Consider the following 52162-nt stretch of genomic DNA (forward strand, 5'->3'; position numbering starts at 1 on the left):
GTGTCGTACCGTAAGAGCATTCAGCAGCAAAATCAAAATGAATGGGAGGATAGGGGTTACAATGCAACGCATCCAGTCATAAGCAGCCCAGAAAGGGGATGTGTAAAATATTAGCTTTACGTTGCAGAGCCAGGATACATTGTTAATGATGTACATGGGCTCATAAATAAAGTACACAAAGACATTTTTTACACAGGTCAGTGTGGACACGATTCCAATGACCAAAGTCGCCACATTTTCATTACAATATTTCACTTTGAGTTTCTGGCAACAAATAGCCACAAATCTATCAAATGTGAAAGCGACGGTTAACCAGACAGAACTGTCCATGGCGGCAGAATTGAGGGCTGTCCGGAAACTGCAAACTGGTGTGACAGACAAGAAACTGGATGGAAAAAATATTCCAGCAATCCGGTTCAATACTACAGCCGATATTATGAGCAGGAGATCCGCCACCGCCATGGACACCAGGTAATACGTGATACATCTGGAGAGACCACAACTTCTTCTCGCGAGGATCATAATCACTGCTGTGTTAGCTGCAATAGAGGGAAAGAGATTGTGAGAATTTGTGCATGAAAGCGTGAGAAATGGAAAGTTCATCGCAAATAAAAAACAATTAATGACATTGTGTTCTGCGTGATATGTGCACCTCAGAGACAATTGTTTCTGCTTAATAATAATATTTTTTATTAATAATAAGGAATGTTAACAAAATTGACTGTATCTTTAGTGAGACCGGACAAAGGCATAATGCGAAATGGAAAACACATCAAAACCAGCACTGAAGCATTAAATGCACAATACAATGACATGAAAATAAGTAATTTAAAAAAATGGAGCAGGTAAATTGGACAATAGCTATCATCAAGTGTGGAAGTTAGTAAGGTCAAGGATTATACAGCAATGGGTATTAAATATGACACATGAATGACAGCAAAACGATTTACTTTTGGAAAATTCTGCAGTGAATTTTCACGAATACACCTTCAAACGAAGGCAAATAAATTGACAATTATTAGCAGTTGTCTGCACTTGTGGAGGAGATTTGGGAAGCAGCGCTAAGACTGAATTGTATCCCTGATAATCATCTGAAATATCCGGTGATATATAAAACAATACTCTAAATACGAGAGATTTGACCAGTTATGTTGCTTGACTCATTGCAGAAAACAGAACAATTCGAAACGATGCTGGGTCCTGGCACAGCACAACTGTAAATGTGAAATAGAACTCCCGGACTGAGCCAATGAGTGCTTGGCACTAGAAGCAGGCATAGGTTGTTGTGAGTTGGGGATAAGTAACAAAAATTGAGGGAATTGATGCAACCAATCAATATGTTTTTGGCAGCTATTAAATAACTCAGATATTTTACCTGAAACTCCGATAGCTGCTATGACTGGATAATAAATGGCAAACACCAGGCCTTTTGGTATTCCATGCATTTCTTCCAGAAGCGCTGATTGCAGTCTGCACTACATTGATGAATTGCCATATTTATACCAGATGTCAGACTCTGGGGATATAATTAGATTTCTTGATCTTTCACAGGAATTAAATTGAAGAGAACAAACAGATTACTGCAACAAAAGCAACGTGACACAATGGTTAGCACTTTTGCTTCATAGCAAGTAGTCTCACAACACCAGGTTAAAGTCCAACAGTTTTATTCGGTACCAAAAGCCACTAGCTTTCGAGCGTTGCCCCCTCGTCAGGTAAGCGGGAGTTCTGTGCACAAATAAGGCATATAAAGACACAAACTCAATTTTCAAAATAATGGTTTGAATGGAGGTCTTACAAGTAATCCAATCTCAAAGGTACAGAAAATGTGAGTGGAGAGAGGGTTAAGCACAGGTTAACGAGATGTGTATTGCCTCCAGACGGGACAGTTAGTGAGATTTTGCAAGCCCAGGCAAGTAATGGGGGTTATAGAAAGCGTGACATGAACCCAAACTCCCAGTTCAGGCTGTTCTCATGTATGCGGAACCAGGGACTTGGGTCCAATTCCGGCCTAAGGTCACTGTCTGCATGAAATTTGCACATTGTAACCATAACTCTAACCCTAACCTTAACACTAAAACTAACCACAACCCTAACTAACTATCTAACTCTAACCTTAACATTAACCCTAACCCTCGGTGACAATAAAGCCAATACAAAACAAAAGCAAGAATATGGACCTCAAGAAAGGGGAGAGAAAAAGGTTCAGGACAAAACAAAGAAAATAGCCCACCAGTTAAGAAGCCAACAGCCTCGTAGACAGAGACTAATCTCTCCCTAACCTACAGACAATTAAGATTCATTGGATCCCCCAGAACCCAACACCAGCCAAATGATACGAAAAACTCTCCCAAGCCAAGGCGTTTGTCGAGGGGTGGAGGTGGGGGGGAGGGAGGCGTTGGGGGCGTGGAGGGAGTTGGGAGTGCGGAGGGCATGGGAAATTATGATGGATGCTGAGATGATGATGTCCATGAAATACTAGCCCCAAACTCCCATTGAGTTACATTCAGAGTCTGATTGCAGCTCGGATAGAAAATTGGATTGTCTGCGATTAAACTTAATAAAATCCCGTGTCGGCATTCGACAGTGAGACTGGTATAATGAGCTAATAACTCAAATCAGTGCACAGTTAGTCATTTTGAGGCGCTCATGCAATTTGCTGTGTTTGTTATAGATCTGAGTGAGTTAGGGCTCGAATTGTGCTGAAGTCAAAAATAATAACAAACAACTACATTTTAAATATACACAGAACATAACATAGAGGCAGGGTTCGGCTGGATTTCTAAACGGACTAAGGAAAAAAAATGAGCACCGAGGAATGGAAAATCCGGCGAAAAAGAGACATGTGTCCAATTATAATGAAAGATTATTTGATAATGTCTGGATGAGAAAATAGACAAATCTTTAAATCACTAAAAGGTAAGGTTATACAATAATTAGCTGATAATCGACATGTTCACTCGCCGGAAGGTAAATATGATTGCAAGTATTAAATTCACTATCCTTCGGCCAGATTTCCCTGTGAATCTTACTGACAGAGATATTAATGTAATTGCTTTACTGATTGTCCCCTTTCCATGGAAACAGTGAAATCAATTTTCTTCAAATATCTCCTCAAACCTGCTGCACTAACCTTGCGATTAAAGTGGCGGACCACAGAGACTGCAGGCGCTTGTGTTTGTGAGTCTGCGAACCGGTTACTGAAATATAAATATTGAATGATATTGTCCGAGATTGGAGCTTGTAGAAGGATCTCGGCTGGCGTATTCGCCCTTTTTATAACCAGACACCGCAGATAAACCGTGTTCTTCATTTCCCATTGGGAGATAATGTCCGGAGATTGAAGTTGCGATTACTTGAGACATCAAATTGTACATTCGATGCAGTTATCAGACGGTAATCACATTCAGAATCTTAGTGGGTAAACATTTCTGCTCTCTTTAATTCGCTTGTCAGACATTTTCATGGTTTAGTCTTAAAAAAGGCACAAAGAATCAGAGATTTACAGGGACACACACACACATATATTGGAGGCTACAGAGAGGCATACACATATAGATACAGATACACCAAGAACCCGCCTATCTGTGAGAAGAAACTGGAGTATCCCCACACAGACACGAGGAGAATGTGCAAACTCCACACAGACAGTGACCAGAGCTGGGCATCGAACTCCAGGACTCTGGAAGCTGTGAAGCAGCAGTACTAAACATCGTGCTGCCGTGCCGCTCGTTTCTATGTCTAAGCATTCAATGTCCCCATTCATAAAGTTGCAAAATGTGGTCTCTCTCCAGAAACTTTGAAATATTAATTTTACTAACTACTAAGGTTCCCAGGCCATAGCCCCTCCTCATCTCAATTTTAAATCTACCGACCCTCAAACTATCCATATGACCTCCTGTTTTAAATTGCCCCATAAAAAAATAAACTTTGGGTCTATCTTTATTTATCAATCCATTTAGAATTGTATATACCTCGATCAGATTCCCCCCCTCACTTCTAAACTTCATCAGCTTATGAGACCATTTCACCTCACTATCAATTCCATGGCCCAGCTCAATCCGTGTGTCATTGGCTGAACGAGGCAATAATGTTCCATTCAAATGGACATTTTGAAAGTGGAAAGTGTCAGAAGTGAGAAAAAAAATGATCTAAGATGAAAATAAGAAGCAAAGGGATTTGTGTTAAGTCAGTTTGGAAACTACTGTTCACTGGTTTCCCTGGTAGTCCAGTGGTTTGTGTTCAGCACTTCCCCACTGATGCCTGGTTTCAATTCCCGCTGAGGAAAATAAGATTATTTGATCTCAGCAAACCATTAATAATAATCTGATTTACTCTCCGATTGAAAGCAGGTCTACTAGAGTCACCTGAGTGAGGTTTGCAAGATTCCATCAGAGCTGGAAATTTTACATGTGCAACAGTTCAAGAACAGATACAGAAAGAGAAGGAGAGTGATAGACTGCAAAGTACTAACGATTGAGATGTTGTTGCAAGGTAAAATGTGTAAGATTTCACCGTTTATATTCACACTGAATAATTAAACTTTTCCCTCATTCTGCATTGAAAAGCATTTGGAAATAGTTCTGTTCAGTTTCGAACTGTCAGAAGCGAAAGAGGTTATTGCCCTGCAGTGTTCATGTAGTGTTTTCATTGGATGAACACTTCATGGTTGAATCAGAAGCTGCCATTTTGCGGGAGAAATCTGTTTGTGATAAAAGTGGTCTGGTGTAAAAATTAAAGTAACAAAAGAAGCGTAGATAAACTAAATTCTAAAACACGCTGTAAGCTGCTGGCCTGGTGGTTAGAGTTTGACTCTTTCCCTGCTGTTCAGGTCATTGATCTGAAATTGAAAATTTATTGATCCCATCGAACCTCTGAAAACACATGTGGGTTGTTACCTGGATGAACATATAAAGCATAATTTCGCCTCATGTCCTGAAGTGCAGACTCTGAGCAAATTCAACAGAAGGTTCTCTTGTCGTTCCTGGCAGGAAATTGGGAAGAGACATGTTTAAGGACAGTTTAAACTATGCCGGCCGTTCACTGCATGTTACTGTGTGCAGCTCATTGTGTTTCTGAGGTGAGATGATTTCTGTTTGTTACTCAGTTCAGACTTACCTGAATCAGTGAAGGAGCAGGCTCAATCCTCCTGATGGCCTTTCCAAGCTCCATTGCGTTTAATGAATTTCAGTAACGTTATCATCAAATAACATTATTGTGACAGCGTTTCACGTGGTAGCGTGGCCGAGCGGCCTAAGGCGTTGGATTAAGGCTCCAGTCTCTTCGGAGGCGTGGGTTCGAATCCCACCGCTGCCACAGTGAATTTGAGTTTTGGTCTCACAGATTGGATGCAGAAATGTGTACTGTGTCGTTTTCGTCAAGAACAACGAACAGAAACATTACCAACTGAACAATTTGCTGGAGTAAAGCAGTGTGTGCAAGTGGCCCCTTTCGAGAGCACACACACAGTAAATTTCTGACTGCCGAGTTAAACACCCTGATGAAGGAGCAGCGCTCCAAAAGCTCGTAATTCAAATTATTCTGTTTCACTTTAACCTGGTGTTGTGAGAATGCTTTCTGTACCCATTTCAATCCAACACTGGCGTCTCCACATCATGATATAAATAACAGGATTACAAACAGTGAGACTGTATTAACTGGTCAAGAATTAAGATGATGGACTTGCATTTTTTAACTAAAGCTGTACACTTCCCATCATTCCTCGTTCTAACCAGATACTTACAGAATTAACCCGGACCTTGTGATAACCACCACACTCCAGAAACACGGTGATGACCTCAGGGCAAGCAGACCCGGTTTACTGGAGAAACAACTAGACTGGCTCCAGAAGCCCATCTTTTGCCCACAGCAATTGATATTACATTGTCTCTGCTGGTTCCTCCTGTCAAAATGAATAATGATGTTTCCCACTGCATTAAAGTTTTGTAATAATATGTTCGAGAAAAAAAAAATTCATGACGTTTAAAGCAAATCAGATCAACACCTGAAAATGATGCACAAACGAATAGGCAGAAATCATTGCTCTCTTAGATATTTGGGAGACGGAAGATTCAACCCCACCAGCCAGCCGAAATAGCTCAGTTGGGCGAGCGTTAGACTGAAGATCTAAAGGTCCCTGGTTCAATCCCGGGTTTCAGCAGGATCCCATTGCTGGTTTTCTCTGCTAATTGCACTGCATTTTGTCTCGCACTGTCTTCAAACATCAGTTCACACAAGCTGCAACAGACCAAATACCCATCGCAATTTCCACCCTGCCAGATGTTGTTACATTTCCACCTTGTTGGATTTCGCTTTTTAAAAAACTTCCTCTATTTCTAAACATTCCCAATGTTAATGAAAGGTGATGGAGGTGAAAGTTTATCTTTGTTTCCTGATGCACACATGCCATGTAACGTCCTGAGTTATTCCAACCTCATCACATTTCAGTGCAGATGTCAGGTCCGCTTTTACATGGCAGTGAAAATACATTTAGTTGACCTGCTGTTTCATCCAAAACAATGTATATTTGCATTACCTCTTTTGATTCCTCCAGAAGGAGGCCATTCGGCCCATCGAGTCCGCACCCACAACAATCCCACCCACGCCCTATTCCCCGTAAACCCACATATTTACCCTTCTAATCCCTCTGACACTAGGACCAATTTGTCATGGCCAATCAAACTAAAATACGCATCTTTGAAACCGGAACACCCGGAGGAAACCCACGGAGGCACGGGGAGAACGTGCAAACTCCGCACAGACGGTGACCTGAGGACCTGAGTCCCTGGCGCTGTGAGACATCAGTGCTAATCACTGTGCTACCGTGCTGCCCTTTCTACTGCATTCAATGTTACTGCAGTTCACTCCATTCAAAGTTTTAGCATCAATCTGTGATAAACCATCCTGTGGTGATTCTGCTGAATAACATTAAATTATCACCGTTAATGGACCATCCAACATTGGGCGCCATTGATTTGAAGCTTTGCTGCGTTTCTGGGTGATCTCCAGCTCTCCATTCCTCCCGCAATGTCACCGCTCAAACTGAGTCTTTCTCCTTTCCACATTGGTAAACTCACAGTTACTGGTTTCTGAGTGAAAACTGCCTTCACTTCAGTGGTGGTGGTGGGAGACTTTACTATTTCATTCAATTAAAAGTTTTCTTGTCATTGAAGCAGAGATTTGGACCCAGATCTGCGAGATATTTGTGTCGGTCGAAACCATAAATTTTCCCCCACTAACAGCCAGATTTTAACCCGTATCAGCATTTTGTATCATCAGCACTTTCTAGCCTATCGCTCTCTTATTTTCTTTTTGGTTCTTTACATGTGACTTTTCCAATTCAGACGCAAACAAGGAAATCTGCCGAATATTGATTCTGACAGTTGCAGACCAGTAAGTCACACAGGATTGTTGTACATCTCCCTGATACTGATTCCGACAGAACTGGAAGTAACGCAGGATTGTTGTACAGCAATAAATCTATATTCCCTGACTGGGAATCGAACCCACACCATGGTAGTGAAAGCGCCGAATCCTAACCACTAGACCACCAGAGAAGTTAATGCAAATGCTTTAAAATGTTCATTTATCCATGAATCACCTGCTTTTTATTGTATTTCGGACTTTTTATTCGCCAAATACAAGTTTATCTTTCACATTGCCATGTTTATATCACACACAAGTGACTGTTTCAGCCAATGAAAGCAGTGATTCCTGTTAGCTGGAACAGGAAATGGACAGTGAGGTGAAATAGTCCCGCAAACTGCTCATATGACACTTTCAATTTCCAAAACCCACCAACCTCATCACTGTGGCTCCTGTGAAACTTGGAAGGTAACACACGGCAGGAATTCATCACGGAGGGCACAAGTCATTTACCTTCTCTTCCCGTTTCTGTCGCTGCCTCTCTTCCAGCTCCCTCTGGCTGTTTAGCTCCCAGGGTCAATTACCTGCTTGATCCACACACAGACAGCTGGTGAACCCGAATTTTATTTGGACAGCAGGGAAAGCGAATGTATGACACACAACATGGAGTAGAGATGGAGTTTAGAGATGACAGTACAAAGAGACAAACGTATCTCATCTTCCTGATCCAGGTACTGATTACAGGAATGTACACAGTGTGTTGCTCTGTCCCACTGCACAGAGCAACACACACAGACACAAAGGCGGACAGAGGCTTGAGGAGATGCAAAAATCCAGAAATCAAGGATGTCACCAACTGGGGTCAGTTTGGTCCAATTTCTGGCTGGAGGTTAGTAAATTATCGCTGATGAACATAAATGAAGGAATCTGGAAATGAAACAGGGAAAAAAAAATCTGGAATATTTGAAAGGATTTGATTGCATTGAACGAAGAATTAATCCTGCAGTCACCTAAAGGAATGAATGCTGAGCAGAGCAGTGGGTGAGGTTCAAATCTGCGTGAGGAAACATCAGTTTCAAATCCACTTTCACTGCTGTTTTGATTGCAAGTCAGGAAATGAAGCTTTATTGCTCTCCTCCAATCCGTGACAATAAGTATCAGTTATTTCCCGGCAGCAGGCACGAATCTCAGTCTCGCCTTCTGTCCTGTCCTTTCTCGCAGCAAATTCAACAGGAAGCCATATTCTCCCATCTGAGGAGCAGACGAGGTTAAGGACAGTTTAAATGGAGCCGGCCCTTCACTGCAGCTCATTGTGTTTCTGACTGGAGATGAGTTTTGTTTGCTGCACATTTCAGGGCCATCTGATTCGGTGACGATTTCTTCATCGCCCATCCCAACTCCACTGATTTTAACATGTTTCAGTATCAATGCAGTGAAATGACAGGATTATCACATTTCCCCATGTGGTAGTGTGGCCGAGCGGTCTAAGGCGCTGGATTTAGGCTCCAGTCTCTCTCGAGGCGTGGGTTCGAATCCCACCACTGCCAGAGAGCAGTTTCACGCAGGCGTGTGTGTGGTCCCGTTTTTATTTTGACAAACACCCTTGTAAGAACGGGATATTGTGCTTGACTGATGGATCAACACTTCCGACGCGCCATTGCAAAAAGAAAAACTCACCGACCTCCTCAGAATGCATACAGGGGACAACGTTAGAGTCCCTTCCTTCTCCAGTACCTCCCCAGAGTGGAGAAGCTACGGTATCTTCTTCGGAACCTTCAACATGTAATCGATGAAGACAAATATTTCGTGAAAGCCATCCCCACACCCCCCTACTTGCCTTCAAAACACAGGGCAGCCTCAAACAATCCATTATTCACAGAAAACTACCCAGCCTGCAGGAGAACAGCGACAATGACACCACACACCACCGCCAGGGCAACTTCTGCAAGATGTGTTGGATCATCGAAATGGATGCCATCATCAAACGTGAGGACAGAATCCACCAGGTAGGCGATATATACACATGTAACTGAGCCACCGGGGTCTACCTCATCCACTGCATGAAAGGGTATTCCGTATCATGGTATATCGCCCAGACCATGCAGACGCTACGACAACAGATGAATGGACACCACTTCACAGCCGACAAGGCTATTCCATTCCTGTCGGGGAACACTTAAGCAGTCAAGGGCATTCAACCACCGATCTTCGGGTAAGCTTTCTCCAAGGCCGCCTTCAAGACACACCACGACACAGAATCGCTGAACAGATCTGATAGACAAATTCCAAATACAGAGAACGGCTTCAACCGGCATTTTGCGTTCATGAAACACGACTTGTAACCCCCCACCTTTTGGCATGGGCTTGCAAAATACTGGTAACTGTCCTGGCTTGAGACAATTCACACTGCTTTAACCTGTCCTTATCCCCCTCTCCACTTAATCTCACAGTTACTGCTTCTGAGTGAAAACTGCCTCTTCTTCACTGGAGGTAGGAGAGTTCCTGCTTAATTCAATGGAAGTCTTTTCTTGTCACTGAGCACAAGATTTGGACCCAGATCTGTGAGATATTTGTGTCAGTAGAAGGAAAAAAAATTCTCCCATTAACTGCCAAATTTTAACATCAGCATTTTATATCATCAGTGCTTTGTAGTCTATCGCTCTCTTTTCTTTTCATGTGACATTTGACAGACCGGGAAGTAACGCAGGATTGTTGTACAGCAAGAAATCTACATTCCCTGACCGGGAATCGAACCCGGGCCGCGGCGGTGAGAGCGCCGAATCCTAACCACTAGACCACCAGGGAAGCTGATGCAACTGTTTTAAAAGATGAACTTGTGCATGAACAAATTGCTATTTATTTTACTTCAGACTTTTGAATTCACCAAATACAAGTTTATCCTTCACATTGCCATGTTTAGATCACACACAAGTGACTGTTTCAGCCAATGAAAGCAGTGATTCCTGTTAGCTGGAACAGGAAATGGACAGTGAGGTGAAATAGTCCCGCAAACTGCTCATGTGACACTTTCAATTTCCAAAACCCACCAACCTCATCACTGTGGCTCCTGTGAAACTTGGAAGGTAACACACGGCAGGAATTCATCACGGGGGGTAACGGGGACAAGTCATTTACCAAACTGGAAAGCAGGGAAAGCGAAGGGATGATACACGGCATTGAGGGGAGATGGAGTTTACAGATAACAGTACGAAGAAACACAGATTTCTCATCTTCCTGATCCAGTTACTGATCACAGGAATGTACACAGTGAGAATTATCCACTGTCACACTCTCCTTCCAGCCTTGAGCACGGAGTTAAGTTCTGAAGTGTTTGAAATCTTGCTGCAGTAATTCAGGGTTTTGTTGGGACCACATTTGGAACAGTGTGTGCAGTTTGGATCCCCGCATTTTAAACAGAATCAAAGCAAAATCTGAGGATGCTGGAATCTGAATCAAAAACAGAAAATGCAGGAAAATCTCAACAGCTTTAATGAGAAACAATAGATAGTATTAAAAAACTGAAACATTATTCTTCCTGATCCAGGAATCTGAAACACGGGGGCACAATCTCAGGATAAGGTGCTGATGGTTTAGGACTGAGATGAGGAGAAATTGCTTCACTCAAAGGCTGGTGAATCTTCGGAATTCTCTACTCCAGAGGGTTCTGATGCTCCATCATTGAACACATTTCAGTTTGGGTTCGACAGATTTATGATCTATCCAGGAATGAATGGAAGCAGGAATATGGAATTGGAGCAAATGCTCAGCCACAAGTCCATGTTTCGACTGTATTTTTTTTTAAAGTTTAGTGGTGTAATGGAACGTATAATGTTATATGTGATGTGTTAGAAATCAATCGTTATTAAATAATGTTGATGACACCAGATAACAGTACAGCCGGGAACAATTGACAGCTATTTTTTTATTGGCACCCACGGACCCATTGCCAACAGGCAACTGTTTACTGTGAATGCTGATGGCGAGAAATTAGTAAAATTCCATCCCTGGGTGGTCTTTAATCACCAACCTTTCAGTTAATAGGCGAACGCGCTGACCAATTGCGCCACAGAGACTGTGACAATATGTAACAAGTATCTTCTAAAGTAGTGTGTCACTGACCACAATTCTATTTCTGAAAACCTGTTCCAGAACTGCAGCATGACCGCACTGTTTACAATTTTATACAAGTCTCTTTAGTTCCGTTGATCCCGCAGCACTGCTGTAGTGTGTTGGTTATTCCCTTTCTCTTATGAACGGGCAGGTAAAATAAATCCACGTCTCTTACCACAGGGAGGAATTCAACGGGAGGCAAAGGAACTGACCACCATTTTTATTATGGGAATGAAGCATTCAGGCACATAAATCCGGCCCGTTACAGGAAAGTCCAGTAGATCCGCACTGAGTCTCGATTCCCTCATCTGTCTGAACGGTTTTTCCTGTTTCTTAGTGATGAAAAACGTTAAATGAAAAAAAATTCTTCTGTGAAATGTGTGCCATTTCCTCTAGTTCACTTACAATATCACTTGTATCTGTCTTTTTGAGCGCACACTACTATCAGACATTTCAGATGGTGATTAACCGTATTAGTCTGCTCCAATAAACCCAGTAAATCTGTTGTAGACTGAACAAGATGCGGATAAATGCTCGGTGTCAAAATCGAACTTCCCTGTCTTTTCGTCAAAATAGCGTGTTTATATTTATGTATTTGAGGGAGATATCAGATCAACGCTAACGTGTTTAACAGCGAACTTCGGTTCATATTAAGCAACGAACGAAGATCAAACAATTTTCCCTTGCACCACACGAGAAAGTTTAATGACTGTTTCTACCCGGTTTCGAACCGGGGCCCTTTCGCGTGTTAGGCGAATGTGATAACCACTACACTACAGAAACAGCTGAAAGCACACTATAGCGAATCTGCCTGTCTGCAATGTTCAGCTGCGCTGTGTTGCTGCAGGTTCCGATAGTAAGACTGAGATCCCATGTCACTGAATTCAGGAAGATAACCGTTACTTTCAAGCTGATTGTACAACTTATCCCTAACACCAAAACTTAAAAGAGTTCATCTGGCAAATATCTAAGGGAGCAATGATTTCTGCCCATTCATTAATGCATCATTTTCAACTTTCTTCGAATAATCTCAATCAATTGTACTCAGTGATAAAAACAAATTACTGCGGATGGGAAAAGAGGAAATGCTCCAAAATCTCCCAATGTCTGACAGCACCTGTAAGGAGTGAAAAGGGCGGACGTTCCGAGTCCAGATGACACTTTATCAAACGGAGTTACTCCGATCGAGAAGACAGACAGGAACACAGGCTGAATGGCTGTTTGTTGATATAAGCTACAGAATTGCCAACATTGAGACTGCAATCCCTGCCCAGAGGATGGGTTGGAACTTTATAACTGAGGTTCAAATCCAGTCATTTTCACCTCCCGTCATTTCTCATCGTGACTTATTTTTGTTGGAAATTATTGGAAATAAAGCAATGGGTACAGAGATGGTCAATTCATTACAAATCTCTCACATCAGCATCACTGAGGGTCCAGTGATCAGGATCGGCGCCGTGACGCGGTTTCGATTCCCAGTCACGGAGTGAATCATTTTTTGTTCAATTCTTCATTTAATGAAAACACGCCCCACAGCGTCTGTGAAGGGAACAACATCTAAATCTTCCAGCTGGATGAACTGGCATCGGAGCTGGAGAAGTCAGAGATGTATCACTTACGAAAAACTCTGAAGAACATACATGTCAGATACACAACATACATGTCAGATACGCTCACAGCACACATGTCAAATCATGTGACTTTCAAGTTGCGGCTTTTAACTTTCTGGTCTCCACCTCAGACATTTCCCCATTCATCAAAAATCCCCCACCTCAAACTCCATCCTGCTCCTCAATCTACTGATAATACTACTGGTACCGCAATGTGCCGACAGCATTTGGCTCCATAGCTCAGTGGTTAGAGTACTGGTCTTGTAAACCAGGGGTCGTGAGTTCAATTCTCACTGGAGCCTCCACCCAAAGTTTAGCTACGAGAAGCTGTAGGGAAAAGGCAGATAGAGTGGGAGGTGAAACAGAGTGGAGTTCTTGTGAGTGGAGGGGCGGATCAGGTGCAACTTGGGAAAGCAAGACTATGTTCTTCTTCGTGAAAAAAATAGAATAACCAGAACATATTTGAAGAGCTGAAAAATAGAAATGTTGATATTAAGAATATAATAGATGCGTTTGTGCAAGGAATGCTTAAAGTTAGCATGTAGGTGCAGCAGATAATTGGAAGGGAAATTACATGTTGGTCTTCTTTGCCGGCAGACTGGAGTTTAAAAATAACGAGGTGTCTGCAAATGATCACTCAAAGCATTTGACCTACTTGTTGTTGCTGCCACATTGAATGAAAAAAAATCACGTGTTTTTAGTGACCATTTGAATCTGGCGGTTCTGTTCCTGTTTGTATGGTGTGATGGCGAGGTCTCCGGACTCCAAGTACAGTACTCGGAGTTCAGAACTTGGTGAAAGATTGTTGTTTTTTGCAAAACGTATTATGAGTTTGCTGATATGTTCTTACGTTTTTAAGGCAAGGACAGATAAATTTTTGAATAGTAAAGGAATTAAGGGTTATGATGAGCGGGCGGGTAAGTGGAACTGAGTCCACAAAAAGATCAGCCATGATCTTATTGAATGGCGGGACCGGCTCGAGGGGCCAGATGGCCTACTCCTGCTCTTAGTTTTTATGTTCTGATGAAGGGAATTTAAGTTTAAATTCTCAGAAAGTGGAAATCCAAACACTGAGGATATTTCAGCAAATTCCACCACAATCACATTGCAGACGATGCAGTGAATGACTCTCCTGGCGTCATTGCATCAACCCCAGGGGACAATTGCCCAAGTGCGAACCGTCACCCATGGAATCAACAGAACTCTGAAGGACAACAATCATCCCCCCGCCCCCCCCCCCCCCACACGCACACACCGACTCTCCATCTCTCTCTCTCTCACACACCTACTGTCCATCTCTCTCTCTGTCACACACACACACACACACACACACACACACATACACACACACACACACACACACACACACACACACACTTGCTCAGTAATTACTGGACTCCAGTAGAATGGTTATTGTCGGACACCAACTGATTCTTTCTTTCAACAAAGAAGGGAAAGAACGGAGGAAAAATGAAAAACACAGACGTTTCAGGCATCTGGTGCCAGAGGCTCAGCAAATCGAATTCTAACAACAGCTGAACAATTCTCTGGATTAGCACTTGGTGAGAAATTTAAACGAAACACTTTTCAGACAACCTGCGTTTGCAAATTGAAGCAAGGTTCCACCGAGATTTGAACTCAGATCGCTGGATTCAAAGTCCAGAGTGCTCACCATTACACCACGGAACCCAACCCATGGCAGAAAGTTGAAAATCGCCGATAAATATTTGTACCATGTCAACAGCAGGGAGGAATTTCAGTCCCGTTGCACAATTCATATTTATAAATCCGTTGCTGGTTCTTCCTGTAAAAATAAGTAGGCTACCTTCCACTGCATTAAATTTCTCTGTAAGTGACCACATTCAAATAGTAATGTTTGTATCGAACTGACATAAACCTTACTGCAGTAAATCTACTGAAAAACATCAGCTTGTCAGAGCTCTGCTTTCATCACAGTCCTTGTGAGACTTGCCAGAATTTTCCATTCTCTTTTCCGATTCCAGCATCTGCAGTAATTTGCTTTTATTACTGAGTATAATTGATTGAGATTATTCGAAGGAATATGAGAATGATGAAACAATAAATGGGTGGAAATCATTGCTGCCTTAGATATTTGCGAGACGAGTACTTTTAAATGTTGAGGTTGGGGATAAGTTGTACAATCAGATTGAAAGTAACGGTTATCTTCCTGAATTCAGTGACATGGGTTCTCAGTCGAACCATCGGAACCTGCAGCAACACAGCGCAGTTGAACATTGCATACAGGCAGATTTGCTCTAAGCCGCTTCAAGCTGTTTCTGTAGTGTAGTGGTTACCACGTTCGCCTCACACACAGAAAATCCCCGGTTCAAAACCGGGCAGAAACATTCATTAAGCTTTCTCATGTCGGGTAAGGGAAAATTGCTTGATTTCAGTTTGTTGCTCAACATTATCCGAAACTCGATGTAAAAGACATGTTATCATTGCTCTGACTTTACCCTCAAATGTTTTCTGTGAAATAATATGCACTTATTTTTGACGCACTGACAGGAAAGTTCGATTTTGACACCGAGCATTTATTCCCATCCCGGTCAGTCTCCAACAGAATTTAATGGTTTACAGGTGCAGACTAATATGGTTAATCACCATCTGAAATATCTGATAGTAGTGTGTGCTCAAACAGACAGATACAAGCCATACTGTAAGTGAACAAGAGGAAACGGCGCACATTAAGAACATAAGAACATAAGAACATAAGAAATAGGAGCAGGAGTAGGCCATCTGGCCCTTCGAGCCTGCCCCGCCATTCAATAAGATCATGGCTGATCTGTCGTGGCTCAGTTCCACTTTCCCGCCCTCTCCCCATAACCCTTAATCCCCTCTCTTATCAAAAACCCATCAACCCGCTTCTTAAAAATATTTAGCGAGGCAGCCTCCACCACTTCAACGGGCAGAGAATTCCAGAGATTCAACACCCTTTGAGTGAAGAAGTTCCTCCTCAACTCCGTTCTGAACCGCCCCCCCTTTATCTTGAGGCTGTGCCCCCTAGTCCTACTGTCTTTTTTGAGCGGGAAGAGTCTTTCCACCTCTATCCTATCCATCCCATTCATCATCTTATACGTCTCAATGAGATCTCCCCTCATTCTTCTAAACTCTAACGAGTACAACATTTCACAGAAGAATATTTTTAAATCGCTTCTCATCACTAAAAACAGGAAAAGGCATTGGGGCAGACGAGGGAATCGAGTCTCAGTGCGGATCTACTGCACTTTCCTGTAAAAGTTCGGAATTTATGCGCCTGAATGTTTCACATCCATAATAAAAAAGGGTCAAGTGTCACTAGCAGATAATTCTTGATGTTGCTCCATTTCACTGTATTTGACTTTGTTTAAAAACTGACGATAGTGAATCCCAAAATGGTGATCTGTGTTCCCCGGTGATTCGATTGGTTCTGTTGGTCAGTTATATTTTCAATTCAGTGATGTTCAAGTTCAGACATATTCAATTCATAAGGAAGACATATGTGTTAAATAATACATTGATACTAAATATTGAAAGGATTAGTGAGTAACATTGTACAATGAACTTTGATAAATTGTCATCTGGACTCGAAACGTCCGCCCTTTTCACTCATTACAGGGGCTGTCAGACATTGTGAGATTTTGCAGCATTTCCTCTTTTCTCATCCGCAGTAATTTGCTTTTATCACTGAGGACATTTGGTCGAGATTATTTGAAGAAAGATGAAAATGATGCATTAACGAGTGGGCAGAAAACATTGTTCTCTTAGATATTTGGGAGACGGAAGCTTTTAACCCGCCGGACAGCTGAAATAGCTCAGTTGGGAGAGCGTTAGACTGAAGATCTAAAGGTCCCTGGTTCAATCCCGGGTTTCGGCAGGATTCCCTTGCTGGTTTTCTGTGCTATCGACTAATTGGCACTGCATTTTGTCTCGCACTGTCTTCAAACCTCATTTCATACAAGCTGTAACAGACCAAATACCCATCGCAATTTCCATCCTACCAGATGTTTTTATATATCCTCCTTGTTGGATTTCACTTCTTTAAAAAAAACTTCCTCTATTTCTAAACATTCCCAATGTTAATGAAAGGTGATGGAGGTGAAGGTTTTTCTTTGTTTCCTTATGCACACATGCCATGTAACATCCTGAGTTTTTCCAACCTCATCACATTTCGGTGCAGATGTCAGGTCCGCTTTTACATGGCAGTGAAAATACATTCAGCAAAATCCCAGTTGTTACTATACTACACCGGTATAATCTCAAATGAGATTATACCGTTCATTCTGCCAGTTATTACAGCACAGAATTAATTCTCGGCTAATGCCACAATATTTCATATCTCTGTTGTGACTCCACTAGACCCTCTCTCTCCTGATACTGCACCAGAACACGCATTACACACGGCTCCATCTCTGTTATTACATTGCAACCTGCCACGTATGAGGAAAGATTGACAATATCTCACTCGCTGCTGCACCAGTCCACCTCCCTCTTTAGACCGAATAATATCCTGACTCTAATTATTGACCTATTTCATGTTTCAATTATTGCTGTACTTGTCCCTGTCGAAGCTTATATCAATCTAAGGCCTTAAACAGAAATTACTGCAGCAGGCTATAGAACCAATGAAAGAATAAGAAACAGCAACTAAAACGAGCGCTTCACAACATCTGCAATAGCAAAGGAGATCCACGAGATGGCAGTGAAGCAGTGATTTTTGGCACGAACACGAAACAGAGAACGTCTCAGTCATTGCTGCAATAGACTTAGCCTTTGTCTACCCTGAACTGGACACAGATTATATGATACAAAATCATATTTCTGATTATATGACAGTGATTCTCAGTTGATTCTGTACTCAGCAAAATCCCGCTTGTTATTATCTTGCACCAAGTCTCATTTGAAGTTACACCGTGTATTCTGGCAGTTATGACAGCACGGAATTAATTCTTGGCTGATGTCATTATACTCCATATCTCTGTTGTTACTTCACTAAAACCTTTCTCTCCTGATACTACAACAGGACATGTTACTGATTGCATTATACGAGGCTCTATGCCAGTTATTACATTGCTGGAACCTGCCACGTATAAAGGAACCTCGCCAATATCTCACTCACTGCAGCACCAGTTCACCTCTCTGTTTATACCGAATAATACTCTGTCTCTAATTATTGTTCCATTCCATCATTCATTTACTGCTGAACTTGCCCCTGTCAAATCTTACATCAATCTAAGAGCTTGGCCTGATTTTTTTCTTAATTTGTATTATACAATGTTCAGCACCAGACAAAGTTATACTAGGCGCGGTGTCAGTTTTATTGTGTTAGACGTTCTCTCCTTTATTACTGCGCTAAAGCATACCATAGTTCATTTTACACATTATCCTCTCTCAGTTATTACTTTATTCTGCGTTGCCTCACGTTTTAGTCCAGCGGGCCACATCCCTGTTTATATCAGACTAGATCATGTCCCTGGTGTTGAAAAAGAAGGTGCCATTTTGCAGGTGTCAGATTGTGGTTCAAGTGGTCTGACGTGGAAATTAAAATAACAAACGGATCGTGGACAAAGCAAATTGTAAAACCCGCTGTAATCTGTTGGTCTGGTGGTTCGAGTTTGAAGCTTTCCTGCTGTTTTGATTGCAGGTCAGGGAATGAAGATTTATTGCTCTCCTCCAATCCGTGACAATAAATATCAGTTATTTCTCGGCAGAACGCTCAAATCTCAGTCTCGCCTTGTATCCTGTCCTTTCTCAAGTGAAGACCCTGAGCCAATTCAACAGGAAACCATATTGTTCTTTCTGGGGTCCAGACGAGGTTAACTCAGTTTAAATAGAGCCGGCTCTTCACTGCAGCTTATTGTGTTTCTGACTGGAGATGAGTTTTGTCTGCTGCACATTTCAGGATCATCTCTCAGTAATCACCGGCAAGAATATTCCCTTCCCGTGGGGAACACTAAAGAAGTCAAGGGCATTAACCACCAAACTTCCGATAAGCATTCTCCAAGGCGGCCTTCAAGACACACGACAACACAGAATCTCTGATCAGAAACTGATAACCCAATTCCATATACATGAGAATGGCCTCAATCGTGATCTTGGGTTCATGTCACACGACTTTTAACCCCCACCATTTTCCCTGGGCTTGCAAAATCCTACAAACTGGCCAGGCGTGAGACAATTCACACTGCTTTAACCTGTCACTATCCCACTCTCCATTCGCATTTTCTGCACCCGAAATGAATGATTTCGTGAATCATGATTTTTTTTCCAACAATAGACAGCAGTTTCATGCTCATCAATGCATTTCTATTCCAAACTTATTTGTTGTATTCAAATTCTGTGACCATTCTGGTGATTCCCGGATGATGAGCTGGTGGGATTAGACCACTGGACGATCCGCTCACCTAAAACAAATGCTCCAGGTGAGGCTTGAACTCACAACCTCGGCATAGTCCGCTGGCTGTACTGCCTTATAAGTACCGCGCGCTAACCGATTGCGCCACTGGAGCACTGCGCTCCGGCTATTTCTGCCAGGTTATTAAAGGCTGCCGCAGCGTTACCTCCGTTAATAACCGTTATTCGAGGCCACATTTCAGACCGGGAAACAAACCCATCAATGATTCTCTTTTCCCCGGCTCCACAGTGAGTGAGACAGGGAGAAGCAGCAGGATTATATCCCGCAGCCTCCAATCGCCAGCAGAAAGCGGCGACTGCAGCTTCAATCAGCGGGTTACTGCCCATCCCTGGGACACAAGGTCCAACCCCGTTCAAACCTCCCCATACACCGAACACAAGCTCAGCAAAACGCAGATAGATTATATCCCGCTCACTGAACCTTCGAGTAGCATTTACACAACACCCGAGTGATTCACAAACAAAATTCACACCAACTTTCCAAAACTTTTCAGTGATAAATTCCTCCATTTGGTTGAAAAGCTGAGTGTTGTGAATCTGGAAATGAGCACCATGGGATTTGTGTTATCCAGTGACTTGTTTCCCCGGTTTAACCTCAGGTTTGCAATTCCATTTGTGTTGTATATTGAAGCGAATCTTATATCAAAATTAGAAGAAAACAAGTGAAATATTAAATCTTGGAAGAAATCCTGAGGGAAATGGATCACAATATTCGGAAGGAGGTGCAGCTGTGAATGGTATTATTGATGATTGAGTGGAAACCACTGGATGTTGGGTTACTGGTGGTCAGTTCCCTTCCCTCCCGTTAAATTCCTCCCTGTGATAAGAGAAATGGATTTATTTTACCTGCCCGTTCATAGGAGAAAGGGAATAACCAACACACTACAGCAGTGCTGCGGGACTCGTTAAAGATGTTGAGATTTTCCAGCGTTTCAATCGCAGGAACCAGTAAGGGCAATGTAAGTTCGAATTGGTGTTGGCCATTGACGGAATTGTTCAACGGGACTTTCATTTCTCGCTGCTATTCAAGGTGGCAGAAATATTGAACGACGATTTTCCGGGTTCTATTGTGTATTGGGTTCCGTGGTGTAATGGTGAGCACTCCAGGCTCTGAATCCAGCGATCCGAGTTGAAATCGCGGCGGGACCTTATTTTCACATGCAGATGGTTGATTTGCTGAAGAGTGTTTTGTTTAAATGTATCACAAAGCACCAATCGAGAGGACAATTTGTCAGGCAGTTCAATTGGTCTGACAATGCACAGTGTGATAATCCTCTGGTGCCAGGTGTCCGCAATGTCAGTGTTTTTCGTTTTTTTGCTGCTCTTTAACTGCTCTGTTGGAAAATAAAATGAAGCGGTTGGTGTCACACAATTGCATCTCGACTCGAGCCTGGCAATTATTGAGCAAGCGTCTGTGTGTGTGTGTGTGAGAGAGAGAGAGACAGAGAGAGAGAGTGTGTAGGTGTGTGTACATGTGTGATTCCCCCCTTCCTTGCCCCAAATCTTATAAATTGCCGCTCCCCCTATAAACTTGCCCTAATCTAGCCCACCTCGACTAAATCACTCCTCAATCTCCTTCTCTCCAATGGACAACAATCCCAGCATCACAAACCAGAAACTTCTGGCTAATTTGAACTTTTCAAAATAACACTTACTCCGAAGAAATTCCTCCATCTGTTTTAACTGAAATCTGCCAACTTTAAAAAAAAAATTCTGTGTATTTTGTTTCTTAAAATTAAATATGTTTAACAGAAATTCTTCCACAGATTTCAACATTTTTAGAAACTATTTTCACCATTCTGAAAAATATAATTTTTCCATGTTCCTTTTTGGAGAAATTTCCAACTTTTTAAAAGGACGCTTAAACTTGCTGACATATTTTTCCCAAAAACTTTAACGAGAATTTGTCATTTAAAAAAAAAACTTTTTTTTCCAAAAGAACTGAAAGTTTTTCCGTTTTATTTCAGTCAACATTGTTTTTGAAAAACAAGTAGCTAAGATAAATATCTTCATAGAACATAGAACACAGAACACTACAGCACAAACAGGCCCTTCGGCCCACAAGTTGTGCTGATCACTTCTATACCTACTAAGCCATAGACCTATCTATAACCCCCGATCCCATTAGATCCCATATACTCATCCAGAAGTCTTTTAAAAGACCCCAGCGAGTTCGCCTCCACCACCACCAACGGCAGCCAATTCCATTCACTCACCACCCTCTGAGTGAAAAAACTTACCCCTAACATCTCCTTTGTACTTGCTTCCCAGCACCTTAACTCTGTGTCCTCTCGTAGCGACCATTTCAGCCCGGGGAAATAGCCTCTGAGAATCCACCCCATCTATTCCTCTCAACATTTTATAAACCTCTATCAGGCCGCCTCTCAACCTTCGTCTCTCCAGGGAGAAGAGTCCCAGCTCCCTCAACCTATCTTCATAAGGCATGCCTCCCAATCCAGGCTTCATCCTTGTAAATCTCCTCTGCACCCTTTCTACAGCTTCCACGTCCTTCCTGTCGTGAGGCGACCAGAACTGCGCACAGTACTCCAGGTGGGGTCTGACAAGGGTCTTGTAAAATTGCAGCATTACCTTCCGACTCCTAAACTCAAGCTGATTACATTTGGTTAACATTTCTCTGAATTGGTCTAAAATTAGTGAAAATATATTTTTCATCAACACGAATATGGAGTTTTTGAACTACTGTTAAAATAACATAGCAAGCAATCGAACCTAGAATTTGCTGATATGCAGTCAAACGCGTAATCCATTGTGCCACTAGCCCACAGGAGCATAAGATGGGTATGGAGAGCTATGGGCCAAACGTGGGCAATTGAGACGAGCTTAGGGTACTTAAAAAAAAAGGGGCGGCATAGATAAGTTGGGCCAAAGGGCCTGTTTCCATGCTGTACACTTCTATGATTCTATGACTCCATATTAAAAATACAAATTAAGCTTATAATACTTGGTTAATTTGTGATTCTACAGTTTATAACACCTTTGCATGTTTGTTCCAGGCACATTGTGAATTCTCACTGTATATAAGGCACCTTAACCTTGTCTACTTATTGTAGTAAACTAAAATCAAGGGCCTCATATGAAGAAGTCTATACTGCACCACCCCCCCCCCCCCCGCCCCCCATCACTGAAGGGAAAAAAACATTAGTGGATGTCATATATGGACCTCTAAACTGCAGTGGTGATGTTGGGAATGGCATTAAACACAAAATTAGAGAAGCATGTGATAAGGGAGTATTGGTGTTCATGGATGATTTTAATTTACACAAAGATGGGCAAATCAAATTAGCCACAATGCCATAGAAGTTTTATAATACCCTTTCTATATTAGGTTGACCAGAACATTTGACCCTTAAAAACGCTATCAGAGAATACCATGGCACTGTATTCCAAAGTCTTGTACAACTCCTGTACTCAATGTATTGACCAATGAAACTAAACATGTCGAACGCCTTCTTCGCCCCATGTCCACCTTTGACTGCACTTTCAATGAGCTCTCACCATGTACTCCTAGATCTCGATGTTCTACAACTTTCCTAAACGCCCTACCATCTTGGTGCTCTAATGATTGGTGATCGACGCTTGCAGGTTCGCCGTCTGGTTTCGATGTGTTAAGAATTAATATTTTTGATAAGCAATCCTGAATTACTTCCTGGTCGAAAGCAACTCTGTCAGCATCAGTGGAGTGAGCATTTGTAGGTTTGCTTCTGAATTGGAAACGGCACAGGGGCAGCAAGTTGAGAACAAACACAGATAGTGAAAAACAGTGATTGGGTGCAAAGGGCTGACGATGGAGATGGTGATCCAAGGTACAATCTGAGCGGTAATGGGTCAGATTTAACCGTGTGCACCGATAGAAATATCACTCATTTCTGGATAAAACTCTCGGGTTAAATGTGAAGAAAACTTCTCACTGAATTAAACAAAACTACCTGACTTCATTCAGAAAGCAGTAATTGTGAGATGAACAGAGAGGGATAGAGGAAGTGTCAGATTGAGCTGTGATACTGCTGGAGGAAAGCAGAGCTGGAATTCACCCGGGAAAGCAGCAATGTTTATCTATCGCTTTGCTCGATGATTATAAATTGGCAGTGGAAACCCACCTGGATAGGATCTCTGATCACTTCAGGTTTCATTTCTAAATGTGTGCCTTTGTACTTTATGTTAGTTTACTTGATATTTTCCTTCCACCTTTTCATATCATGACAATTTTGTTTGTTCCAACACTCACGCCACTTACATATTTCGTATTCATGCAGTTCTGCTTGTGTTTCTTGTGTTGTTATCTGACCAGTCTTGGAGACCAATCCCCATTGATAACTTCGGTGTTACAATCTATTTCTTGTTCATTTCATTACTCTTTTTCTTCGGAATTCTCTTTGATCCAGATTTGAACACTTGTCCAATTTTCTAATTTTCACCTCGGCTGTGTATATGTGTGTTACGTTGAGTCCAGTGGGAGCATTTTATGAATATAAGTCATGTATGAATGGGTGAAAGACGACCATTTACAGTCAGTCATAAACTGCCAGGTGCTGTCAATGAACTTGTGCTTCTAACAACAACTACGTCGTTCAAGAACGAAAGCAGTTAGATAGTTGGAAGTCTGCTTGTATAGCTGGTTGCCAGGGTAACAATGACAAATAAAGTAATCACTTCGCATCCTGGGGGCAATGCGAATGAATTAAATGCATTCATTTGCAAAAGGCGTGTCTTGTGGTGAAGAAATCGAGAGTTGCATATCTAAGTATGCTGGCACTACTCTTAGATAATACACGATGGAAAGGTGATTTAATTAATATCAACATATATACCTATGGAAGGAAGAATTATTATTTGTTTGCCATGAGTCACAAAAATATCACTTTTTATAGAGAATTAATTAAATGTTCTATTAATGACCAGCAACTAATTGTCCCGGGGGAAGATTAAGAAATGACAATCGCAGGTATAGCAAGGAAACCTACGGGAGGTGATAGATCACAATACTGAAAACATAAAACGAAACAGAGAGAAGCAGACTTGGAAATCGGACAGACCAGGGACAGATTCTATTAAATGTGCAGAAGCGCATATCATGTCACATGCAACCAATAATTCTGAAATAAGTCATAGGAAAGACAGAAAAGGGAATTTCCAGGAAAAATGAGGCCTCAATGGTTTCTGATTGACAATGTATCATTACAATAAGTATGGACATCTGTGGTGCAGACAAATGTCAACATTGAGACTACAAAAATGATATAATCATGCCATATTGTGAGTTATTTCAGCAATGGAACTGAAACTAATGAGTTCGATTCTGTAAATTGCAGAAGATTGCACCTGGTAACTGAAGGCAGAAGAAAGCGCAGCACATAGTTAAGGGGAGAGATTTGACTGGTATGTGAAGGCAAATGATATAAATTGCATGTGTTCTCCTGGCAAAAAGGAAGGTGCAATGATGGTTTACTGTCCATTTTACAAAATCTAATTGAACCAACTGAGGTAAAAATCTGCAAGATTTCCTTATTAAAAGATCTGGAGGACACACACAATCCTTATAGTGGGAAGTTCAAAAGTAATCTGGTGAAATCAATATTTAATTGTGAGGAAAAGAGAGGAACTCTTCAAAATTGACACTGAGCATTCAAATTAAGCATTATCTTTAGAGCACAGACTTTTGGAAAATAATGTGTGTGCAATTGGAGACATGAAGTGTGACACGTACATCTTTGTTTGGGGAGGGGAATAGTATTAGAATTTGGCTCAATGGTTCCAAACATTCTCCACCACTGGAGTGCTCCTTGCCTAATCTATTGGCCTGTTGCTGAATGGCTGGTTATCGGACAACAGTCTAATCGAACGCTGAGGATGCAATAAGACAAAGTGTTGGAGTGCACAGTAGATATTGAATATAGTATTATCCTGGTATAATTTTTACTTTTGGTAATGTTCTGTTTTTTTCTCTGCACATTTATGAAGAGTACTCTTCCGAAAATCAGCATTATTATGTAAACGTTTTCACAGAGTGATTGTTTCCAGTCTGGTATGCACCGAATATAAAGACTGTTCCTCGGAAGGAACTAAGTGGAATTAATAAATACTTAAATTTCTCATCCACTGGCTAACCAGAGTTCCAGTTCTAAGTTCCTCATATGAAAATGCTCTGGCAAACCAAAACCGATGGGAAAACACCTTACCAAACTCATCACGAACAACTGAACTTGAAAATAACTGAGAATGGACAACAATATGGATTGGGCACAACATTGTTAAACATTCATAAATTCGCTGAATTAGACAGGATCACAGAGTGAGTAAACATGCATATCGGAAGTGAGTCCATGGACACAAATCAGATCAGGTGGACTACAATGATAAAATGACGTTTGATTTTATTCTTTTCATCTCTTATGTAATTTACCAATTAGAAACAAAGGATATTTCACCCCGTTTTTTAACTCTTCCCTGAATTTGCTCTGGGGCCCTGCGTAAATGAAAGGGTTGATGCAGCAACTCAAAAGCTGAAGCATATATCCGTATTCCTCCAGAACAAATGTAGACTGACTGACATTAGAACCTGAGAAATAAGTCACCTTTGCTACTCGGACGTAAAAGATGGTTATAAAGAATATTAAATATAAGATGATGAAACTACCTGAAATGGCAAAGAGTAAAACAATAGATTTTTGCCTGTTTTCCAGCTCTGGGTCACTCTGATTCGCTCCAGTGTTTCCGGTCCGCAGTCTCCTGCGAGCTCTACTGGCCGCTATAATGTGTCTGACAGTCAGAGCATTGAGCAGTAAAATTAGAATGAATGGGAGACAAGGGGTTAAAATACAATGAATCCAGTCAAATGCAACCCACCCTGGTTCGGTATAAAATGTTGATTTTATGCCGCAGAACCAGGGTACATTGTTAATTATGTCCAAAGGTTCATGTGTAAAATATAAGAAAGAATTTTTGAAACAACTCAGTATGGACACGATTGTTATGACCCGTGCAGCTGTCTTCACAGTGCAGTATTTGATTTTCAGCTTCTGGCAACAAATGGCTACGAATCGATCAAAGGTGAAAACCACCGTTAACCAGGCGGAACTGTCTATTGCAGCATAAGTTAGGACAGAACGAAAACTGCACACTGGTGTGATGGACAGAAAACTGAACGGGAAATAGATACCAGCAATCCGGTTCAATATCACAGTGCTGACAAGGAGCAGTAGATCAGTCGCCGCCATAGAAACAAGATAACAAGTGATGCATCTGGAAAGACCACATCTTCCTCTCGACAAGATCACAATCACCACTAAGTTAGCTGCAACGAAGGTAGACATAGAGATTCAGAAAGTCGGAACAGAAATGCAGAAAAAAAAACAAAAAAAAGCAAAATACTGCGGTCACTGGAATCTGAAACAAAAACAGAAAAAAACTGAAAGAACTGCGGGGAGAGAATAGAGACAAAGTTTCGAGTCCAGATGACCACTGCCACTGTAGATGTCTCACGCATTTTCACATTGTGAGAACACAGTGACAGCTAACTTACATGGCAAGGGTAACCTGCAGATAATTCACAGAGGGCAGCGTTAATAACACACGTTAAATTTACCCATTATCACAGAGCGAATATTCGTCAACAGAATGTTTCCAAAACAAAATGGATCTACTTTCATACGGAAATCATGGTTTGGTTATTCACCTTGAGTTTGGATGTCAATAACATTTGGACATTTCGTGTAAACTGAGTTGAAAATGTGCCGATTACATGAAAGTAACATTGACACTAACATAATATTACTGCATGTAGTTTGATGACAAGATACTCTTTTAGCCAAGGCAATTGTGCCAGCAAAGTGAATAAATAAATATGCAAGCTGCATTCACTGTTTGTCATCTTTCTGGTAATTCACTCACAATATCGTTAAGACAATGGCAAAAACAGTCACACTAAGATGACACGGTCTCATTTCAAAAAATCATGCAGTGTATCTAACGCAATATAATTACCATTATACGAGGCAAACAGTCTGATAATTCACACAAAGCAGCAGTGTCAATTACAGGACATAACCAGACTTCCATCTTGAAAAAAAAGACAGAAAAAGGTAGGAAAATATAATGAAAGGGGAAAATCGTACAGAAGAGCAATGACCCAGGCAAATCAATACATTCCCAAAATAATGCCGGGCTAAAATACTTCACCTGGAACCCCAATAGCGGCAAGGACGGGATAGTAAACGGCAAACAGCAATCCTTGTGGTGCCCCGTGCATTTCTAACAGAATCTCACAACACGTTGTTTATTCCAGTCTCTAGTTACCAGATTTATATGTAATGTCAGCCTCCAGAGACTTCACTAATTGGTTTGGATTTTTTAAAGTTTATTGGTCTAAATTTAACCAGGGGTTTAGTGCAGCTGCGGTCAGACCTGGATTTTCCACTTAGATGGAGTCACAAACAAAACTCACACTAACTTTCTAAAACTTTTCAGTGATAAATTGCTCCATTTGGTTGAAAAGCTGAGTGTTGTGAATCTGGAAATGAGAACCATGGGATTTGTGTTATCCAGTAACTTGTTTCCCAGGTTTAGCCTCAGGGTTACAATTCCATTTGTGTTCTATATTGAAGCGAATCTTATATCAAAATTAGGAGAAAACAAGGGAAATATTGAATCTTGGAACAAATCATGAGGGAAATGTTTGGAAGGAGGTGTCTCGGTATTGGTATTATTGGCATGTGAATGGTATTATTGATGATTAAGTGGAAAGTATTGGATCGTTGGGCTACTGGTGGTCAGTTCCCTTCCCTCCCGTTGAATTCCTCCCTTTCATAAGAGACGTGGATTTATTTTACCTGCCTGTTCATAGGAGAAAGGGAATAACCAACACACTACAGCAGTGCTGCGGGATTAACGGAACTAAAGAGACTTGTATAGAATTGTAAACAGTGCGGTCATGCTGCAGTTCTGGAATAGGTTTTGCAGAAATAGAATTATGGTCAGTGACACACTAGTTTAGAATATATTTAATACTTGCTGTCTTAGTCTCTGTGGCGCAATTGGTCAATGCGTTCGGCTGTTAACTAGGACGATGGTGCGAGACCACCCAGGCATGCAATCTTACCCTTTTCACACCATCAGCATTCACAGGGAAACGGTTGAGGCTGGAAGTGGGTCCGTGAGCGCTAATAAAATAAAAATAGCTCTTAGTTGCTACCAGCTGGATTATTATCTGGTGTTACAGACAATATTTCATGACAATTGATTTCAAGCATATTATATATTACATTATATACATGTTACCATTATATCATTAAACTTAAAATATTACAATCGAAACATGAACTCGTGGCTGAGCATTTGTTCCAATTCCATATCCCTGCGTCCATTCATTCCTGGATAGATCACAAATCTATCTAACCCAAACTGAAATGTGTTCAATGATGGAGCATCAGAACCCTCTGGAGTAGAGAATTCCCGAGATTCACGAGTCTTTCAGTGAAACAATTTCTCCTCATCTGAGTTCTAAATCATCAGCACCTTATCCTGAGATTGTGCCCCCGTGTTTCAGATTCTCAGATCAGGAGAAATAATCTTTCAGTTTTTTTTAATGCCATCTATTCTTTCTCATTAAAGCTGTTGAGATTTTCCAGCATTTTCTGTTTTTGATTCAGATTCCAGCATCCTCAGATTTTGCTCTGATTCTGTCTAAAATGCGGGGATCCAAACTGCACACACTGTTCCAAATGTGGTCTCAACAAAACCCTGAATTACTGCAGCAAGACTTCAAACACTTCAACACTTAACTCCGAGCTCAAGGCTGGAAGGAGAGTGTGACGGTGGATAATTCTCACTGGGTACATTCCTGTAATCAGTAACTGGATCAGGAAGATGAGATATCTGTGTTTCTTTGTACTGTCATCTGTAAACTCCATCTCCTCTCAATGCCGTGTGTCTGACATTCGCTTTCCCTGCTTTCCAGGTGAAGCTCGGGTTTACCAACTGTCTGTGTCTGTATCAAGTAACTAACTTAACCTTGGAGCTGGATAACCAAAGGGAGCTGGAAGAGAGGCAGCGACAGAAACGGGAAGAGAAGCGACATGATGCCGTTTGGTAAATGACTTGTGCCCGTTACCCTCCGTGATGAATTCCTGCCGTGTGTTACCTTCCAAGTTTCACAGGAGACACAGTGATGAGGTTGGTGGGTTTTGGAAATTGAAAGTGTCACATGAGCAGTTTGCGGGACTATTTCACCTCACTGTCCATTTCCTGTTCCAGCTAACAGGAATCACTGCTTTCATTGGCTCAAACAGTCACTTGTGTGTGATATAAACATGGCAATGTGAAGGATAAACTTGTATTTGGTGAATAAAAAGACAGAAATAAAACAAACGGCAGGTGGCTCATGGATAAATTAATATTTTAGAAACTTTCCATTAGTTTCCCTGGTGGTCTAGTGGTTAGGATTCGGTGCTTTCACTGCTGTAGTCCGGATTCGATTCCCGGTCAGTTAAACAATCCTGTGTTACTTCCCGGTTTGCACCAGTTCTGTCGGAATCAGTATCAGGGAGATTTCCTCATTAGTATCTGAATTGGAAATGTCACATTTAAAGAACAAAGAAGAAAGGAAGCGAAAGGTTACAAAGCGCTGATGATACCAAATGCGGATGATTATTGAAAGAAGATGAAAATGATGCATTAATGAATGGACAAAAATCATTGCCCCCTTAGATATTTGCCAGACGAACGCTTTTAAATGTTGATGTTGGGGATAAGTTTTACAATCAGATTGAAAGTAACGGTTATCTTCCTGAATTCAGTGACATGGGCTCTCAGTCCAACCATCGGAACCTGCAGCAACACAGCCTAGTTGAACATTATAGTCAGGCTGATTCGCTGTAGCGTTTTTCGAGTTGTTTCTGTAGTGTAGTGGTTATCACATTCGCTTAATACGTGAATAGTCCCCAGTTCGAATCCAGGCAGGAACTTTCATTAAGCTTTCTCATGTCGGGTAAGGGAAATTGTTTGATTTCAGTTTGTTGCTCAACATTATCTGAACCTCGATGTTAAAGACATGTTATCACTGTTCTGATTTCACCCTCAAATGTTTTCTATGAAATAAAGTGCACTGGGGGGAAAGTTCGATTTTGACACCGAGCATTTATTCGCATCTCGTTCAGTCTCCAACAGAATTTAATGGGTTTATAGGTGCAGACTAATATGGTTACTCACCATCTGAAATATCTGATAGTAGTGTGTGCTCAAAAAGACAGAAACAAGTGATACTGGAAGTGTTTGTAGTCTCGATGTTGTGCTAGTTGTTATAATTCACACTCAGTTACTGGTTTGAAAAGAATCATAGTGAATTCGGAAAGTTAACTCCACATTTGTTTCAAGCCCTGCTGAGAAATTCCAGTCCTTTCTGTTTTTATTCTAACAGGAATCATAGGAGGAGGAGCAGACCACTCGGTCCATCGAGATTTCCACCATTCAATACCATCATGGCTGATCTTGGGATACAACTTAGTTTTCCACCAGTTCCCCATATCCCTGAATTCTCCAAGAGATCAGAAACCTGTTTATCCCAACTTTAAATGTGCTCGATGATGGGGCGAACATAACTGTCAGGTACAGGAAATACCAAAGATTCTCACCCTTTGAGTGAAGTAATTTCTCCTTATCTTAGCCCTAAATGACCAGCCCCTCATCTGTGCAGCAGGGGGTTAGATTCCCGACCAGCAGAGAAAAAGAAAATCTCTCAGCCTCCATCCTATCAAACCGAATCAGAACTGTGTAAGTTTAAATAGATCACCGCTTATTCTTCTAAACTCCAGAGAATTTCATCACAGGACAACTCACTGACCCCAGGGAACAATCTGGTGAACCTTCTCTTTACCGTTTCTAATGCAAAGCATAAACATTTTTAAATGTGACTGTCACATTTGCACAAAATATTCAACCTGGTTTCCACAAAATCCTGTGTAACAGCAGAAACACCTCGTTATTTTTAAACTCCAGTCTGCCGGCAATAAGAACAAAATGTAATTTCCCTTCCAAATATCTGCTGCACCTACATGCTAACTTTATACATTCCTTGTACAAACGCATCTACTCTATTCTTAATATCAACATTTATATTTATCAGCTCGTCAAATATGTACTGCTCTTTCAATTTTTTTTCGCGAAGAAGAATACCGTTTTGCTTTCCAAAATTGCACCTGACCTGCCCTCAGAAGAACACTCTGTTTCACTTCTTATTACTACCTGTCATTTTGCTACAGTTTATACCAGCTAAATTTTGCCTGGTGGCTCCAGCGAGAATTGAACTCACGACCCCTGGTTAACAAAGCTAGTGCGCTCACCACTGAGCTAAGGAGCCACATGCTGTAAGGGGCTTGTGGTACGAGTAGCATTATCAGTGGATTGAAGAGCAGGATGGGGTTTGAGGTAGGGGATTTTTCATGAATGGGGAAATGTCTGAGGTGAACAGAAAGTTAAAAGAAGCAACCTGAAAGTGACCTGATTTGACATGTGTGCTGTGTGTGTATCTGACATGTATGTTGTGCCTGTCATGTGATTCTGCTTCAGAGTTTATCGTTAGTGTTACATCTCCGACTTCTCCAGCTCCGATGCCAGTTCATCCAGCTGGAAGATTTAGATGTTGTTCCCTTCACGGACTCTGTGAGGCGTGTTTTCATTAAATAAAGAATTGAACAAAAAATGATTCACTCCGTGACTGGGAATCGAAACCCCGTCACGGCGCCGATCCCGATCACTGGACCTTCAGTGATGCTGATGTGAGAGATTTGTAATGAATTGACCATCTCTGTACCCATTGCTTTATTTCCAATAATTTTCAACAAAAATAAGTCACGATGAGAAATGACAGGATTTGAAGCTCAGTTAGAAAGTCCCAATCCATCCTCTGGGCAGGGATTACAGTCTCAATGTTGGCAATTCTGTCGCTTATATCGACAAACAGCCATTCAGCCTGTGTTCCTGTCTGTCTTCTCGATCGGAGTAACTCCGTTTGATAAAGTGTCATCTGGACTCGAAACATCCGCCCTTTTCACTCCTTACAGGTGCTGTCAGACATTGGGAGATTTTGGAGCATTTCCTCTTTTCCCATCCGCAGTAATTTGCTTTTATCACTGAGGAAATTTGGTTGAGATTATTCGAAGAAAGATGAAAATGATGCATTAACGAATGGGCAGAAATCATTGCTGTCTTAGATATTTGGGAGATGAAAGCTTCTCGCTTGCCCGCTAGCCGAAATAGCTTAGTTGGGAGAGCATTAGACTGAAGATCTAAAGGTCTCTGATTCAATCCCGGGTTTTGGCAGGGTCCTCTTGCTGTTTTTCTGCGCTATCTGCTAATGGGCGCCGCATTTTGTCTCACACTGTCTTCAAAGATCAGTTCACACAAGTTGCAACAGATCAAATCTCAAATGGCTTTCTGCTGACTGGCTCCGGAAAAAGGCAGAGTTTAAGAGCACGGAAAGAGCCCACTCGGACACCCACATGGCAGGCGCCCACACCCCTCCTTTCCGCGCCTGCCATGCGACATCTGGACGGGACAAGTTAGTTCTGATTCCCGCTCCACAGAGAATGCCGGGAATACTGACATCGCCCAATATTTTCTGTTTTTACTTCAGATTTCGAAAGTCCGCAATAGGCTACTTTATGTTTATGTTTGGAGCTGACAAATGGCAAGTAACATTCCCGCCACACAGAATGCTGAGAGGCTTGGTGATGCTGTTGTCTGTGTGGTGTTGGAGGGGTGCGGGGGGGCTGCCGGGTGGAAGTGGTCTTGTGTTTGGAAGGTGCTGTTTGAGGTGCCTTTGGTGGATTCCTGCATCATGCAGACAAGTGGAGAACATTCTATCGCACTCCTGACTTGTGCCACGTCGATGGTGGACTGTTCCACCGATTCAGGGACTATTTCCTCGGTTGGATGTAGCTGTCACTCGGGTTCATTGTGGGAGATTTGGAGGGATGTCAGAGGTAGATTCTTTACTCAGAAAGTGGTTGGGGTGTGGAATGGACTCACTGCTGTGATTGTGGATTCGGAAACTTCAGGTACTTTCAAGCGGTTATTGGATAGGCACATGGAGCGCACCAGAATGATAAGGAGTGGGATAGCTTGAACTTGATCTTGGTCTTGGTTTCAGACAAAGCATGGCAGAACATCGTGAGACGAATGACCTGTACTGTGTTGTACTGTTCTATGTTCTATGTTTTTTGGGAGTCAGAAGGTGAGTTAGTCCCGCAGGCTACCCAGCCTCTGCCCTGCTCTTTTAGCCTGATAACTGATAACTGATAAGGGGATTTGCAAAAAAAAACTCGTTAACCTAGATGGTGGTGGGAATCGGGAACTCACAGCCGAAAGTATGGCAGGGGAAAGAACCCTCACATTTAAGAAGCATTTAGATGAACACTTGAAACGACATAGCATGCAAAGAAGAGAACCAACTGTTGCAACATGGGATTTGATGAGATAGGAGTTATATGGCCGAAGGGCCTCTTTCAATGCTGGAAATCTCCATCACTACATTATCTCTTCCAGGAAGTTAGCAACTGTGATAACTCAGCATTCATTCAGAGCAACAATGGGGGCTGTGAGCACTCTATTATGGGCCTTACATCTCCGAAGTCCTGTACCTAAAGCCCAATAGTGTCTGATTTCAGACAGACGGAGTACACATTGGTCTAAATTGATGAAACACAAACACGTGCTGATTTGTGTTTTAGCCAGTGAGCTTGGTGAAGGGCACAGCAGAACCTTCTTCAGGTCCTCTCGGAACTTGGTCTGAGTGACTGGGTAGATGAAGACGTTGTTGCAGGAACTGACTAGCTGGAGCATGTTTGCTGTTTCCTGAAAGATGTATCGTGGGTCTTTGAAATCCAGGCTGGTGCGGTAGCCCACACCTGTAATCCACACATAGAGGGAGTATATGACATAGGTGACCCAGAGGAGGAGGAAGCTGAGGGCGATGGCGAAGAGCAGGATGATGGACCTCTTGCGGTTGGCCATCGCTGGGTCCCCGTGACCCTCCGTGCCCCGGAGTCTCCTGCGAGCTCTGCTGGCCACTAAGATGTGTTTTACGGTTAGAGCGTTAAGAAGCAGGATGAGGAGGAACGGGAGAAATGGGGTTAAGATGTTGTCCAGCCAACCAAATGCCTGCCAGGCGGGCAGCGTGTAATAACTGGGCTTAAAAGCACAAAACCAGGGCACCCCGTCTAGGATGTACAAGGGCTGGTAAGTGAAATAGAAAGGGACATTCCTGACACAGCTCAGGACACAGACTATTCCTATAACCAGCAATGCTGTTTTCTCGGTGCAGTACCTGGTCTTCAGGCTCTGGCAGCAGATGGCCACAAACCGGTCGATGGTAAAAGCCACTGTCAACCAGACAGATGCATCCCGGGTAAAATAGACCAGCAGATTGGTGAGTGTACATGCGGGAGTGGTAGACAGGACGCTGCTCTGAAAGTAGATGCGGCCAATCCGGTTGAGGATGACGGCAATGATGATGACAAGGAAATCAGCCAATGCTATCGCGATCAGGTAGTAGGTGATGCACCCTGACAGTCCGCACCGTCCTCGGGATAAGATTATGATCGTCACCAAGTTGGCTGTGAGATAGAAAGAGGCAGAGAGAGGTGTTACTGAGAGGGATGTAAACACCAGCTGCTGCGCTCTCCAATCAGTTACTGAAAACCACCCCATCCTTCACTTTGCCAAATCCAGACTCCAGTAAAGTCTCGGCAATGACACGATATTCGAAACTGGATTTTTTTTTAAGTTATGGGGAATCAGTCCAAATTTTAACTCCCGCTCTGGTCACTGAGTTGATCCCCTGAGATAAGTATCAAATTTCAGATTCTCCGAAAATTTACTGTCACTATTCTTCTTCGTACTAATCCCATCCATCCATCAGCCCTATCAGCCCCCATTCAGGCAGCGTCTCTCATTTTATAATCTCGTTCTTCGGATTGTCAATCCCTCCAACATCTCGCCTTTCCAGATTTTGGTAACATGCTACAACTATCTGAGATCACACCGTATCTCCGAGTGTGGACTTCAATGCCCCTGATTTTCAGTTTGCTGTTACCCGCCGAGACCCTAACCTGTGGAGACTAAAGACTAACCTTTCCCTTTCTGCTTCAGGACGACCCTTAGAAAATAAATTTGTTGAACAATTCTAAGTCATTTTGTTGTTAGTATAAAGTTGATTTGTTAAAGTTCTGTAAAGTATACCCATTCTACTTATTCGGGTGCCTGAAGAAACAAACGCTACATCACCTTCTCAAATGAAAGCCAGAGATGGACAAGACATATTCGCTTTGCCACATCTACATGGATGCAGCTAGTGAATAAAAATATATTTATCTGACATTTACCAGACTTACTAACACAAAGGAAAATGCATATGCATAACCCCCTCAACTTTTATCAAAAGTTTCAGTAATTAATTCTTAATTTTTAAAAGCTCAGCAACAATGTGGACAGCCCAGTGCCACCTCATTCAAATCAACGATTACTAACTGCTGGAGGTCGCAACATAGCTTCATGTAACCACTGAATGCATGTTCTATGTCAATGCATCTAATTGAATTCCTAGATTGCAATAGTTCATTTTCTGAGACTGTGCATACCAGCGGATGAAATACAGGTCACTTCAGAGACTTTATCCTGAATAACACTGAAAACACTGGATCGGGTTTCACTACATTTGAATAAAACCGAATGTTCAACAATAAAAAGGTTAATGTTTATGCAACGCCATACATTTCAAGTCATAAGAATGATTTGGGATCTTTCTCCTACCAGGAACACCAACGGCGGCGAGAATGGGATAAGAAATGGCGAAGAAGAGACCTTTCGCTGGTCCATGCATCCTCTCCCAGAAAGTGAAATGAAGCTGAAACCTGAGCTCTGCAGTGGTTTCATTGTGTCCCACATTTATTCTGAGTGAGCGTCTCCAGAGGAATAATTAATTTAGAAATGACACCTTAGTTACAGGCCGGTGAACAAACAGATTCACTCACTGTTTGGTACCCCACATTGCACCACTGGCAAGGGGGATGATCCCATTGTATACCTAACCAAACTGTTGCTTGCTCATTCCATGGTTACCTTTACCTCCCACAAACACTGCCTTCGTGTCTACATCAAGAACAGCAGGTGAGGGGAAATATTGATCTGGGCTCTAATCTCAAATTCAAAGACCATTTCGTCTAATTTCTGCCCAATTCCATTTTGCTCACAGATATCAGAATAGTTAGGCACGTATTTCCTTCTGAGAGTTTTGGAAACTGAAATCAGAAGCATGAGTAGTGCATTCAGTATTTCCGAGTCTACTCCGCCCTTCATTTTGATCATGAGTGATCATCAAACTGCGTTCCTACTCCCTCATTCTTTTTTTCAGATGTACATCTGAAACACCTGAAGTCACTATGACCGTTTTTCACATCCTATCCTCCTGCTCTCACATTCAGCGAGCACAGGATGGATTTCACAGAAATGACAAATGATAACTGAGGTTAATGTGTTATATTTCCCTTAAGAAGTGATACAATGAACCCGTTTTCCGATCTACAAACAGCATGCGAAACATTTTTTATGCATGGAATTCACCTTGGACTTCATTATTTTGGGGCGAAATAACTGCAATCCTGCATTTCATTTGTTTATTTTCTCACATAAACCTCGGTCATCTAAAGTTTTATTATCGAGAAGATGTGTAAATCATGTTTGGAGGAGTAAGCTTGATGAAAGTTACTCTTTAACTCTTCTTTGAAATAAAGGAACAGTTGGTGTCACACATCAATAACCATTCGACTGGAGACAGGCAATGTTTGAGCAAGAGTGTGTGTGTGTGTGTGTGTGTGTGTGTGTGTGTGTGTGTGTGTGTGTGTGTGTGTGTGTGTGTGTGTGTCTTGGGAGAAAGGCCTAGTATCATAGATCAGAGTACTGTCGTTTGCACAGTGTGACTCCTCGCAATGTGGACTCTCGCCGTCCCACATGTTGTTTAAATTGGCACAGATGACTGAGTGAATGGCACGCGTAGGTGGACCCCATGCAAAATATATACTGAATTAGAAACATCTTTTGAAATGAGAAATCCTCATTTTGTATCGTTTCATGTTAAACGGGATGACACACCTTTGTATCTTATTAAAAAAACTCAGCACTTTAACTGTTTAAACAGGTAAAGTTCAGTCCAAAAAAACTAATCCATACTGAATTTAAAAAAGAAATACTGAAGTTACTGCAAATTCCAACTCAAAGCAGCAAGTATTTGAAAAACTCAACAGATCAAACATCATCTTTGGACAGGGAAACATTGAATATTTCAGGTCAATGACTTTTAATCCAAAAAGGAAAAAGTTAGAGATTTAATGGTTTAAAGCAGCTACAGAGTGAAGGAAAAAAAGGGCAAGAACTATTTTATGAACTTGTGACACACGTGGTGTATATGGATTTTAGCAAAGTGTTTGATAAGGTTCCCCATGGTCGGCTACTGCAGAAAATGTCGATGCATGGGATTGAGGGTGATTTAACGGTTTGGATCAGGAATTGGCTAGCTGATAGAAGGCAGAGGGTGGTGGTTGATAGGAAATATTCAATCTGGAGTTCAGTTACAAGTGGTGTACCTTAGTGATTTGTTTTGGGACCACTGCTCTTTGTCATTTTTAGAAATGACCTAGATGAGGGTGTAGAAGGATGGATTAGGAAATTTGCTGACGACACCAAAGCCGGAGGAGTTGTAGACAGTGAGGATGGATGCTACAGTTTACAGAGGGACATAGATAAGCTGCAGAGCTGGGCTGAGAGGTGGCACATGGAGTTTAATGAAGAAAAGTGTGATGTGATTCACTTTGGTAAGAGTAATAGGAGTACAGAATATAGGACTAATGGAAGGACTCTTGGTAATGTCGACAAGCAGAGAGATCTCGGTGTACATGTGCATTGATCCCTGAAAGTTGGCACCCAGGTTGATAAGGTTGTTAAGAAGGCGTACGGTGTGGTACCTTATATTGGGATTGAATTTCGGAGCCGTGAGGTCATGTTGCAACTGTACAAAACTCTGGTGTGGCCGCACTTGGAGTATTTGTTCCAAAATGTGGAATCAATGTCGATGGAGATAAGGAATAGTATAGGGAAAAAGTCACTGGTGGGTGTAGTCTGTACGACCCCAATTAATAACTTCGAGGTGGGGCAGGCTATAAACAAACAAATAACAGATGCATGTAAAAATGTAACAACAATAATCATGGGGGATTTTAACCTCTATATTGATTGGTCAACTCAAGTCGGATGCCATGGACTTGAGGAAGAGTTCTTAGAATGCTGTCAAGATAGTTTCCTCGAACAGTATGTTGCAAAACTTACGAGGGAGCAAGCTATCTCGGATCTGGTCTTGTGTAATGAGGTAAAATTAATGATCTTCTTGTTAGGAATCCACTTGGAATGAGTTATCACAATATGGTTGTATTTCTCATACAGATGGAGGGTGAGAAAGCTCTGTCCCAAACCAGTGTCCTCTGCTTGAACAAGGGGGATTGCAATATGATGAGGGCGGAGTTGGCTAATGTAGACAGGGAACACAGACTAATTGATGGGACAGTTGAGGAACAGTGGAGGATTATTAAGGAAATTTTACTCAGTATTCAGCAAAAATATATTCCAGTGAAAAAAGAAGGAATGTAAGTAAAGGAATAGCCAGCCATGGATAACTAAGGAAATAAAGGAGAGTATCAAATTAAAAACCAATGAAGACAGAGTGTCCACAATTACTGGGGAACTAGAAGATTGGGAAAACTTTAAAAAAGAACAAAGAACTACTAAGAAAGCAAAAAAGAAAAGAAAGATAGCTTATGAAAGTAAACTCGCACAAATACGAAAACTGATAGTAAAATATTTACAAATATATAAAATGGAAAAGACCGGCTGAAGTAAATGTTGGACTCTTAGAAAGTGAGAAGGGGGATTAATAATGGGAAACGAGGAAATGGCCGAGCCCTTAAACAAGTTTGTTGTGTCGGTCTTCACAGTGGAGGATACAAATAGCACACCAATAATCGATGGACAGGGGGGTGAGGACGTTAAAATGATCAATATTACGAAAACGGCAGTGCTGGGTAGGGTAATGGGACTAAAGGTAAACAAGTCCCCTGGTCCGGATGGAATGCATCCCGGGGTACAAAAAGAAATGGCAGAAGTAATAGCAAATACATTAGTTGTATTTTATCAAAATTTGCTGGACTCTGTGGAAGTGCCAGCTGATTGGAAAACAGCTAATGTAACGCCACTGTTTAAAACAGGAGGTAAACCAAAGGCAGGTAACTAAAGGCCAGTTAGCTTAACATCTGTGGTTGGGAATATGCTGGAATCTATCATTAATGAAGAAATAGCAGGACACTTGGAAAAAAATGGTTCAATCAAGCAGACACAGCATGGATTCCTGAATTCTTTACTAAATGTAAAACACAGCGAGACTATGAAGTGAGTAAAAAAAGTAAACTATTCAGCTGGATAAACTTGTGTCATATTTGGAAAAGTCAGAGGTATGAAATCAGCATAAAGCTCTGAAGAACATTCTCTAAACAGACACATGGCAGGTACTGATAATTGGAAGTATTTGAAACGCCTAAAATTCTATCGCTTTCGCATCGCATTTTGTAACTCCCTGTTGTCCATCTCAATTCCTCACACATCCACTCAAGATCAGCCATCTGTAAATTCAGCCTGTTCCTTGTTTCGCGGATTATGGTACGTTTGATGCAAACAACGCGCGGAGCTTGGCTCCATAGCTCAGTGGTTAGAGCACTGGTCTCGTAAACCAGGGGTCGCGAGTTCGACTCTCGCTGGAGCCTGCTTAACTCTCCCTGGAAGGTTTAATTTATAATACCAAAAATACACACAGCAAGTGCAACGGGGTTCGAAGTTGATGAAGGCAGCTTACATGAGAGTCGACATTTCCAATGTGACTTTAAAAAGTGACGAGTTATTCCCATGATCATGAAAGTAGTAAAAAGAGGCATGTTTGAAAAAGCTGGCGGTTTTGTTTGTGCATAGGAGCGCAGGAAATTAGTTTGTTAGCAATCAGTTAGAAAGGGAAATGGCATTTTGACCTTTCTTATCAAAGAAATGGAGTTCAGCAATAAATAGGTATTACTACAGTTGAGAGGGTTTATTGAGACCCCATGTGGCAAATTCTTCGCAATGCTGGTCTCCATATTTAAGGAAAGATATTCTTGCATTGCAGACGGTGTGGTGAAGGGTCGCTAGTTTGCTCCGTAAGCTCGGGTTTACGCTGTGATGAGGACTTGAGTAAATTCGGTTGAAATTCTGTTGCGTTTAGAGAAATGAGGGGTGATCTCATAAAAACCTGCTCCATTCTGAATGGGGTCGAGAGGGTGGACGCTGAGAGATTCTTTCCACTGGACAGGAATCTAAAACAGCATCAGCAAAAAGAGCGTTTAGGGCAGTATGCAGCTTGTACATTCTCCCCGTTTATACATAGGTTTCCTCCCGGTACTGCGGTTTCCTCCCACAGCTCAAAGATGTGCTGGTTAGGTCGATTGGACTTGGCAAATTGCTTCTTAGTGTCCAAAGGTGTGTAGGTTAGGGGGATTAGCAGGATGGGTGCGTGGGGCTGCGGGAATGGGACCTTGATGTGGTCTCAGTCGGATAGTCGTTGTGGAGTCAGACGGGCCGTATGGCCTCTTTCAGCAGGGCAGTGGTTCTATGAGATCAGAGGAATTTACTTCACGCAAAGTGCTGTGCATCTTTGAAACTCTCTCCCTAAGAGGGTTGTCGCTGCTCCTTCATTGAACACGTTTCAGTTTGTGATGGGAAAAAATACGGTCTGTCTGGGAATTGAGGGGTATAGGGAGCTAGTGGGAAAATGGAGTTGAAGCCCAAGGTCGGATATGAAGGCATTGAATGGTAGAGCAGGCTCGATAGGCCGAGTGGTCCATTCCTGCTCCTATTTATTGTGTTCATGTGTTTGAGAAAAACAGTAATTCATGTTTTTAATGAAAACAGATTGCTCCAGAAGTTCTCAGCAGGTTGGGAAGTCTTGTTGAAGTTGTACAAGTCATTTTAAGGGCACATTCGTAAAACCGAGCGCAAATTCTGGCTATCCTATTATAGAAAGGATATTATTAAACTAGAAAAAGCGCAGAAAAGATTTATGAGGATTTATTAGTACTTGACAGATTGCGTTATAAGGAGGGACTTTTTTTTTCCCTCTGGAGCGTAGGAGGCAGAGGAGTGACCTTATAGAGGTCTATAAAACAATGAGGGACATAGACAAGGTAGATCGTCAATATCTCTTCCCAAAGGTAGGGGAGTCTAAAGCTAGAGGGCTTAGACTTAAGGTGAGAGGGGAGAAATCCAAAAGTGTCCAGGTGGGAATTTTTTACGTCATACAGAAAATTCCAGGGGTGGTAGTGGATGCGGGTACAATTTTATCTTAAAAAAAACATTTAGATAGTTACATGAGTAAGATGGGAATAGAAAAATATTGGCAAAACGCGGGCAATTGGGATTAGTTTAGGGGTTTATAAAAGGATGGCGTGGACAAGTTGGGCCGAAGGGCCTGTTTCCATGCTGTTAACCTCTATGTCTCTATGAACAGGTCTGGCAGCAAATATGAAGAGAAAAACAGAGTTAAGTTTCAGAATCCAATATAATGTTATTCAAAACAGTAACATCTTCGAGTTATAACAATTTGCACAACATCTAGACAGGGAATTGAATTCAATCCAACGAATGTCCTGAATTTAAACTGTTGCTGTATTGCTGTACTAAAATTATTCCGGAAAGTTAGCTGTTATTTGAAAGGCTGGAGGCTTGATCGCACTGTGAGCCACACAGTTTTCCTCTGTTCCTGCTTCTACTTATATTCTCAACATAGACACACTGTGTGTCCTTCTGCAACAAAGAAACATTGTTCAAGCTTTGCTGTTCTCACTGTTATTCAGTAAGTTGATATACAAATAGATCTATGTATATTCATTTCAAATAATACAAGAGCTATTAGATTACGCTTTGGTATATTTCCAAATTATTAGAAACACTGTGTTCACAGTAACTGATAGAAGATGTTGCTGTGATTGCAGATATAGAACTGGAACCCACCATCACACCCAGTGAATCCACTGACTGTTTAAGTGTTGATCAGTGAAAATGCCAATCATCCTCTGTGACATACAGATACCAAATAAATAAGCAATAGCCAATCAAAATAGAAACCAGAATCAGTCAATCTTTTTCTCTGCTTTCAAACATGTTGTTATTTTCTGTACCATTTGCCAGTGAGGTGAATGAAAAAGTGAACACAGTTTGTGATGTAAAAATGTGCTCACTCCTTCTGGGAACAAAATCACATTGATACACAGAGCAACACACACACAGACACAAAGACGGACAGAGACTTGGGGAGATGCAAACATCCAGAAATCAAGGATGTCAACAATTGGTTTCAGTCTTGTTCAATTTCTGGCTGGAGTTTAGCAAGTTATCGCTGATGAGCATTAATGAAGGAATCTGAAAATGAAACAAGAAAAAAAAACTGGAATATTTGGAAGGATTTGATTGCATTGAACGAAGAATTAATTCTGCAGTCACCTAAAGGAATGAATGCTGAGCAGAGCAGTGGGTGAGGTTCAAATCTTCGTGAGAAAACATCAGTTTCAAATCCACTTTCACTGCTGTTTTGATTGCAGGTCAGGAAATGAAGCTTTATTGCTCTCCTCCAATCCGTGAAAATGAATATCACTTATTTCCCGGCAGCAGGCACAAATCTCAGTCTCGCCTTGTGTCCTGTCCTTTCTCAAGTAAAGACTCGCAGCAAATTCAACAGGAAGCCATATTCTCCCATCTGAGGAGCAGACGAGGTTAAGGACAGTTTAAATGGAGCCAGCTCTTCACTGCAGCTCATTGTGTTTCTGACTGGAGATGGTTTTTGTTTGCTGCACATTCCAGGATCATCTGATTCGGTGACGATTTCTTCATCGCCCATCCCAACTCCCCTGATTTTGACATGTTTCAGTATCAATGCAGTGAAATGACAGGATTATCACATTTCCCCGCGTGGTAATGCGGCCGAGCGGTCTAAGGCGCTCGATTTAATATCCAGTGTCTTGCGAGGCGTGAGTTCGAATCTCACCACTGCCAGAGAATAGTTGAACGCAGGGGTGTGTGTGATCTCGTTTTTATTTTTGACAAACACCCTTGTAAGAACGGGATATTGCGCTTGACTCATCGATCGACAGTTCCGGCGCACCATTGCAAAAAGAAAAACTCACCGACCTCCTCAGAATGCATACAGGGGACAACGTTAGAGTCCCTTCCTTCTCCAGTACGTCCCCAGAGTGGAGAAGCTTCTTGGGGACCTTCAGCATGCAATTGATGAAGACAAACATCTCGCGAAGGCCATCTCCACACCCCCCTACTTGCCTTCAAAACACAGAGCAACCTCAAACAGACCATTGTTCACAGAAAACTACCCAGCCTGCAGGAGAACAGCGACAATGACACCACACACCACCGCCACGGTAACGTCTGCAAGATGTGTTGGAACATCGAAATGGATGCCATCATCAAACGTGAGGACAGAATCCACCAGATAGACGATATATACACATGTAACTGAGCCACCGTGGTCTACCTCATCCACCGCATGAAAGGGTATTCCGTATCATAGTACATCGCCCAGACCATGCAGACGCTACGACAACAGATGAATGGACGCCGCTTCACAGCCGACAAGGCTATTCCATTCCTGTCGGGGAACACTTAAGCAGTCAAGGCATTCAACCACCGATCTTCGGGTAAGCTTTCTCCAAGGCGGCCTTCAAGACACACCACAACACAGAATCGCTGAACAGATCTGATAGCCAAATTCCAAATACAAAGAACGGCTTCAACCTGGTTTTTGCGTTCATGAAACACGACTTGTAACCCCCACCTTTTGGCATGGGCTTGCAAAATCCTAGTAAGTGTCCAGGCTTGAGACAATTCACACTGCTTTAACCTGTCCTTATCCCCCTCTCCACTTAATCTCACAGTTGCTTCTTCTGAGTGAAAACTGCCTCTTCTTCACTGGAGGTAGGAGAGTTCCTGCTTAATTCAATGAAAGTGTTTTCTTGTCATTGAGCACAAGATTTGGACCCAGATCTGCGAGATATTTGTGTGAGTAGAAGGAATAAATTTTTCCCCATTAACAGCCAAATTTTAACATCAGCATTTTATATCATCTGCGCTTTGTAGCCTATCGCTCTCCCTTTTTTTTCGTTCTTTTCATGTGACATTTCCAATTCAGACGTAAAGGAGGAAATCGCCTTGATACTGATTCCGACAGAACTGGAAGTAATACAGGATTGTTGTACAGCAATAAATCCACATTCCCTGACCGGGAATCGAACCCGGGCCGCGGCGGTGAAAGCGCCGAATCCTAACCACTAGACCACCAGGGAAGCTGACACAAGCTTGTAAAAAGATGAACTTACCAATGAACCGATTTCTATTTATTTTATTTCAGACTTTTAAATTCACCAAATACAAGTTTCTCCTTCACATTGCCATGTTTATATCTCACACAAGTGACTGTTTCAGCCAATGAAAGCAGTGATTCCTGTTAGCTGGAACAGGAAATGGACAGTGAGGTCAAATAGTCCCGCAAACTGCTCATGTGGCACTTTCAATTTCCAAATCCCACCAACCTCATCACTGTGGCTCCTGTGAAACTTGGAAGGTAACACACGGCAGGCTTTCATCACGCAGGGTAACGGCACAAGTCATTTACCAAACTGGAAAGCAGGGAAAGCGAAGGGATGATACACGGCATTGAGAGGAGATGGAGTTTCCAGATGACAGTTCAAAGAAACACAGATATCTTATCTTCCTGATCCAGTTACTGATTACAGGAATGTACACAGTGAGAATTATCCACTGTCACACTCTCCTTCCAGCCTTGAGCTCGCAGTTAAGTTCTGAAGTGTTTGAAGTCTTGTTACAGTAATTCAGGGTTTTGTTGAGACCACATTTGGAACAGTCTGTGCTATTTGGATCCCCGCGTTTCAGACAGAATAAAAGCAAAATCTGAGGATGCTGGAATCTGAATCAAAAACAGAAAATGCTGGAAAATCTCAACAGCTTTAATGAGAAACAATAGATAGCATTTAAAAAGTGAAACATTATTTCTCCTGATCCGGGAATCTGAAACACGGGGGCACAATCTCAGGATAAGGTGCTGATGATTTAGGACTGAGATGAGGAGAAATTGCTTCACTCAAAGGCTGGTGAATCTTGGGAATTCTCCACTCCAGAGGGTTCTGATGCTCCATCATTGAACACATTTCAGTTTGGGTTAGACAGATTTATGATCTATCCAGGAATGAATGGAAGCAGGAATATGGAATTGGAACAAATACTCAGCCACAAGTTCATGTTCCGACTGTATTTTTTAAAGTTTAGTGGTGTAATGGAACATATAATGTAATATGTGATGTGTTAGAAATCAATCGTCATTAAATAATGTTGGTAACACCAGATAACAGTACAGCCGGGAACAATTGACAGCTATTTTTTTATTGGCACCCACGGACCCTTTGCCAACAGGGAACTGTTTACCCGTGAATGCTGATCGTGAGGAAAATAGTAAAATCTCGTCCCTGGGTGGTCTCGAACCATCAACCTTTAACAGTTAGCACCCAAACGCGCTAACCAATTGCTCCACAGAGACTAAGCCAGTATGCATAACGTAAACTCTAAAGTAGTGTGTCAGTGACCACAATTCTATTTCTGAAAACCTATTCCAGAACTGCAGCATGACCGCACTGTTTACAATTCTATACAAGTCTCTTTAGTTCCGTTGATCCCGCAGCACTGCTGTAGTGTGTTGGTTCTTCCCTTTCTACTATGAACGGGTAAATCCACGTCTCTTACCACAGGGAGGAATTTAACGGGAGGGAAAGGAACTGATCACCATTTTTATTATGGGATTGAAACATTCAGGCACATAAATCCGGCCCGTTACAGGAAAGTCCAGTAGATCCGCACTGAGTCTCAATTCCCTCATCTGTCTGAGTTTTTTTTTCCTGGTTCTTGGTGATGAAAAACGATATATGAAGAAAAATATTCTGTGAAATGTGCGCCATTTCCCCTAGTTCACTTACAATATCACTTGTATCTGTCTTTTTGAGCACACACTACTATCAGATATTTCAGATGGTGATTAACCATATTAGTCTGCTCCTATAAACCCATTAAATCTCTTGTAGACTGAACGAGATGCGGATAAATGTTCGGTGTCAAAATCGCCTTCCCTGTCTTTTCGTCAAAATAACGTGTTTATAATTTCACAGAAAGCATTTGAGGGTGATATCAGATCAACGGTAACGTGTTTAACATCGAACTTCGGTTCATGTTGAGCAACAAACTGAAATCAAACAGTTTTCTCTTCCACCACACGAGAAAGTTTAATGACTGTTTCTGCCCGGTTTCGAACCGGGGCCCTTCCGCGTGTTAGGCGAACGTGATAACCACTACACTACAGAAACAACTGGACATGTACGCTATCGAATCTGCCTGTCTGCAATGTTCAACTGCGCTGTGTTGCTGCAGGTTCCGATGGTCAGACTGAGAGCCCATGTCACTGAATTCAGGAAGCTAACCGTTACTTTCAATCTGATTGTAGAACTTATCCCGAACACCAAAACTTAAAAGAGTTCCTCTGGCAAATATCTAAGGGAGCAATGATTTCTGCCCATTCATTGATGCATCATTTTCAACTTTCTTCGAATAATCTCAATCAATTGTACTCAGTGATAAAAACAAATTACTGCGGATGGGAAAAGAGGAAATGTTCCAAAATCTCCCAATGTCTGACAGCACCTGTAAGGAGTGAAAAGGGCGGACGTTTCGAGTCCAGATGACACTTTATCAAACGGAGTTACTCCGATCGAGAAGACAGACAGGAACACAGGTTGAATGGCCGTTTGTCGGTATAAGCGACAGAATTGCCAACATTGAGACTGCAATCCCTGCCCAGAGGATGGATTGGGAATTTCTAACTGACGTTCAAATCCTGTCATTTTCACCTCCCGTCATTTCTCATCGCGACTTATTTTTGTTGAAAATTATTGGAAATAAAGCAATGGGTACAGAGATGGTCAATTCATTACAAATCTCTCACATCAGCAACACTGAAGGTCCAGTGATCAGGATCGGCGCCGTGACGCGGTTTCGATTCCCAGTCACGGAGTGAATCATTTTTTGGTCAATTCTTCATTTAATGAAAACACGCCCCACAGCGTCTGTGAAGGGAACAACATCTAAATCTTCCAGCTGGATGAACTGGCATCGGAGCTGGAAAAGTCAGAGATGTAACACTAACGATAAACTCTGAAGAACATACATGTCAGATACACAACATACATGTCAGATACACACACATCACACATGTCAAATCGTGTCACTTTCAAGTTGCGTCTTTTAACTTCCTGCTCTCCATTTCAGACATTTCCCCATTCATCAAGAACCCCCCACCTCAAACCCCATCCTGCTCCTCAATCCACCGATAATACTACTCGTACCAGAAGAAATTAACAGCATTTGGCTCCATAGCTCAGTGGTTAGAGCACTGGTCTTGGAAACCAGGGGGCGCGAGTTCAATTCTCGCTGGAGCCTCCAGGTAAAGTTTAGCTAATCCAAGCTGTAGGGAAAAGGCAGACGGAGTGGGAGACAAGACAGAGTGCTGGAATGAGTGAAGGGGCAGATCGGGTGCAATTTTGGAAAGCAAAAATATTTTCTTCTTCGTGAAAAACATCGAAAGACCAGAACATATTTGACGATCTGAAAAATATAAATGTTGATATTAAGAATATATGAGATGCGTTTGTACAAGGAATGCTTAAAGTTAGCATGTAGGTGCAGCAGATAATTGGAAGGGAAATTACATTTTGATCTTCTTTGCCTGCAGACTGGAGTTCAAGAATAATGAGGTGTCTGCAAATGATCACTCAAAGCATTTGACCTACTTGTTGTTGCTGCCACATTGAATGAAAAAAAATCACGTGCTTTTAGTGACCATTTGCATCTGGCGGTTCTCTGCCCGTTGAAGTGGTGGAGGCTACCTCGCTAAATATATTTAAGTCACGGGTAAATAGGTTTTTCACAGACAAGGGAATTAAGGGTTATGGGGAGAAAGCGGGAAAGTGGAACTGGAACTGATCCACTTCGGATCAGCCATGATCTTATTGAATGGCGGGGCAGGCTCGAAGGGCTAGATGGCCGACTCCTGCTCCTATTTCTTATGTTCTTATCTTATGGCAGGATGGTCAGTGAAGGTCTGAAGGGCCGAAGGGCATGCTCCTTTTCTTTGTTTTCTTTGTTCTTTGTACTGCCATTTTTGTTTACCCAAAACTGAGTTTCAGATACTGTAGCTCTGTATTTAACCACTCCACCTCTGACATCTTCTCCAGTCACACAATCCTGTGAGATGTCTGCACTGATCTTATTGTGGCATCATGAGCGTTCCACATACAACATGACTTGTATCTATAAATTCTCATCTTCAACATTTGAATTGAAATTTCAGGGCAAGCAGAGTTTTTTGAGCAGAATGGTCCAGATTCCCATCCCCTTTTGATGTGAACAAGTTGTTTCTAATTTCCCTACAGAGGTTGTCTATTAAACAATGACTGAACACAGGGGGTGAATGTGAGAAGCTGAAGTTTCCAGTTGAAGAGGTTCCCAGTGTCTCTGAGCAGCTGAACTGGGGAAGCCTTTGGGCAGAGACTGGGCTGCTGCTATTTCCCTTCCTGACCACCGGGAGTCGCTGTAACACGCCCGGGCGCTGCTCCGCCCAGTGTCACCTCTTCCCACGCCGGCCCGGCCGCTGCTCGTTGGCGGAACATCCGGGGCCTGTAGATAGGCGGGCCCAGCCGCCATATTTCGGTGACGTCACGGTCACCCCCCCCACCGGAAGAAAAAGCGGCGGTTCAGAAATGTAGAAAGTGAGAGAAATTCCCACCCGGAAATCCCGCCCGGAGCGGAATTAAAATTAAATAAAATACATATATTTATAAAGAGGCAGGTGGCGGAACCGCGCATGTGCTGTAGTATTTTCCCAGAGCGCACCGCGCGGGTGTGATTGAAAAACAGACGGAATAAAAAACAGAAACGATTTTCCCGAATGGAGAAGGAACCGAAAGTCTGACGGGTGAGGATGTGAATAATAATCATCAAGATTCAAAATATTAAAAGATTAAAATGTAACTGTCTGGGTGCATGTGCAGGAGGGGAATGCCCCCAGAGTGCAGCGCGCGGGACGCCGTCTCCCCTGGCAACGCAAGATGGCCGCCGGTCGTCTCCCCTGGCAACGTAAGATGGACGTCGCCGGCGTTGGGTGTGATTGTGGCGCAGGCGCAGTGAGGTCTGCCTGCAGCCCATTGTCCAGATTGCCCCCCAGTGGATGTGGTGGGGATGGTGCAGCAGATGGAGCAACAATCCCAGTTTCAATGGGGGGAGAGAAGCTGCAATGCTGCTCCCTGTTGTTCACTCCTCTCCCCAGTCTCAGCATTGCAGAGTGTTTAAACAAGAGGGTGCAATGTCACAGCAGCAGGGTCTCCACGTCCTTCCGGTAGTAAGGTGACCAGAACTGGACGCAGTTCTCCAAATGCGGTCTAACCAACGTTCCGTACAACTGCAGCATTAGACGCCAGCTCTTATACTCTATACCCCTTCCTATAAAGGCTAGCATTCCGTAAGCTTTCTTTACAAACTTCTCCACCTGTGTTGCCACCTTCAGAGACTTGAACACTTGCACTCCCGGGTCCCTCTGCATTTCTACACTCTGAATTGGTCCACCCTTTATCATGTAACTCCCATCTACATTATTCCTTCCAAAATGCATCACCTCACATTTATCAGGATCAATATCTATCTTGAGAAATTTGCCTACCTCGGAATTACTCTCGCAGAGATATTACCACGATGCCACTGTCACCCTTTCAACATTGATAGAGTACTTACAGCAGAGAAGAAGGCCGCTTTGAAGCGTCATGTATGCGTTGGCCCTCTAAAGGACCAGTTCATCCAATAACACTCTGTGCCCCACAGTCTAGCATTTTGTTCATTTTCAGACAATAATCCAATCCCATTTTGAACCCATTAATTGGCGCTGCCTGCACCACACTCTCAAACAGCACATTCCAGATCTGGATGACTCACTGTATGAAAATGTTTTTTCGTGATGTCTCCACGTTTCCTTCACCAATTTACTTCAACCCGTGCCCTCTGTGTCAAAATCCTTCTGCCATTGAAAGTTTCTCTCTATCTACTCTGTCAAGACCCCTCAGGATTTTGAATGCCTCATTAAAGTCACATCAGCAACTTTCTGTCAAGAAGATTATATGGGGTTTAATGAGATTGAGGGTTATAGATAGGTCTGTAGGTTGGTAGGTGTTGATGTGATCGGCGCAACTCGTGGGCCGAAGGGCCTGTTTGTGCTGTAGTGTTCTATGTTCTATGTTCTAAGATTAGTCCCAAACTCTCCAAAATATATTCGCCACTGAAGTTTCTGATCTCTGGAACTATTCTCGTGTTTTTCTCCTGCATCCAGTCCACTGATTTTACATTCTGCCTTACGTTCGGTCAGTTAGTGCCTGCTTGAACACATGAAACACAATCTTTCTTCATGCCCTGGAGTGAAGATTTGGAGCAAATTCATTTCTCATTTCTGGCGGACTAAGGGGAATCAGACAAGGTTAAGGGCAGTTTAAAAGCTGCTGGTCCTCCATAAGAACATAAGAAAGGAACATGAGAAATAGGAGCAGGAGTAGGCCATCTAGCCCTTCGAGCCTGCCCCGCATTCAATAAGATCATGGCTGATCTGAAGTGGATCAGTTCCACTTTCCTGCTTTCTCCCCATAGCCCTTAATTCCCTTGTCTGTCAAAATCTACTCTTGTCTTAAATATATTCAGCGAGGAAGCCTCCACCACTTCAATGGGCAGAGAATTCCAGAGATTCACCACCCCTTTGAGTGAAGAAGTTCCTCCTCAACTCTGATCTAAAGTGCTCCTCTCCCCCCCTTGTCTTGAGGCTGTGCTCTCTAGTCCTGCTATCCTTTCTAAGCGGGAAGAATCTCTCTCCCTCTACCCTATCCATCCCTTTCATTATCTTATACGTCTCTATAACATCCCCCCTCATCCTTCTAATCTCCATGACAGACCAGTTTATGAGTGAATTCACCGAGGTTCTCTTCATTCTTCTCTCATTCTGTCTCTGGATTTGATCAGAAAAAGGCAGAGATGAAGGTGTCTTTACACGGGTGGGTCACTGGGTGGCGCAGTGACTCTGTCTCTAAAGGGTCCTGATTTCAACCACATCCCACCCATGACTGGGGGGGAAATGCCTGTCTGGGAAAGTGGGGGGAAACCGTGTAATAGGGAAATGCAGCGGGGTTGATGGGTTTAGGAGAACGGAATTAAGCCAAGACAGGGATGGTTAAATTTTTATTCAAAATTTATTTAAAAATTCAGAGAATATTTTACAGCGAAATAGTTTTTTTTAAAGTTAGGAAAGTGAACATAGCGATCAAGGTTCACATTGAGAACAGGAGACATGTACAGAGAATCCATCAATATTTGTA

General features: G+C 42.3%; 14 non-coding genes across 14 annotated transcripts; 8 read left to right on the top strand and 6 right to left on the bottom strand.

The window, feature by feature from the left end:
- Positions 1–5234: 5234 nt before the first annotated feature.
- trnal-aag (transfer RNA leucine (anticodon AAG)) lies at positions 5235–5316 on the top strand. The gene has a single exon. It is a non-coding gene; the product is annotated as a tRNA-Leu (tRNA).
- A 771-nt stretch (positions 5317–6087) lies between these two features.
- On the top strand, positions 6088–6160 carry trnaf-gaa (transfer RNA phenylalanine (anticodon GAA)). The gene has a single exon. It is a non-coding gene; the product is annotated as a tRNA-Phe (tRNA).
- Positions 6161–8830: 2670 nt separating this feature from the next.
- Positions 8831–8912, top strand: trnal-uag (transfer RNA leucine (anticodon UAG)). The gene has a single exon. It is a non-coding gene; the product is annotated as a tRNA-Leu (tRNA).
- Positions 8913–10098: 1186 nt separating this feature from the next.
- Positions 10099–10170, bottom strand: trnae-cuc (transfer RNA glutamic acid (anticodon CUC)). Its single transcript has one exon. It is a non-coding gene; the product is annotated as a tRNA-Glu (tRNA).
- Positions 10171–12185: 2015 nt separating this feature from the next.
- Positions 12186–12258, bottom strand: trnav-aac (transfer RNA valine (anticodon AAC)). The gene has a single exon. It is a non-coding gene; the product is annotated as a tRNA-Val (tRNA).
- A 1056-nt stretch (positions 12259–13314) lies between these two features.
- Positions 13315–13387, top strand: trnat-ugu (transfer RNA threonine (anticodon UGU)). Its single transcript has one exon. It is a non-coding gene; the product is annotated as a tRNA-Thr (tRNA).
- Positions 13388–14702: 1315 nt separating this feature from the next.
- trnaq-uug (transfer RNA glutamine (anticodon UUG)) lies at positions 14703–14774 on the bottom strand. Its single transcript has one exon. It is a non-coding gene; the product is annotated as a tRNA-Gln (tRNA).
- Positions 14775–16889: 2115 nt separating this feature from the next.
- Positions 16890–16962, top strand: trnaf-gaa (transfer RNA phenylalanine (anticodon GAA)). Its single transcript has one exon. It is a non-coding gene; the product is annotated as a tRNA-Phe (tRNA).
- Positions 16963–19499: 2537 nt separating this feature from the next.
- Positions 19500–19594, bottom strand: trnai-uau (transfer RNA isoleucine (anticodon UAU)). The gene is made up of 2 exons: positions 19557–19594; positions 19500–19535 (listed from the first exon to the last, which is right to left on the bottom strand). It is a non-coding gene; the product is annotated as a tRNA-Ile (tRNA).
- Positions 19595–32758: 13164 nt separating this feature from the next.
- Positions 32759–32831, top strand: trnaf-gaa (transfer RNA phenylalanine (anticodon GAA)). Its single transcript has one exon. It is a non-coding gene; the product is annotated as a tRNA-Phe (tRNA).
- Positions 32832–40299: 7468 nt separating this feature from the next.
- Positions 40300–40372, top strand: trnat-cgu (transfer RNA threonine (anticodon CGU)). Its single transcript has one exon. It is a non-coding gene; the product is annotated as a tRNA-Thr (tRNA).
- A 4539-nt stretch (positions 40373–44911) lies between these two features.
- trnae-uuc (transfer RNA glutamic acid (anticodon UUC)) lies at positions 44912–44983 on the bottom strand. The gene has a single exon. It is a non-coding gene; the product is annotated as a tRNA-Glu (tRNA).
- Positions 44984–46995: 2012 nt separating this feature from the next.
- Positions 46996–47068, bottom strand: trnav-aac (transfer RNA valine (anticodon AAC)). The gene has a single exon. It is a non-coding gene; the product is annotated as a tRNA-Val (tRNA).
- A 1056-nt stretch (positions 47069–48124) lies between these two features.
- On the top strand, positions 48125–48197 carry trnap-ugg (transfer RNA proline (anticodon UGG)). Its single transcript has one exon. It is a non-coding gene; the product is annotated as a tRNA-Pro (tRNA).
- Positions 48198–52162: the final 3965 nt, after the last annotated feature.

This window comes from Carcharhinus amblyrhynchos, unplaced genomic scaffold (genome assembly GCF_965287045.1).
Source record: "Carcharhinus amblyrhynchos unplaced genomic scaffold, sCarAmb.v2.hapA scaffold_38, whole genome shotgun sequence".
Classification (NCBI taxonomy): domain Eukaryota; kingdom Metazoa; phylum Chordata; class Chondrichthyes; order Carcharhiniformes; family Carcharhinidae; genus Carcharhinus; species Carcharhinus amblyrhynchos.